The 67,746-nt window shown below is 42.7% G+C and overlaps 1 protein-coding gene and 1 pseudogene across 1 annotated transcript; both read left to right on the plus strand.

Moving 5' to 3' along the window:
- Window positions 1-7,817: 7,817 nt before the first annotated feature.
- On the plus strand, window positions 7,818-21,356 carry LOC118369178 (shootin-1-like; annotated as a pseudogene).
- Window positions 21,357-31,756: 10,400 nt separating this feature from the next.
- On the plus strand, window positions 31,757-58,679 carry LOC118368889 (protein TEX261). Its single transcript, XM_035753354.2, has 6 exons — window positions 31,757-31,950; window positions 39,412-39,491; window positions 39,837-39,990; window positions 40,194-40,261; window positions 40,689-40,791; window positions 57,460-58,679. Exons 1-6 carry the CDS (start codon window positions 31,881-31,883, stop codon window positions 57,573-57,575), a joined length of 591 nt encoding a protein of 196 aa, XP_035609247.1. The 5' UTR covers window positions 31,757-31,880; the 3' UTR covers window positions 57,576-58,679.
- The last annotated feature ends 9,067 nt before the right edge of the window (window positions 58,680-67,746 follow it).

Below are 67,746 nucleotides of genomic sequence, written 5' to 3' on the forward strand. Positions count from 1 at the left end.
TAACATTTAAATAAATAAACACATATTTACAAATAAAAACAATTGATAACTTACAGAAAACATCTTAAAAAGATCGAAATTATACTACTATTATTTCTCTCTATCTTGCAGCAATCATAAAAATGTAAGACCAGTTTATAAAATAACTGTAAAACTAAAGAATTTCATAGAACTTCTAGAAATTGACTATGGACAACCTCGAACATTTTCTCTAATGGCACTTTTGTCCGCCACAAATTTGTAGAAACATGAATCATTTAGAAATAAGTAGGAACATAAGGTATACATTTTTTACATCTAGGCCAGCCATTGTTGTTTTCTTTGAGAAAACATAAATATGGATAATAATGTGTGGAATGTCTTTACAAAGATGACAAAACATACAAAGAGGAGCAAAAAAAGGTTGCACCTGCCACTATTTCTAAATGTCCACCTTTTATGCTGATCCTGGGTCAGTTTTGCATTTCCCCCACTAATGGAGAAGCTGATCGTAGATGTGTACTTAGGAGGGCAATGTCACCCTACACCAGTGGGGCTTTTACTGTGCTTTTACTGTGATAATGTCCTCTGCTAATAACATCAGACAGCAAGGATATTATGTGACAATTTCACCTTTATCACCATACTGTAATTACTGTAACAAAGGTCAGGGTGCCAGACAGAGCTAGAAGTCTGGAGGGCCATGTATCCACAGCAACAGACAAGTCGAGAAGCCTGGAGTGCCATGTATCCACAGTGACAGACAGGTCGAGAAGCCTGGAGTGCCATGTATCCACAGCGACAGACAGAGATAGAAGTCTGGAGAGCCATGTATCCACAGCGACAGACAGAGATAGAAGTCTGGAGGGCCACGTATCCACAGCGACAGACAGAGATAGAAGTCTGGAGAGCCATGTATCCACAGCGACAGACAGAGATAGAAGTCTGGAGGGCCACGTATCCACAGAGACAGACAGGTCGAGAAGCCTGGAGGGCCATGTATCCACAGCGACAGACAGAGATAGAAGTCTGGAGGGCCATGTATCCACAGCGACAGACAGAGATAGAAGTCTGGAGAGCCATGTATCCACAGCGACAGACAGAGATAGAAGTCTGGAGGGCCACGTATCCACAGAGACAGACAGGTCGAGAAGCCTGGAGGGCCATGTATCCACAGCGACAGACAGAGATAGAAGTCTGGAGGGCCATGTATCCACAGCGACAGACAGGTCGAGAAGCCTGGAGTGCCATGTATCCACAGCGACAGACAGAGATAGAAGTCTGGAGGGCCATGTATCCACAGCGACAGACAGGTCGAGAATCCTGGAGTGCCATGTATCCACAGCAACAGACAGGTCGAGGAGCCTGGAGTGCCATGTATCCACAGCGACAGACAGGTCGAGAAGTCTGGAGTGCCATGTATCCACAGCGACAGACAGGTCGAGAAGCCTGGAGTGCCATGTATCCACAGCGACAGACAGGTCGAGAAGCCTGGAGTGCCATGTATCCACAGCGACAGACAGGTCGAGAAGCCTGGAGTGCCATGTATCCACAGCGACAGACAGGTCGAGAAGCCTGGAGTGCCATGTATCCACAGCGACAGACAGGTCGAGAAGCCTGGAGTGCCATGTATCCACAGCGACAGACAGGTCGAGAAGCCTGGAGTGCCATGTATCCACAGCAACAGACAGGTCGAGAAGCCTGGAGTGCCATGTATCCACAGCGACAGACCGGTCGAGGAGCCTGGAGTGCCATGTATCCACAGCGACAGACAGGTCGAGAAGCCTGGAGTGCCATGTATCCACAGCGACAGACAGGTCGAGAATCCTTGAGTGCCATGTATCCACAGCAACAGACAGGTCGAGGAGCCTGGAGTGCCATGTATCCACAGCAACAGACAGGTCGAGAAGCCTGGAGTGCCATGTATCCACAGCGACAGACAGGTCGAGGAGCCTGGAGTGCCATGTATCCACAGCAACAGACAGGTCGAGAAGCCTGGAGTGCCATGTATCCACAGCGACAGACAGGTCGAGGAGCCTGGAGTGCCATGTATCCACAGCGACAGACCGGTCGAGGAGCCTGGAGTGCCATGTATCCACAGCGACAGACAGGTCGAGAAGCCTGGAGTGCCATGTATCCACAGCGACAGACAGGTCGAGAATCCTTGAGTGCCATGTATCCACAGCAACAGACAGGTCGAGGAGCCTGGAGTGCCATGTATCCACAGCAACAGACAGGTCGAGAAGCCTGGAGTGCCATGTATCCACAGCGACAGACAGGTCGAGGAGCCTGGAGTGCCATGTATCCACAGCGACAGACAGGTCGAGGAGCATGGGGGGGCCATGTAACCAACGTCTCCCATGCTTGTTCAATGAACCATAAACAATTAATGAACATGCACCTGCGGAACGGTCGTTAAGACACTAACAGCTTACAGATGATAGGCAATTATGGTCACAGTTATGAAAACTTAGGACACTATAAAGAGGCCTTTTACTGACTCTGAAAAAACCCAAAAGAAAGATGCCCAGGGTCCCTGCTCATCTGCGTGAACGTGCCTTAGGCATGCTGCAAGGAGGCATGAGGACAGCAGATGTGGCCAGGGCAATAAATTGCAATGTCTGTACTATGAGACGCTTAAGACAGCGCTACAGGACGGGCAGCTGATCATCCTCGCAGTGGCAGACCACATGTAACAACAATTGCACAGGATCGGTACATCTGAACATCACACCTGTGGGACAGATACAGGATGGCAACAACAACTGTCAGAGTTACACCAGGAACACACAATACCTCCATCAGTGCTCAGACTGTCCGCAATAGGCTGAGAGAGGCTGTACTGAGGGCTTGTAGGCCTATGGGCAGAAATACACCGTCGCTGGACCACACAGGACTGGCAAAAAAGTGCTCTTCACTGATGAGTCGCGGTTGTGTCTCACCTAGAGTGATGGTTGGAGTCACGTTTACTCTGGGGAGGGATCGATTTGGAGGTGGAGGGTCCTTCATGGTCTGGGGCGGTGTGCCACAGCATCATCGGACTGAACTTGTTGTCATTGCAGGCAATCTCAACGCTGTGCATTACAGGAAAGACATCCTCCTCCCTCATGTGGTACCCTTCCTGCAGGCTCATCCTGACATGACCCTCCAGCATGACAATGCCACCAGCCATACTGCTCATTCTGTGCGTGATTTCCTGCGAGAGAGGAATGTCAGTGTTCTGCCATGGCCAGCGAGGAGCCCGGATCTCAACCCCATTGAGCACGCCTGGGACCTGTTGGATCAGAGGGTGAGGGCTAGGACCGTTCCGCCCAGAAATATCCGGGAACTTGCAGGTGCCTTGGTGGAAGAGTAGGGTAACATCTCACAGCAAGAACTGGCAAATCTGGTGCCGTCCATGAGGAGGAGATGCACAGCAGTACTTAATGCAGCTGGTGGCCACACCAGATACTGACTTACTTTTGATTTTGACCCCCCTCCCTCCTTTGTTCAGGGACACATTGTTCCATTTCTGTTAGTCACATATCTGTGGAACCTGTTCAGTTTATGTCTCAGTTGTTGAATCTTGTTACGTTCATACAAATATTTACACATGTTAAGGTTGCTGAATATAAGCAGAGTTGACAGTGAGAGGACGTTTCTTTTTTGCTGAGTTATATATATATATATATTTAATGGTATATTCATTTTAATTTTCTGTTTTATTTGTGTCATTGTCTTTGTGGGTCTGTTTGTAAGTAATGACGCTTACAATGACGTTCTGTTTCAATGTAGTCTACCCAAACAACTGCAGCCCATTCTCACACAAACCTCACCTTTCCCAGAGACAACATAAGTCCTGTAGGGTCCAACCACTTTTAAAGTGGCACTCCAATCTCGTTTTCACCTAATTTAACAATTGATTTACTTATCAAAAGGACATCTCTCAATAGGTGGTCCAGGTATGTCATGACATGGCACAAGTGGGGGGGGGCCTTCCTTTTTTTGTTCTCTTTTGCTCCTCTATGGGTGGTAGCCGATGACATCACGGATTCCCATCAGACCTATTCCTTAAATGCCCTACTCTTTAAAGTTTGCAGTTGTGTAAATATATATATATATATATATTTTTTTTTCACTAAAACATATTTTTTTTACCCTTTAGTGTGTGTGTATTTTACTGTATTTATACTTGCGATAACACTTTTCAACAGTAAAAGCTCAAAAATAGCTGAAGGATCTCTTTAAAGTAGTCCCCATAGGTCAGTCTGTCAGTGCTGGAAGAGTATGAAGGAGTAGGTTATTGTTGATTTAGGGTTGATTGTTGCAGATTCGAGATGCTTCTTTTTCTTCACGATGCTGCTAACCATTACATGTTGTTATATTATGAATGTTAACATCAGAGCTGGACCTGAGGTCTCTGCCCTTAACAGATCCTGGTCCCTGTGAAGCAGTCTACAGATAGAAACAACAGAATCCACTGTAGGGATTATTAATAAATCAAATCTAAGTTGATTTACATAGGAAGGAATAGTCTGAATAATTGGCGTACGTGTGTGCGTGTGTCAATAACAGGGTTCCCCATCCCAAATGTACACTGTGTCATGTTATCTCGAGAATGAGCTTTTAGTTTTTAATGGCAGATCTCTGTTGAGGCTGCAAACAGAGGTCATGGCCTGAGTTAGGGCCTGCGTCCTAAATGGCACCCTATTCCCTATTAAAGTGCACAGCTTTTGATCAAAACCTTATGGGCCATGGCCAAAAGTAGTGCACTACATAGGGAATAGGGTGCCATTTGGTTCACACATAAAATGTTCCCCTGGTGAAGTACGAAGATACCGGATATGTTTTCTCTTGACAGTGACACTTCGATTTTTCTGTAAATTTAGAAAGACAGTGCCCCCCTTAGAGATGTCAACTGGAGTGCACAATTTCTTACTGAGGGCGGGGATACTTCAGCAAAGTAAAACTACAGTACACTGTTGAGTGGAAGAACATGGCATCTTATTCCCTATGTTGTGCAACATACTTTCATATGGAATGGAGGTCATTGGGATGTAAGATATATTTTAAGGACAGGCAGAGATGCTTTGGGGGATAAGTATTGAGGACAATGTTACATCTCTTTAGGCTAGGGGGCAGTATTTTGATGTTTGGATGAAAAACATGCCCAAACTAAACTGCCTATTTCTCAGGCCCAGAAGCAAGAATATGCATATAATTGTCAGATTAGGATAGAAAACTCCAAAGCTTCCAGAACTGTCAAAATATTGTCTGTGAGTATAACAGAACTGATATGGCAGGCGAAAACCTGAGGACAATCCATCCAGCAAGTGCTGTTTTTCTGAAACTACTCTTTTCCATTGCAAGCCTATCCTCCGTTTAAAGGGATATCAACCAGATTCCTTTCCCTATGGCTTCCACAAGGTGTGAACAGTCTTCAGACATAGTTTCAGGCTTTTATTCTGAAGAATGAGCGAGAATGATCACATCGCGTCAGTGAATAGCCAGATGTCCTCAGATTTGTGCATGCGCGCGCGCCGGGAGCGAAACCTTTTCTTTCTCTCTTCTATTGAAAAGGCTACCGTCCGGTTGAAATATTATCGATTATTGTCACGCCTTGGTCTTAGTTTCTTGTGTTTTTTAAAATTATTTGTTTAGGCCAGGGTGTGACATGGGGTTATTGTATTGTCGTATTGGGGTTTTTGTAGGCATTGGGATTGTGGTTGATTAGGGGTGTGTCTAGTATAGGCTTGGCTGCCTGAGGCGGTTCTCAATCAGAGTCAGGTGATTCTTGTTGTCTCTGATGGGGAACCGTATTTAGGTAGCCTGGGTTTCACTTTGTATTTCGTGGGTGATTGTTCCTGTCTCTGTGTAGTTTCACCAGATAGGCTGTAATTAGGTTTTCACGTTCCGTTTGTTGTTTTGCTTTTGTATAAGTTATTTCATGTATCGCTCTTCATTTATTAAAGACATGAGTAACCACCACGCTGCATTTCGGTCCGACTCTCTTTCTACAAACGAAGAACGCCGTTACAATTATTTATTGTACAAACAACCAGAGGATTGATTATAAAAAACTTTGACATGTTTCTACGAAGTTTACGGATACTATTTGGAATTTTTGTCTGCCTGTCGTGACCGCACAAGCCTGTGGATTACTGAACAAAACGCACCAACCAAATGGAGGTTTTAGGATATAAAGAGAATCTTTATCGAACAAAACAAACATTTATTGTGTAACTGGGAGTCTCGTGAGTGCAAACATACGAAGATCATCAAAGGTAAGTTATTCATTTTATTGCTTTTCTGACTTTCGTGACCAATCTACTTTGCTGCTAGCTGTTTGTAATGTTTTGTCTAGCGGGAGAATTGTCCTCAGATAATCGCATGGTTTGCTTTCACCGTAAAGCCTTTTTTAAATCTGACACGCCGGCTGGATTAACAACACGTTAAGCTGTGTTTTGGTGTTTTGCACTTGTGATTTCATGAAAATTAAATATCTTTAGTAATTGAATTTGCAATTCACTGGATGTTGACGAAAATGATCCCACTTAAGGGATCTGAGCGGCAAGAGGTTTTTAAGATCAAATCAAATCAAATGTTATTTATCACATGCACCGAATACAAATGAAATGCTTGCTTAGGAGCCCTTCCCAACAATGCAGAGTTTACACAAGAATATATATAGGGAGTACCAGTACCAGATCAATGTGCAGGGGTATTTGAGCTAGATATGAATGCAGGGTAAAGTGACAAGGCATCAGGACAGATAATAACAAGAGTAGAAATAAAGACCAGAGTAAGCAGCTGCAAATTATGAGTATAAAAATGTGTGTGTACAGTATATGTGTGTTTGTGTGTGTAATGTGTATGTATGTGTGTTTGTGTTTTGTCGGTATGCGCGTGTGTGTGTTATGTGTGTGTGTGTGTGTGTGTGTGTGTGTGTGTGTAAACAGTATATATGAATGTGTGTGGATAGGGTTTGTATATATAGTCTAGTGAGTGTGTATATGGTTGGTAAATATAGTCTAGTGTTGTGTCTTTGGCATCATTAAAGTAAAGACTTATTATATAAAATCAATTATCTGTAATTATTATTACGTGATTAAACTAATCATGTAAATGTTAACCAGGAAGTCAGGCACCAAGGAAAATCTTCAGATTACAAAGTTATCATTTTCCTAATTTAACTTTTCAGATATCTTAATATCTGACCAATTAGTCTTCTAATTAATGAATCATTCTTTACCTTACGTTAGTCTAAATTCCAAACGTTGAAAGTTGTTGGTTATCTGCACGAACCCAGTCTTTGCTGTGAATCATCCATACATCAATTGTCTAAATCATTTATTTATTTACTAACTAACTAATCACAGAAATGCACAAACAACAATATATGGTTACAAGGAAATGATAAGGGAAGTGGGTGTGGACTGAGAAGGCCGGGAAAGATAAGAGACACTACACCGTTGATAATTATAATAATTGAAATGCTAATCCTTTGCACATGAACTCCCACTCATTCGGGAATAATTGCAATCAATATACTGTATAGTCTAGTGAGTGTGTATATATTTTGTATATATAGTCTGGTGAGTGTGTATATGGTTTGTATATTTAGTCTGGTAAGTGTACTTGGGGTCAGTGCAGATAGTTTGGGTACCAGTATTTGACTATTTAGCAGAATCCATGGAGTTGTCCTATTCTTACTAAAATACACACTATGAAAGTTTATTCACTTCTGGCATAAGTGTGTGAACAACTCCCCATCTTGTAACACTTAATGTCAAGACTTTCAGTTCCCTTTCCTACACACTGTGGCTTGTGTGTCAGTCAAAGGAAGGGAAAGATCACGAGTTACAACAGAACACAGAGACTGTAGAAGGGAGACTAGTCTCTCATTGTCTAGTAGTCAGAGAACCACAGTCTAGAACCAGAACCAGAGCCTAGCTGGGTTGTGATGTGGACCCAAGGGGAAGACACCAACACTGCAGGTGAGACTAACTTTGAATTACTCAATATATATAATATTTAAGGGTTTTGTGTATTTTTTATTGAGATAGTACAGTGAACAGGAGACAGGAAAGGTAGGAGAGACTGCGAGTCAGAAGGGCAGTGGGTCGGAGTTGAACCCATGTCGACTATGGTAGCCTAGGCTGTTTAAGGACCAAACAGGCCACAATGGCTCAATATTGTTGAGAAAGCCTCAAGGACTGAGATTCTTTACCTCAGTTTTTGTCTTTCCAGCGTAGGCAGTTTTAGTAGGTCGACATTGTCTGTACTTGGTGGTAAATTCATTTGGTAGTATGTTATTAGTGATGCAACCAGAAGTTTATATGAATCCTGAATAAATATACAGTTGAAGTCGGAAGTTTACATACACTTAGGGTGGAGTCATTAAAACTAGTTTTTCAACCACTCTACACATTTCTTGTTAAACAAACTGTAGTTTTGGCAAGTTGGTTAGGACATCTACTTTGTGCATGACAATGTATTTTTCCAACAATTGCTTACAGACAGATTATTTCACTTATAATTCACTGTATCACAATTCCAGTGGGTCAGAAGTTTACATACACTAAATTGACTGCCTTTAAACAGAAAATTCTGTCATGGCTTTAGAAGCTTTAGAAGCTTTAGAAGCTTTTAGAAGCTTTTGATAGGCTAATTGACGTCATTTGAGTCAATCGGAGGTGTACCTGTGGATGTATTTCAAGGCCTACCTTCAAACTCAGTGGCTCTTTGCTTGACATCATAGGAAAATCAAAAGAAATCAGCCAAGACCTCAGAAAAAAATTGGTGACCTCCACAATTCTGGTTTATCCATGGGAGCAATTTCCAAACACCCGAAGGTACCACGTTCATCTGTACAAACAATATTATGCAAATATAAACAACATGGGACCACGCAGCCGTCATACCACTCAGGAAGGAGAGGCGTACTGTCTCCTAGGGATTGAAGATGATGGAGGAAACGGGTAGAAAAGTATATTTATCCACAGTAAAACAAGTCCTATATCAACATAACCTGAAAAGCCGCTCAGCAAGGAAGAAGCCACTGCTCCAAAACCGCCATAAAAAATCCAGACTACGGTTTGCAACTGTACATGGGGACAAAGATCATACTTTTTGGAGAAATGTCCTTTGGTCTGATGAAACATAAATAGAACTGTTTGGTCATAATGACCATCGTTATGTTTGGAGGAATAAAGGGGGATGCTTGCAAGCTGAAGAACACCATCTCAACCGTGAAGCACGGGGTGTGGTAGCATCATGTTGTGTGGTGCTTTTCTGCAGGAGGGACTAGTGCACTTCACAAAATAGATGGCATCGTGAGGGAGGAAAATTATGTTGAAAAATTTAAGCAACATCTCATGACATCAGTCAGGAAGTTAAAACTAGGTTGCAAATGGGGTCTTCCAAATGGACAATGACCCCAAGCATACTTCCAAAGTTGTGGCAAAATGGCTTAAGAACAACAAGTCAAGGTATTGGAGTGGCCATCACAAAGCCCTGACCTCAATCCTATAGAAAATTTGTGGACAGAACTGAAAAAGCGTGTGGAGCAAGGAGGCCTACAAACCTGACTCAGTTACACCAGCTCTGTCAGGAGGAATTGGCCAGAATTCACCCAACGTATTGTGGGAAGCTTGTGGAAGGCTACCTGAAACGTTTGACCCAAGTAAAACAATTTAAAGGCAATGCTACCAAATACTAATTGAGTGTATGTCAACTTATGACCCACTGGGAATGTGATGAAAGAAATAAAAGCAAAATAAATCATTCTCTCTCCTATTATTCTGACAATTCCTATTCTTAAAATAAAGTGGTGATCCTAACTGACTTAAGACAGGGAATTTCTCCAAGGACTAAATGTCAGGAATTGTGTTTAAATGTATTTGGCTAAGGTGTATATAAACTTCCGACTTCAACTGTATGCATTTTTACTGTGTGTGGGCTCCTATCTGTATGTGTGTGTGTGCATATGTGTCTGTGTGTGTATACTGAGTTTGAGTGTTTATGGTCTCCTACTCTTCTACATGTCCCACTCAGCTGGCCCTAGAGATAGATGAGAGAGAGGGCATACTGAATGAATCGTTTTGATTCTGGTCATTTCAATTAGGTTCTGATCACGTTGAAATAACCACACCTGTCTCTCTGCAAAAAAATGCTACAACATCCCTCAATTGTGAAATGATTTACTATGATATGAAACATTGGACGTAACTTGTACCTTATTTCTTTTCCACATCCCTCCATAAAGCTGTCTTTGAGTAGAGAATGTAAAGAATCAAACCCTTGTTCATAATTCTGTGGTGTTGAGGGAATAGCACGGCTCAGATCCATATTGAAAGTGAGACTTTCCGAATAATTTCCTGTATTCTCACCTCAGAATAGATTACCACAGTATGAGTAATACTACCCATAAAACCTAGCGGACAAACAGAAAAATGGTCCCAATAATTTTCCCACCATTCATTTTTCCCATAGGGGATTTTTAGAAACACTTAAAATAAGGGCTGTAACATGGTGTGACATTTTGATAACCATGTAAATCTCTCTAGGATAAGGTGACTGTAATCAATATATTAATATGGATGACATAAAGATCTACAAATGCAATGATGATCTGGACGAGACTGCCAAATCGAGGAAAATTTAATAATATCTGGATTAAGTATCTAATATTAGCTTAATGTATTCATTAATACATTTGCAACATTTCTTTAAAAAATGACAATTCAAAGAACTGTCTTGTGCAAGTTTTCACTTGACACAAAAACTGTTTGCAAAGGTGTCAGCTGGAGATTACGTGCAGGAGCTTGCAGGGATTTGTAGTCTTGCATGATGTCTACTTTGATGCTAATTAGCATTTTAGAATCTGAGAGTAAATAGAGCTGAATATTTTGATAAAAGTCACCTTGTCCGAGAGAGATTTACATGGTTATCAAAATGTCACGTCAGGGTAAGCCTACATAAAACACAGCCCTTATTTTAAGTGTTTCTAAAATGAATGGTGGAAAAATAAGTGTAACCATTTCCCAGTTTGACCGCTAGGTTTTATGGGTATTATGACACCTCCACTGTGGGGCTCTATAGGATTAGGAAAACCTGACTCGTTAGGATTTGTTGCCGTGTTCACATCATGTCGGAAACTCAGAAATGTTCGACTTGCTTACTCGTTGTAGAAAGATAATACCCGAGTTTCCCACTTGGGAAGAATCAGACTCAACCAATAGGAAGCTCTATTCAAATCATTTATGTTCATTTTAACTCAGAGGTCCTGAGTTTCCGACATGACGTGAACGCTGCAGTAATGTCTTTCTTCCTCATTTATTAACCACTCATTTGTGATTAATAATTTTTGATAAATGAAAGTATTTTGTTATATTTTCACAGCCTCTGGTGGAGAAAGCAGTTGCTCCTCTGAAGATGAAGGAGACATTCAGGTATATTTTGGTAATATCTGGGAGACTCTATGGTTTCTCTGCTGGATAGAGACAAATCATCCCATGTTAAATCCATGGACATAGCTTAAGACTTGTATATTTAGTTCTTATATACCGGTAGCCTAAACAGATGATGAGAGAGTATGTCAGAGACTAGTCTGTGTGTATATGTGTATATTTGTTTGGTCTGTCCTGTAGTGTGAGATTCTGGAGAAGCAGAGGGATGAAGCCAATCAGAAGCTATCTGAGATGGAGGAAGGTGAGCTGCACCAATCAATATCCTTATAGTGTATGCAGAAAGTATTCAGACCCTTTAATTTTTCCACATTTTGTTACGCTACAGCCTTATTCTAAAATTGATTAAATTAATGTTTTTCGGACCTCCCGGGTGGCGCAGTGGTCTAGGGCACTGCTTCGCAGTGCTAGCTGTGCCACCAGAGACTCTGGGTTTGCGCCCAGGTTCTGTCGCAGCCGGCCGTGACCGGGAGGTCCATGGGGCGACGCACAATTGGCCTCGCGTCGTCCGGGTTAGGGAGTGTTTGGCCGGTAGGGATATCCTTGTCTCATCGCGCACTAGCGACTCCTGTGGTGGGCTGGGTGCAGTGCACGCTAACCAGGTCGCCAGGTGCACGGTGTTTCCTCTGACACATTGGTGCGGCTGGCTTCTGGGTTGGATGCGCGCTGTGTTAAGAAGCAGTGCGGTTTGGTTGGGTTGTGCTTCGGAGGACGCATGGCTTTCGACCTTCGTCTCTCCCGAGCCCGCTACGGCAGTTGTAGCGATGAGACAAGATAGTAACTAATTGGATACCATGAAATTGGGGAGGGAAAAAATGTTTTTCTTCATCAATCTACACACAATAACCCGTAACGACAAAGCAAAAACAGATTATTAGGAATTTTAGCAAATGTATTAGAAATTAAAAACAGATTATTATTTTTTACATAAGTAATTCAGGCCCTTTGCTATGAGACTCGAAATTGAGCTCAATTGCATCTGGTTCCATTGATCATCCTTGAGATGTTTCTACAACTTGATTGGAGTCCACCTGTGGTAAATTCAATTGATTGGACAATAATTGGAAGAGCACACACCTGTCTATATAAGTTCCCACAGTTGACAGTGCATGTCAGAGCACAAATCAAGCCACGAGGTCGAGGAATTGTCCATAGAGGTCCGAGACAGTATTGTGTCGAGGCACAAATCTGGGGAACTGTACGAAAAACTGTCTGCAACTTTGAATGTCCCCAAGCACAGTGGCCTACATCATTCTTAAGTGGAAGAAGTTTATAACCACTAAGACTCTTCTTAGAGCTGACTGCCTGGCTAAACTGAGCAAACAGGGGAGGAGGGCCTTGGTCAGGGAGGTTACCAAGATCCCAATGGTCAGAGCTCCAGAGTTCCTCTGTGGAGATGGGACAACCTTCCAGAAAGAATACCATCTCTGCAGCACTCCACCCATCAGGCCTTTATGGTAGAGTGGCCAGACGGAAGCCACTCCTCAGTAAAAGGCACACGACAGCCCGCTTGGAGTTTGCCAAAAGGCACCTAAAGCACTCTCAGACCATGAGAAACCAGATTCTCTGGTCTGATGAAAACAAGATTAAACTATTTGGCCTGAATGCCAAGCGTCACGTCTGTAGGAAACCTGTCACCATCCCTACGGTGATGTATCGTGGTGGCAGCATCATGCTAGTCAGGATCGAGGGAAAGATGAACGGAGCAAAGTACAAAGAAATCCTTGATGAACACCTGCTCTAGAGCACTCAGGAACTCAGACTGGGTTGAAGGTTCCCCTTCCAGCAGGACAACAACCCTAAGCACACAACCAAGACAACGCGGGAGTGGCTTCGGGACAAGTCTCTGAATGTCCTTGAGTGCCCAGCCAGCGCCCCTACTTGAACCCGATCGAACATCTCTGGAGAGACCTGAAGATAGCTGTGCAGCGACACTCCCCATACAACCTGACAGAGCTTGACAGGTTCTGTAGAGAAGAATGGGAGAAACTCTCCAAATACAGGTGTACCAAACATGTAGTGTCATACCCAAGAAGAATCGAGGCTGTAATCACTGCCAAAGGTGCTTCAACACAGTACTGAGTAAAGGCTCTGAATACTTATGTAAATGTGATATTTCAGTTTTTTATACATTTGCAAGAATGTCTAAACCTGTTTTTGCTTCGTCATTATGGGTTAGTGTGTAGATATTCTCTGTCTCACCCCACTATCTATTTCTCTTTCCCTGTCTTTCTCTTCCCTCTATCTCATCTCTCCTCAGTGTCCTCTCAGCTGTTGAAGGAGATGGAAGTTCTGGAGATGCAGTTCCAGATTGAACGCTCCTGCAGGGAGAGTGCAGAGGCCCTGGCTGTCAAGGTGGGGTGCTTTGTGGGTACTGTAGTTCAACTCCATTGAGTGTCTCGGTGACGTCATTGACTTAACAAGTCCGTGTTCCACTTGGGTGTGTAGGTTTTGTGCCAGCCCAGTAGTAACAAACACATCACCTAATCAAGAACTCAATGATTAGATGAGTCATTATTGGGCTGGAAAAAAAGCCTGCATACCATGTGGAACACTGAAACAATGCTCTAAACAGATCTCTTCTCCTTGAACACAAAGGTGACCAAAGACAACAAGGTTCTGAAGAGGAGGAGCCAGGCTCTGCTGCCATTCATCCCAGAGCTTCCTGAAAACCTGGAGGCTGACCTTGGGGTCGATCCCGACCCTGATGGGGACAGCAGCGAGGATGCTGTGCTGCAAGGACAGGCCCAGATAAGAGGTATAGAGACGTACACTATAACCACACGGAACTCATACGGTATCCTTTATGAACATGAGTGACAGATAGAATTCAATAGAATTGAGGTTTGAGAGGATTGTTTTTGTACTTTTACTCGACCGATCGGGAAAATGTTAAGATACCTGCTCATCTTCCTGTCTCTCTCCTTCCCTCTCTTTCATCTCTCCTTTTGTTCCTTCCCCCCCGTCCTGGCCTGGCCAGAACTGCAGGCCTCGGTGGACCAGCTGCTGGGGGAGAAGCTGCGGCTGTGTGAGCAGGTGGAGGCCCTGAGGGCAGAGCAGAACCAGCTCAAAGAACAGGTATCTAGCACTGACGGACAGACTCTAGACGTGTGTGAACTGCGTATGAGTATTTATGGTCTCCTACTCTTCTACATGTCCTACTCAGCTGGCCCTAGAGATTGATGAGAGAGAGGCCATACTGAAGAAAGTCTCCAAACAGAACAAGACCATGAATAAAATGAAGAGAGGCGAGACCCCACTCTGACACATCAGTGTTCCTCATGATATACACTCTATTCACCTCATACCAAAGTCCTGTTCAATGTTTTACGTGTGTGTGCGCATGTCCATAGTGTCCCAGCTTGTGACGGAGGAGTTCACAGAGATCAGTCAGAAACTGGAGCTGGAGCAGGGCCTCAGACAGCACGCAGAAGTCTTCGCCCACCAGGTAAGCAACGCTGCGTGTGTTTGTGTGCATGCGTTCATAGGTGTGTACATACAGTATGTGTGTGTTTATGTTTCTGAAAGTGTGTGTGCTGCTCAAAGTAGAGGAGAGCTTGACTGCGTCACGACATGTCTTTGTGAGAGGTATTGACAAGTTGTAAGCACTGAACTGTCTGTCCAAACAACTAGCACACAGATCATACTCCACAAGACTTCTTCACAGCCCCCAAGTCCAGAACACAGGCTAGGGGGCGCATAGTACTATATCGAGCCATGACTACATGGAACTCTCTTCCACATCAAGTAACTCAGTCAAGCAGTCAAATCCAGATAAAAAAACCCAGATACAACTACACCTTAAAGAACAACGCGGACTGTGAAGAGACGCACACGTACTCTACACACAGGTACATTGTAATATTGTTGTATGATGGTATTATACATGTTGTATTGTATATAGATATGTAGTGGCGTAATAATGTTACATTTTGTACGTTTTGTGTGTGTAATGTAGGTGCCTTAATGTGTTTGGACCCCAGGAAGAGTAACTGCTGCCTTGGTAACAGCTAATGGGGACCCCTAATAAATACAATACACAATTTCTAGGTGGCAGGGAAGGGTATTCACCCCTCTCTCTAGGTCTTAACACAAGGAGACAGCAGTGGCTTCGACCAGGGCCCTGGGGCAGTTCTAGTGAATGGAGGAGGAATGGACAGGAGGGGGAGGTGGTACTTCTTCACTTCCTCATTCAGACAGTGGCCATATTGTTGGACAGGAGAGGGTTGGGGAGAGAGGGGATCCCCATTCATTCTGCATTCATACCAAGAGGACAAATCGGGCAGTGAAATACAAAGAGGTGTGAGAAGGGAGGGATGGGCTTGCTGATGATCACTTTGTAAAGGAGAAATGCACACACTCAAACACAGCTCCCTTTTTCCCAGCTGGTCATGTTGTAACAAAGGTGGCGGTAGAAAATTAGCGTCTCAGAGGACAACAAAAGTAGCCTCCCCTCTCAGAGCCCCCTCTGCTTCATAATTAGCACCCATCACGGCGGCAGTTTGAGAATGGGGACTATAACACATCCCCGTCTTTAGCTTGACACTTTACATTGAATACGGTCAATTGTCGCCTTTGTGCGCACTGTTCGCTATTTACCAGATGGGCACATAATGGGACGCCTCGCATGGGTCCTTACCTGTGAAAAGGACCCCTACTGTTCTGACACAACCACACAACTCAGCCTCCTTTACTCTCAATGCTCTGCAAAGGCTCCTCTGTTTGATGCTGGTCCTGTGTGTGTGTGTGTACGTGTTGTGTGGACACCAGCAGCCCTTGGTTTGTCAAACATTAGCGTTTCCTAATTGATGCCCTAGCTGGGTGAAAATGCCTTGCGCTATGGGGACTTTAGAGTGCTTACATCAGGGTAATTTGGACCAAATGTAATGATGTGTAGCCTAACACACAGATGGCTGCTTTCACTACACCCTCGCTGTGTTTGAACTTATGGAAGCCAGAAGTGAAAGTGACTCACTGACTTTTCAATTCCTAAACTCTCTTCCTGACTGTGACCCTTTGGTTAAAGCTAGTTTCACTATATATGTGACCATTCCCAGCTATATATTACAGGTTTATAGAGATTCTCATGCATGAGCCTCCACACATTCAATGCATTTACGATAGTCACTGAAGTTATCAAATAGGTTTGCTCCATTTATCAGCAATGGATGAATAGCTTTTTTAAGGGGAGCTTAGCATAGCTGTTGTATAATATCAATTATAAACCAGTTGGTTTGAGCCATGAATACTGATTAGCTAAAATGGTGGTATCAGACCGTGTACCATGGGTATGAAAAAACATTTATTTTTACTCTTCTAATTATGTTCCGATATTATTGATCGATTGAGTGGTCGATGGCTTGATTTATTAATTTGTGGATTGATTGATTGACTGACAGGTGTTGGTGAAGCAGAAGCAAACCCAGAGACAGAGCATGGTGCTGCAGCAGAGTTCAGAGACAAGTATGCAGCTCCAACAGGCTCTGGAACAGGTGGCCCACATCAACAGTACCTTACAGGACATACAGCTCTACTACCGAAACCAGGTAGGGAGGGGGAGGTGTGTGTTTGTGAGAAACAGAGAGGAGAGTGAGTAAGAGAATCGACGGGTTAGTTGACAGCGTTCTGAAAATAATGAGTGTGCGCATCTATGGGGCCCAAGTCAGTGTGTTGTGATTCTGGGCGGTCAAATAATTAGCAACAATGGTAAGAAGTTGCCATGTGTGGAATCGTTTCAGCTCGTTGTATCTTGTTATTGATACAATTTTGTTTTGAGCTGTTTTGACTTTGTCACGTCTATGCTAATATGGCTAGAATTCGCTAGCTAGCTAACCAATAACTGTAACAATGTATTTGAGACAAGTGCTCATCATGCCAATGTATTTATGTTTTCAATAAATGTTTGTAGAGAGAATATACACCGATGGTATAAAACATTAAGAACACCTTCCTAATTTTGAGTTGCATTGAGTTTGCCTTCAGAACAGCCTCAATTCGTCAGGGCATGGACTCAAGTCATCAAAAGCATTTCATAGGGATGCTGGCCCATGTTGACTCTAATGCTTCCCACGGTTGTGTCAAGTTGGGTGGATGTCCTTTGGGTGGTGGATCAGTCTTGATACACACTGTTGAGTGTGAGAAATCCAGCAGTGTTGGAGTTCTTGATACAAACTGGTGCGCCTCGTACCTACTACCATACCCCATTCAAAAGGCACTTCAATCTTTTGTCTTGCCCACCTGAATGGCCCGCATCCACAATCCATGTCTGAAGGCTTAAAAATCCTTCAAACAGTCTCCTCCCCTGATTGACGTGGATTTAACAAGTGACATCAATAAGGGATCCTAGCTTTCACCTGGTCAGTCTTTGTCATGGAAAGAGCAGGTGTTCTTAATGTTTTGTACACTCAGCTAACCCCACTTGGTTTGCTCCACGGCTGCGCATGCACCGGTTTTGTTGCTAAACAACCCACCCGTCTAGAAGTTCGATTTAAATGTAGAAGTCTAATTTCGAGCGTATATTATGTCTCTCCTGTCGATCTATCCATATCTGTGTATATGACGATCACAGGTGAAGCAGACCCAGTGTGCTCTGGAGGAGAGCAGTGTTCTGTCTGAGCTGCAGATTGTCAGAGGCCAGCTGGAGAGCAGTGAGAAGGAGAGGAGGGCCATGGAGACCCATCTAAGGGAGGCGCAGATCACTGCCGCCCACCTCCAGGGAGAAGGTAGCTACCACTCTGTGATTTAATGGCTACGTTTACACAGACAGCCCAATTCTGATCTGATTGGTCACAAGACCAATTGGTGGAAGAATTCAGAGAATCAGACTGCCTGTGTAAACTCAGCCTTACATATATATTTTGTGCTAAAATCTTAAGTCTATATAATACGTAATCATAGTACCCTGATGTAAAATCAGTATAAATAATCAATTACTATTGTTTTTTTTGCCCCATTTTCACTCTTCAAACAAATGCTGTTTTTAAAATAATAAAATATGACACACTGTTGTTGTTGGTGGTACTTTGTCTTCCTTTTAGTGAAACATCTCCAGGATAGGCTGAAAGACCAGGTTTCCAAAGCTGACCAACCAGTGGAGGACAACTCAACCACTGCTGCTCCTCCTCCTCCTCCCCCCCCTCCTCCCCTCCTCCTCCCCTCCCTCCCCTCCTCCCCCTCCTCCCCCTCCCCTGCCCCCAACTCCCTCCAGCACTGTTGTTGAGTAGGTTCTATACTATTTTGCTCTCTTCAAATATAAATACATGACTACATAATCACTATATTAGCAGGTAGCGGTATCCATAATCACTATATTAGCAGGTAGCGGTATCCATAATCACTATATTAGCAGGTAGCGGTATCCATAATCATTATATTAGCAGGTAGAGGTATCCATAATCACTATATTAGCAGGTAGCGGTATCCATAATCACTATATTAGCAGGTAGCGGTATCCATAATCACTATATTAGCAGGTAGCGGTATCCATAATCACTATATTAGCAGGTAGCGGTATCCATAATCACTATATTAGCAGGTAGCGGTATCCATAATCACTATATTAGCAGGTAGCGGTATCCATAATCACTATATTAGCAGGTAGCGGTATCCATAATCACTATATTAGCAGGTAGCGGTATCCATAATCACTATATTAGCAGGTAGCGGTATCCATAATCACTATATTAGCAGGTAGCGGTATCCATAAGCACTATATTAGCAGGTAGCGCTATCCATAATCACTATATTAGCAGGTAGCGGTATCCATAATCACTATATTAGCAGGTAGCGGTATCCATAATCACTATATTAGCAGTTAGAGATAGAGGTATCCTATTCCAAACAATGTAAACTTATTGGCAACTTTACATTGAAAATGTGAGCTTTTTGACCTTTGTTAAATGAAAGTGATGATGGTACCCAGAGGTAAGGCAGAATCTGGTAAATGTTAGTGAAAACTCCTTCTGTTCAACTTCCTGTTCTTCCGGTCTAGTCAACTTGTCATCCTGCGCAACAAGAGGAAGGAGTCTGTCAACAACACTGATAAGAATAGTGAGTGTTCTTACCCTGGTATGAATACACATGACTTACTGATTTATTCTATTTATTTAACCTTTATTTATCCAGGGAATCCCAATCGAGACCAGGGTCTTTATGTCCAATGCTGCCGTGTCACTTCAATCAACAATCCAGCTTTAACAGATTTAAATTAGTCCACTTGCCTCCTCTCTCCACCAGAGCCAGATCCTTCTGTGGACATGAAGAACAGAGCGGTGGATGAGATGATGGAGAGGATAAAGAAAGGCATCGTCTTGAGACCCACACTGAGACCACAGGTAAGGCTAGCTGGTGCATGTATCAATTGATTTATCAATCAGTCAGTCATGCTATCTATCTACTTGTTAGAGACCATTACAGTGGTCCAACATCTGACTGCTTCTCTCCTATCTCAGCCTGGATCAGAAGATGACAGTGCCTGGAGGGTGAGAATTTTCACGCCTTTCCTATTATAATAGTGTTATAAAGATTATTTATTTATTATTAAAATGCTAATCTTGTATTAATTTATCAAATCACAGGACCATAGGAGTGAGAAGAGAAAGTCAGCCGTGCTGGATCTAAAAGGAATGCTGGTAAGATGGGATCAATACGAAATGTCTAAAATGACGCATTTGCTGTTTTACTAGTGAATCTATAGGTCGATGAGATTAATATTGTACTATGGAGGCTTTGAGAAGTCAAACCCTGCTTGGTTTACTGTACTTTCTATTATTTTCATTGACATGATTGGTTTACCCTCCTCACCTAACCTGATTGGTTGACCTATCCTATCCCAGGACACCATGAAACGCCCAGGCCACAGGAGGGCGGGGTCACGGAAGAGGATAAGCCGAAACGTAGGGGAGGCGGAGCTACATCTGGTGCTACTGAGGAGGAGGCGGGCCATGGGGGATGGACAGGACACCCCCGGACCCTCCCCAACCCCCTCCGGAGCCCCTCCCACCACCAAAATCCAAGGTGCAGCATCTCCATCCTTTGTATTGGGGAATAGGGGACAGTCAGTCAGTTTCTTTTTAAAAGTTTTGCAGGGGTCCTCTCTGGTTGTTTTGCTCACGTGGACTAAATTGATGGTATTACATTGAAAGATGGTCTGGTCTTTAATGGCGTGAACAAGAAGAGGAAGATTGAAAGAGATGATAACAAATGAGGGGCCAGGAGGACACATCATTAACCCACATAGTGATATCTTTCACAGTAATATTTTAGCATACTTTTAATGTACCATATGTCGTGCCCCTCAGGTCCCCAGCCGGATGGCCCAGCAGCAGGTGATCTTCTCTGCGCAGGAGAGCGTGGCAGCACCCCCGTGCTCAGGAGACTCCAGCAGAACAGAGCGAAGAGGAACTCTCGTATTAGATCATCAGAACTGATCATCTGCCAGGAGGGGATCTGAGCCTTGGGGAAAGGGATGATTAGTGTTAGGATACTGTTCCACAGTGTTTTCCAAACCTCTCCTGGAGTACCCCCAGCCAGTCAACTGATTTGATGTATTCCAAGCACAGCTGACGTAAATGTCATCTTACCTTTAATCAACAAACCCCTCATTAGTTAAATCAGCTGGCTAGTTTTGGAATACATCAAATGTGTGGACTAGCTAGGGGTACTGAAGGAGAGGTTTTGGGAACACTGTTGTAACACAATCATATTGATGCACTGTATATTTTAATATATAGATTTATATGTTTTAGTGCTGAGCGATTAGGGCTTTTTGAGGTCAGTTCGGTTTCTAAAAAAATAATCGCATCTTCAATTTGGGTTTAGCATTAAAATATGTTTACAAGAAATTAATTATGTTGGTTGAATGCTGTAACAAAACAGAATAAATCAAATGATGGTAGTGATGTCTCATTACTATCACTTATAAGGCTCTAATCTCATTTATTCACATTACTTTACTTTAAATTAAAAATGTGTTATGTTTATTACATACTCGTTTTCAGTATGCGTGGCTTTGCTTTTATGGGTTCAAAGAATCCATGGATTAACACAGTGGACTACATACACCGAGTGTACAACACATCAGGAATACCTTCCAATAAATGGGGTTACAGTTCAAGATTAACATATGGCATTAATTGGCATTGCTTCTGACTCATTCCAATTAATTTTGTAGCCTGACAAATGAGAATATGATGCAATACAATTAAATAATCATTTTTTTCTCCTCCATGGACAACACTAATTTCTGGAACTGTTCTTATCACTGTCACAAGAGGCTCTAAAACTATGGCAACTAGGCGAGGGGAAAGCGAGCAGCCCTCCCTTGTGCCTCGAGAAAGACTAAAAAAGGAGACATAATTCCATTCATAAGTACTGTTGCTTTAGGATTGGAATAAAGAACCCCTATTCACGTCCAAAAGCACATTTTCATAGACGAGAGTGGGATTTTCTCTTAAGAACCCTATCAAATGCCTTCTCAGAATCTATGGAGACAGCAGCGGTAGGAACCATATTTGAGCGGTTTAACCACATTAAGTTTTAGAGCCTCATATTAGTAGTTGAGGTCCTGTTCTTAATAAATCCTGCTTGGTCACTATGATATTAGGAAGTGTTCTCTCTAAGCGTATCTCAAGGGTCTTGAATCTTACAATCCACATTGAGGCTGTTAGCTCAGGTTCCCAGGCTCTGTCGTCTCTCTGTTATAGTACAGTCTAGATCCTCTACCTGGCTATCTGGTAATCTACGTAATTCTATACCAGACAAAAAAAGTATCCATATCTATGGGACTCGCTGAACAGGAGGATGTATATAAGTCTTCATAAAAATGTTGAAACACACATCTTTCGATGAAGTCACCATCTAATCAAATCAAAGTTTATTTGTCACGAGCGCCGAATACAACAGGTTGAAACCTTACAGTGAAATGCTTACTTACAGGCTCTCACCAATGGTGCCAAAAAAGGTATGTGTGTGTGTGTAGGTAAGTAAAGAAATAAAACAGTAGAAAGACATTTGAAAAAAGAGTAGCAAGTATATATACAGACACCTGTTAGTCAGGCTTATTGAGGTACACAATGCAGACAGCCCGGTCAGCCAATGTGCGGGAGCACTGGTTGGTGGGGCCAATTTAGGTAGTATGTACATGAATCTATAGTTAAAGAGATGAAGCATATAAGATAAACAGAGAGTAGCAGCAGCGTAAAAGAGGGGTGGGTGGGGGTGGGTGGGGCACACAATGCAAATAGTCTGGGAAACCATTGGTTAACTGTTCAGGAGTCTTATGGCTTGGGGGTACAAACTGTTGAGAGGGCTTTTTGTCCTAGACTTGGCACTCCGGTACCGCTTGCCATGCGGTAGAGAGAACAGTCTATGACTGGGGTGGCTGGGGTCTTTGAGGATCATCGTGGCAGATGTGTTGCTACCTACCCTCACTACCTGGGGGCAGCCTGTCAGGAAGTCCAGGATCCAGTTGCAGAGGGAGGTGTTAAGTCCCAGGATCCTTAGCTTGGTGATGAGCTTTGAGGGTACTATGGTGTTGAACGCTGAGCTGTAGTCAATGAACAGCAATCTCACATAGGTGTTCCTTTTGTCCAGGTGGGAAAGGGCAGTGTGGAGTGCAATAGAGATTGCATCATCTGTGGATCTGTTTGGGTGGTATGCAAATTGGAGTGGGTCTAGGGTTTCTGGGATAATGGTGTTGTTGTGAGCCATTACCAGCCTTTCAAAGCACTTCATGGCTACGGACGTGAGTGCTACGGGTCTGTAGTCATTTAGGCAGGTTGCCTTTGTGTTCTTTGGCACAGGTACTATGGTGGTCTGCTTGAAGCATGTTGGTATGACAGACTCAATCAGGGACATGTTGAAAATGTCAGTGAAGACACCTGCCAGTTGGTCAGCACATGCCCAGAGCACACGTCCTGGTAATCCGTCTGGCCCTGCAGCCGTGCGTATGTTGACTTGTTTAAAGGTCTTACCCACGTTGGCTACAGAGAGCGTGATCACACAGTCGTCCGGAACAGCTGATGCTCTCATGCCTTAGTGTTGCTTGCCTCAAGCGAGCATAGAATTGATTTAGCTCGTCTGGTAGGCTCGTGTCACTGGGCAGCTCGCGGCTGTGCTTCCCTTTGTAGTCTGTAATAGTTCGCAAGCCCTGCCACATCCGACGAGCGTCTGAGCCGGTGTATTATGATTCAATCTTAGCCCTGTATTGACACTTTGCCTGTTTGATGGTTCATCGCAGGGCATAGAGGGATTTCTTGTAAGCTTCCGGGTTAGAGTCCCGCATCTTGAAAGTGGCAGCTCTACCCTTTAGCTCAGTGCGTATGTTGCCTGTAATCCATGGCTTCTGGTTGGGGTATGTACGTACAGTCACTGTGGGGACGACGTCCTCAATGCACTTATTGATAAAGCCAGTGAATGATGTAGTGTATTCCTCAATGTCATTGGAAGAATCTCGGAACATATTCCAGTCTGTGATAACAAATCAGTCCTGTAGTTTAGCATCTGCTTCATCTGACCATTTTTTTATAAACCGAGTCACTGGTGCTTCCTGCTTTAATTTTGGCTTGTAAGCAGGAATCAGGAGGATAGAGTTGTGGTCGGATTTACCAAATGGAGGGTGAGGGAGAGCTTTGTACGTGTCTCTGTGTGTGGAGTACAGGTGATCTATAATTTTTTTCCCTCTGGTTGCACATTTAACATGTTGATAGAGATTTGGTAGAACTGATTTAAGTTTCCCTGCATTAAAGTTTCCGGCCACTAGGAGCCCCGCCTCTGGGTGAGTGGTTTCCTGTTTGCTTATTTCCTTATACAGCTGACTGAGTGTGGTCTTAGTGCCAGCATCTGTCTGTGGTGGTAAATAAACAGCCATGAAAAGTATCGCTGAGACCTCTCTAGGCAAGTAGTGTGGCCTGCAGTTTATCACAATATACTCAGTTTATCACAATATACTCATCATTTACTCAACTTCAGGCCAGCAAAATCTAGAGACTTCCTTAGATTTCGTGCACCAGCTGTTGTTTAGAAATATGCACAGACCGCCCCGTCTTGTCTTACCGGATTGTGCTGTTCTATTCTGCCGGTGCAGCGTGTATCCAGCTAGCTGAATATCCATGTCGTCATTCAGCCACAATTCCGTGAAACATAGGATATTACAGTTTTTTTTATGTCCTGTTGGCAGGATATTCGTGATCTTACCGCGTCTAGTTTATTGACCAATGACTGCACGTTGGCGAGGAATATTGACGGTAACGGCAGCTTTCCTAGTTGTCTTCTGCGGGTCCAGACGAGGCATCTGGCTCTTCGTCCTGTACGTCGCTTCCTCTTGCGAATAATTGGGATATCTGCCCTGTGGGTTGTTTGTAGAATATCGTGTGAGTCCTGCTTGCTCCTGTTGTTGTTGTTGTTGAATAAATCTTTGTCCAATCCGATGTGAGTGATCGCTGTCCTGATATCCAGAAGCTCTTTTCTGCCGTAGGATACGGTTGCAGAAACATTATGTACAAAATAATTTACAAATATCGCGAAAAACAACACATAATAGCACAATTGGTTAGAAGACCATAAGACGGCGGCCATCTCCTCCGGCTCCATCTTCCTGATCTTATCACCCTTCTTAATCGTTAATCGGGATTAAGTTGTGTGTTCTGCATTTTTTGTTGTCTTGAATGTAGCCTGCCTGCCTTCTCACCTCCCTTATAAAAACAGTTTCTAAGCCTAAACAGTGCAAATTCTGCCTTTTTGTTATACATTTCGTGCAACTGAAATTTCAGCTTGTAGGCAGTTTGAAATGTGCTGTCTGTGAAATGTCGTGCCAAATCCCTTTCCAAGACATATATCTCAGTTTCTAATCTTTTTACTGCTTCAGTCCCTTCTCTCTTCTTTTTAGACGTATGTGCTATTATTTCCCCTCTAATATACAGTGCATTCGGAAAGTATTCAGACCCTTTCAGTTTTTCCACATTTTACTACGTTATAGCCTTATTCTGGCTTAAATGTTTTTTTCCCCTTATCAATCGACACACAACAACTCATAATGACAAAGCAAAAACAGGTTATCATTTTTTTCAAATGTATAATTGAAAAAACCCTGAATTATCACATTTACATAAGTATTCAAACCTTTAAATCATTACTTTGTTGAAGCACCTTTGGCAGCGATTACAGCCTCGAGTCTTCTTGGGTATGACACTACAAGCTTGGCACACCTGTATTTGGGGAGTTTATCCAATTCTTCTCTGCAGATCCTCCAGCTCTATCAGGTTGGATAGGGAGCGTCGCTGCACAGCTATTTTCAGGTCTCTCCAGAGTAGTTTGATCAGGTTCAAGTCCGGGCTCTGGCTGGGCCACTCAAGGACATTCAGAGACGTGTCTTGGCTGTGTGCTAAGGGTTGTTGTCCTGTTGGAAGGTGAACCTTCGCCCCAGTCTTAGGTCCTAAGTGCTCTGGAGCAGGTTTTCATCAAGGATCTCTCTGTTCTTTGCTCCGTTCATTTTTCCCTTGATCCTGACTGGTCTCCCACACCTTGCCGCTGAAAAACATCCCCACAGCTTGACGCTGCCACCACCATGCTTCACCGTAGGGATGGTGCCAGGTTTCCTCCAGACGTGACGCTTGGCATTCAGGCCAAAGAGTTCAATCTTGGTTTCATCAGGCCAGAGAATCTTGTTTCTCATGGTCTGAGAGTCCTTTAGGTGCTTTTTTGGCAAACTCCAAGTCGGCTGTCATGTGCCTTTTACTAGTGGCTTCCATCTGGCCACTTTACCAAAAAGGCCTGTTTGGTGGAGTGCTGCAGTGATAGTTGTTGTTCTGGAAGGTTCTCCCATCTCCACGGAGGAACTCTGAAGCTCTGTCAGAGGTACCATCGGGCTCTTGGCCACCTCCCTGACCAATCCCCTTCTCCCCCGATTGCTTAGTTTGGCCGGGTGGCCAGCTCTAGGAAGAGTCTTGGTGGTTCCAAACTTCTTCCTTTTAGGAATGATGGATGCCACTGTGTTCTTGGGGACCTTTTTTTGGTAGCCTTCCCCAGATCTTTGCATCGACACAATCCTGTCTCGGCGCTCTACAGACAATTCCTTCGACCTCATGGCTTGGTTTTTGCTCTGACATGCACTGTCAACTGTGGGACCTTGTGTGTGTGCCTTTCCAAATAATGTCCAATCAATTGAATTTACCAGAGGTGGACTCCAATCAAGTTGTAGAAATATCTCAAGGATAATCTATGGAAACAGGATGCACATGAGCTCAATTTTGAGTCTCATAGCAAAGGGTCTGAATACTTATGTAAATGTAATATTTCTGTTTTTATTTTTTCTAAATTGGCAAACATTTCTAAAACCTGTTTTCACATTGTCATTATGGAGTATTGTGTGTAGATTGATGAGGAAAATTGGTTATTTAATCCATTTTAAAATAAGGCTGTAACATAACAAAATGTGGGGAAAAGTCAAGGGGTCTGAATACTTTCCGAATACACTGTATGCTTTAGAGGTTCCCCATACTGTGGAAATCCTTTCAGTTGAGCCTATGTTAATTTCAAAAATAGTATCTAAGATCATCTGCAAGTGATTGGCTAAAAATCTCATCTTGAATAGCATGGTGTTGAATCTGAATCTACCCTTCCTCACAGTTAATATCAATATGTAACTACTATAGCATGATCTGTGGGGGTGATGGGTCTAATCTTGCAATCAATCACATTATTAACAATGAAATTAGATCAAATATAAATCTATTCTCGAGTGTGTCTTATGACAGTGGGAGAAAAACGTATATTCTCTTCTTCACTTTGAAGAATCTCAAACATAAAATATATTTTGATTTGTTTAACACTTTTTTGGTTACTACATGATTCCATATTTCATAGTTTTGATGTCTTCACTAATATTCTACAATGTAGAAAATAGTAAAAAATAATGAGAAACCCTGGAATGGGTAGGTGTGTCCAAACTTTTGACTGGTACTGTTCATGCAGGTATTAGGTGCTCTATAAAGTGCTGCCACCTTTTTCGGCGGTCCCATGTCAATCCAGTGAAAAATTATTCAAGCTCTGTCAAGATTGTTGTTGATCATTGCTAGACAGCCATTTCCAAGTCTTGCCATAGATGTACAAGCTGATTTACGTCCAAACTGTAACTAGGCCACTCAGAAACATTCAATGTCATCTTGGTAAGCAACTCAGTGTATATTTGGCTTTGTGTTTTAAGGTGCATTTGACTCCCAGTGTCTGTTGGAAAGCAGACTAAACCATGTTTTCCTCTAGGATTTTGCCTGTGCTTAGCTTTATTCCATTTATTTTTATCCCTAATAACCCCCTAGTCCTTACCAATGACAGACATACTCATAACATGATGCAGCCACCACCCTGATTGCAAACAGAATGCATATTTTTTTATTCTGTACAGGCTTCCTTCCTCTCTGGCAACTGAGTTAGAAAGGACACCTGTATCTTAGTAGTGACTGGCTGCATTGATATACCATATGAGGGGAATTGATAACTTCACTATGCCTAAAGGGATTTTCAGTGTCTGCTACCAATAGATGCCCTTCTTTGCGAGGCATTCGAAGACCTCCCTGGTCTTTGTGGTTGAATCTGTGCTTGAAATGCACTTCTCATCTGAGACACCTTACAGATATGTGTATGTGTGGGGTACAGAGATGAGATAGTCATTCAAAAATCATGTTAACCACTATTATTGCACTTATGTGACTTTTTAAGGAAATGTATACTCCTGTTCTTATAGTATTTAGGCTTCCCTTAACGAAGGTGCTGAATACTTGACTCAAGACTTTTCATTTTTCATTATTTTCCCCAAAACAATTCTGGAAAAAAAAGATACTTTAACATTATGGGGTATTATGTGTAGATCAGTGAAACAAAATTGCAATTTAATAAATTTTAAGTCACCCTATAAGACAACAATATGTGGAAAAAGTCAAAGGGTGTTAATACTTTCTGGAGGCACTGTACCAGTGAATGAAAACTACACATACCATCACCTAATTATTTGTACTGTTTCTTTTACAGTTTTTTCCAACTGCTTACACACAAAATCTTTTCATGTCACACGATTTTTGAAACCTCTCACTCAAAGTGCAAAACTACACATCAAATATCCAAAACCATAAGCTATTTCTCAGCCTTTGACTCAGTTGTCAATTGCATAAAACACTTTTTCAAAACACTACACACAATTCTCTACCTAAAACACAAAAATCTAACAGGAAGTGACTTGCTTTCCTTTTCCAAACACAACCAATCAAAATGCTACACTTATTCACCAGGTCACACACACACTCCTCACATGTGCAAACACTAATAGCTTAACTGATCACTAACCAATCACTGCTTTACTGTAGTATAGGCCTATAAATAGGTCAAAGGTCAGATTACCTGTTTTGAACAATGGATGCCAACAATGGACAGAAAGCAAGAGGAGTAGGAGGGAGAGGAAGAAGAGGAGGACGAGGGCAAAGAAGAGAAGGACGAGGGCAAAGAAGAGAAGGACGAGGGCAAAGAAGAGAAGGACGAGGGCAAAGAAGAGAAGGACGAGGGCAAAGAAGAGAAGGACGAGGGCAAAGAAGAGAAGGAAGGAGAGCCATCTCTGATGAGATTAGGGCAACAATTGTTGATCAATTGATCAACCACGGTTTGACCATGAGAGGCTGGACTGAGAGTCCAGCCCAACTTGAGTTGAGTTACAGTGGCGTCCATAATTTGAACCTTCAGAAATGAGAACAGGTATGCAACTATCTAATTACTATTTTAGCATTACAGTAATGTGCTGTAAAATACGTATGACTGCGTAGTATTGCATAAACATTTGTAACTCTAAGCCATCCATTTACTGCACTGCATTGAATGAATGTATAAATGAATGAGGTTGGTTATCATGCTGTACTACCTTTTTTTTGTACATTGTTTACAGTTCCTATGCTGAACACATACGGTGTTTGAATTCTGTACAGAGTGGAAAGACATGGAGGACGAGGACGCTTGTTTACAGATGTACAAGAGACTGCAATTATAAATATGGTTTTGGCCAACAATGCAATTAGGATTTGAGAGATAAGAGAGCATATCTTGAATAATAACACCATATTTAAAAACATCAATGCTGTAAGCCTGTCGACCACACAACGCATCCTCCAACGGCACCGAGTGACGATGAAACAACTTTACAAGGTGCCATTTGAGAGAAACTCTGACAGTCAAGAATATGCGACATGACTTTGTAGAGGTATGTATGTAACGCTACTTCCAGTATGTCAGACATACCAAATTTACTCATCTGTATATCCTTTTGTCTGTTACAGAGAGTATTGGAGCTGGATGCCCATGTAATTCGCCATGAATTTATTTATGTGGATGAGGTTGGCTTCAACCTCACCAAAACCAGGCGCCGTGGAAGAAGTGTAATAAGACAGAGGGCAATTACCAATGTCCCTGTACAGCGTGGGGGTAATATAACTGTGTGCTGCCATCACTCAAAACGGGGTCCTCCATCACAATGCCACACTGGGTCCGTACAACACCGGCCATATGCTGACTTTTCTGGATGCAATTTACACAATGCTTGTCCCTGATCCAGATCAGGAGCCTGCGAGATTTGTGTTTTTATGGGACAATGTTAGTTTTCACAGGGCTGTTCTGGTCCAAAACTGGTTTGCCACCCATCCACAATTTGTAGTTTTGTACCTACCCCCATATTCACATTTTCTAAATCCCATAGAGGAATTCTTCTCAGCCTGGCGCTGGATAGTGTATGATCGCCAACCCTATTCCCATATGCTGCTTCTCCAGGCAATGGAGGATGCATGTGGGGACATAGAGGTTGCCTCTGTCCAAGGTTTGATACGCCATGCTAGGAGATACTTCCCTCGATGTTTGGCAAGAGAAAACGTGTCTTGTAATGTGGACGAAGTATTGTGGCCAGGCCAGAGAAGAGATGAAGCGAAGCTTAGCACTGGTGACTGTATGCTACTGTATACAACAGTAATGTTTGGACTAATAAATATTTTCTGTTTCTACATTGCATTGGTGTTTACAGTGTACTTGTTACCCCTCAGCAGATTATTCACTGTAGAACATTGTATTGAAATGTAGATATACGCCTATGAAAGACCAAAGAGCTTTAGATTTAGAACAACAGTGTAAACATGGTATATCCAAAAATGTACTCTTATGAAAGCAGTGTTTGCCATTTGATGCAAATGCTTCATTCTGACATGTGTTTATGGAATTTTGAACGCAGTGTTACATTTTGAAGGAGATGTGAGGCATTTTGCATTTTGTGTGTGCAGTTTTGGGAATTGTGTGTAGAGTTTTGAAAAAAGGAGACTGTTTTGAAAACGTGTAAGCATTTGGGAAAAAAACGGTGAAAGTGTGGAAATACCACCTCTTATTCTGGACTTCCTTATAGCTGGACATCAAGCCCCTTAGCTCACACAACAGAGGAACTTTCTATACTTGGGTTGCTGAGGTGTTGTCGAGCTAAGAGCGCACAGGTGATTTTAATGATACTCCAGCTTTTGAAAATGTCTGAAATGGTGGCTGGATGCATGGCACCTTTTGAGTTCACACCTCCACACCCCCCTGCTCTTTGTTAAAAGCACTGAATGGGATAACTGTCACACTTCAACTCTGACACCATTTTAGTGTCTGCTGTGTGCAGTTCACTCATTATTTATTTAATTTAGCTACTTTACTAGGTCTGCTTTTCACTTTCAGCATAAATGTTTTAAGGGTGTTGGTTTAAAAACATGCTGCTACCCCCTTTGTGTAGGTGTGTGTGTGTGTGTGTGTGAGGAAATTAACATAAATAAAAGCCTATTCTACTACATTTTACATTTACATTTAAGTCATTTAGCAGACGCTCTTATCCAGAGCGACTTACAAATTGGTGCATTCACCTTATGACATCCAATGGAACAGCCACTTTACAATAGTGCATCTAAATCTTTTAAGGGGGGGTGAGAAGGATTACTTTATCCTAGGTATTCCTTAAAGAGGTGGGGTTTCAGGTGTCTCCGGAAGGTGGTGATTGACTCCGCTGTCCTGGCGTCGTGAGAGAGTTTGTTCCACCATTGGGGGGCCAGAGCAGCAAACAGTTTTGACTGGGCTGAGCGGGAACTGTACTTCCTCATATTTCTATGATCTCACTACTATTTCATAAATTATAGCATGCATGGAAAACCAACAGGTAATTGCAGCACATTCACTTCTGATAATGTATTTGATTAATTTATCTCTCAGTCCCTCTCTGTGGGAAGCATAGCGGCACAAAAAGTTGCTGCAATTCCACCTCCGAACAGAATTGGCGCTGTACCCTCAGCGGCACACTGGATCCTTGAGGGGAGGAACTGACCATCCATCAGTTAGCTAAATTATTTCCAAGCGTAGCACTCACTGTCACTTTTGTTTTTTCATATGTATGTGTTTTATTTTACATGAAACGAGATGTGGTTTATTTATTTACTAAGTTGGCTGTCGTTGGTGATACAAATATCTTTCGTCACACTAGCAATTGGTGAGTTTACTTGTAACGTTACATTGTTGAAGTCGTTAGCTTCGCCACATTGCCTTTATTTTCCCACTCGCCTTGTATTGATACCTGTCACTTTGACCTCGGGTCGGAGTGACAAACAATCGACAATGTAGCGGAAGAAAATGTATTCAACTGACTTGCTAGGATAACATTAACCTTGTAGCAACAATGCACAGTGTGGCAAATGCCCATAGTTAGTTTGCTATCGAGCTAAATGCCAACTCAATCAGGTAACTAGCTAACGTTAGCTATGGTTCATGTTCAAGAGAGTTTAAGCGAATCGACTAATACTTTTCACGTGAAACGTTAGTAACCAATCATTTGACATTAAACAAGCCAACAAGTCGTTGCCTATGTAACGTTAACCACTCATCTCGTCTTGCCTCAACCGTTTCATCCACCCTGCAACTTGTGACAAAGCTAACTAGCTATTGTTAGCTTGCTACCGAAATAGCTAACACCTGTACATTGTCATTGGGCCAGTAATGGAATAGTCTACAATTCGAAACTCCGCCGACTTGGGGCACTGGGCCATGTAAAACAAACTAGTGCTAGTGGCCCATGTTGTTGTTATGCAAGTGCCTAATTGTATTAGCTAACTATCTTTTACCACTGTTTACAAAAGTACTGTACCGTTACTGTATAGCCAATGAACTTTACAGAAAATCAATAGCTGGAGAGGACTATCCAGCACGCAACTGTTGCCCTGTCCTGTCCACGTTGGCACTTTCAGAAACTCATGATGTCATCTCACCTGGCAACGTTTAACCTCTGCCAGCTCGAGCATGCATACCTGTGGAGGATGGATTGCAACATTCCATTGCGTCTTGGGCCGAGTCTTTGATGCTGCCTATATCTCCAAACAAGTTATAAACTACTGTACAATAAGCTATGGGAGATGCTTTCCCCCTGCGCTACATAAATGTGCGTCTCTAAGCTTAGATGATAATACTAGTTTCAAAGTGATAGTCAGTGAACCTTGTTTTGTTACATAGGCATAAAAAATATCTCCTAAAATCCAATCTTGTTTTACAGTTAATACTTATGACAGTGTATATTTAGCAATTCATCAGCATATTTACTAATAACTAGTAAATTAACATAGTCCATGTGGATGTAATGCTCTTTTTTGGTGGTCTCTGGTACATTCTAATAATGCCTTCGTTCCATCTGAAATCCACAGCAAAATTGAATACTTTGAGTATTTACCTCCCAGATTGTAACACAATACCAGAACACATTTGTCCAATCTAAATTACTGAAAATGTATGAATTCAGAAAGGGAACATTCAACTTTTATTTAAAATAACAAACATTTAACATGTCTTCTCTTGAGATAAAATAATTTTACTGCAAGATATGAATAGACACAATTGTTTGTTCTTCAAATGATGTATTTTATTAACTGAAATGAAATAAATAGCCCAAATGATCTTGAAAGAATACACTACCAGTCAAAAGAACAACACTTTCAAATAACACATGGAATCATGTAGTAACCACACTTTTGACACACTCTTGGCATTATCTCAACCAGCTTCATGAGGTAGTTACCTGGAATGCATTTCAGTTAACAGGTGTGCCATAAAAGTTAATTTGTGGAATTTCTTTCCTTCGTAATGCGTTTGAGACAATCAATTGTGTTGTGACACGGTAGGGTTGGAATACAAGTCCAAATATTATACCAATTATACCAAGTCCATATTATGGAAAGAACAGCTCAAATAAGCAAAGAGAGATGAAAATCAAATCTCGTTTGTCACATGTGCTGAATACAACGGATGTAGACCTTAGTGAAATGCTTACTTACTACAAGCCCTTAACCAACAATGCAGTTTGAAGAATGCAGTTTGAAGAAAAATACGTGTTAAGTAAAAAATAGGAAATAAAAGTCAATGCAAATAGTCTGGGTAACCGTTGATTAGCTGTTCAGGAGTTTTATGGCTTGGTGTGGAAGCTGTTGAGAAGCCTCTTGGAACCAGACTTAGCGCTCCGGTACCACTTGCTGTGCGGTTGCAGAGAGAACAGTCTAGGGTGGCTGGAGTCTGACAATTTTTGGGACCTTCCTCTGACACCGCCTGGTATTGAGGTCCTGGTTGGCAGTAAGCTTGGCCCCAGTGATGTACTGCCCTCTGTAGTGCCTTGCGGTCAGAGACCGAGCAGTTTCCATACCAGCCAGCCAGTGATGCAACCAGTGCTCTCGATGGTGCAGCTGTAGAACCTTCTGAGGACACATGCCAAATCTTTTCGGTCTCCTGAGGGGGAATAGGTTTTGTCGTGCCCTTTTCAAGACTGTCTTGGTGTGCTTTGACCATGATACTTTGTTGGTGATGTGGACACCAAGGAACTTGAAGCTCTCAACCTGCTCCACTACAGCCCTGTCGATCAGAATGGGTGCGTGCTCGGTCATCCTTTTCCTGTCGTCCACAATCATCTCCTTTCTCTTGATCACGTTGAGGGAGAGATTGTTGTCCTGTTACCACATGGCCAGGTCTCGGTCTATAGGGAGGAGGTCATTTTTCTTTTTTAAATTTAAATTTTACCCCTTTTTCTCCCCAATTTAGTGGTATCCAATTGTTTTAGTAGTTACTGTCTTGTCTCATCGCTACAACTCCCGTATGGGCTCGGGAGAGACGAAGGTTGAAAGTCATGCGTCCTCCGATACACAACCCAACCCAACCAAGCCGCACTGCTTCTTAACACAGCGCGCATCCAATGTGTCGGAGGAAACACTGTGCACCGCCACAGGTGTCGCTGGTGCGCGATGAGACAAGGACATCTCTACCGGCCAACCCCTCCCTAACCCGGACGACGCTAGGCCAATTGTGCGTCGCCCCACGGACCTCCCGGTTGTGGCCGGTTATGACAGAGCCTGGGCGCGAACCCAGAGTCTCTGATGGCACAGCTGGCGCTGCAGTACAGCGCCCTTAACAACTGCGCCACCCGGGAGGCGGGAGGAGGTCATTCTCATCGTTGTCTGTGATCAGGCGTTCCACTGTTGTGTCATCAGCAAACTTAATGATGATGTTGGAGTCGTGCCTGCCCATGCAATCATGAGTGAACAGGGAGTACAGGAGGGGACTGTTGAGGATCAGTGTTGAGGATCAGCATGGCGGATGTGTTATTACCTACCCGTACCACCTGGGGGCGGCCTGTCTGAAAGTCCAGGATCCAGTTGCAGAGGGAGGTGTTTAGTCCCAGGGTCCTTAGCATAGTGATGAGCTTTGAGGGCACAATGGTGTTGAATGCTGAGCTGTAGTCAATGAATAGCATTCTCACATAGGTGTGCCTTTTTTCCAGGTGGGAAAGGGCAGTGTGGAGTGCAATAGAGATTGCATCATCTGTGGATCTGTTGGAGCGGTATGCAAATTGGAGTGAGTCTAGGGTTTCTAGGATAATGGTGTTGTGGGCCATGACCAGCCTTTCAAATCACTTCATGGCTACAGACGTGAGTGTTACGGGTCGGTAGTCATTTCGGCAGGTTATCTTAGTGTTCTTGGGCACATTGACTATGGTAGTCGGCTTGAAACATGTTGGTATTACAGACTCAGACAGGGATAGGTTGAAAATGTCAGTGAAGGCACTTGCCAGTTGGTCAGCGCATGCTCGGAGTACATGTCCTGGTAATCCATCTGGCCCGCTGGCCTTGTGAATGTTGACCTGTTTAAAGATCTTACTCACATCGTCTGCATAGAGCGTGATCACACAGTCATCCCAAACAGCTGGTGCTCTCATGCATGTTTCAGTGTTACTTGGATTGAAGCGAGCCTAGAAGTAAATGAGCTTGTCTGGTAGGTTCGGGTCACTGGGCAGCTCTCGGTTGTGCTTTCCGTTGTAGTCTGTAATAGTTTGCAAGCCCTGCCTCATCCAACGAGAGTCTGAGCCGGTGTAGTATGATTCCACCTTAGTCCTGTATTGATGCTTTGCCTGTTTGATGGTTCGTCAGAGGGCGTAGCGGGATTTCTTATAAGCTTCCAGGTTATAGTGTCCCGCGCCTTGAAAGTGTTAGCTCTACTCTTTTAGCTCAATGCGGACGTTGCCTGTAATCCTTGACTTTTGGTTGTGGTATGTACGTACAGTCACTGTGGGGACGATGTCTTTGGTGCACTTATTGATGAAGCCAATGGCTGATGTGGTGTCCTCCTCAATGCCAGAAGAACCCTGGAACATATTGCAGTTTGTGCTAGCAAAACAGTCCAGTAGCTTAGCATCTTCTTCATCTGACCACTTTTTTTATTGACAGTCACTGGTGCTTCCTGCTTTAGTTTTTGCTTGTAAGCAGGAGTCAGGAGGATAGAATTATGGTCAGATTTTCCAAATTGAAGGAGAGCTTTGTATGCTTGCGTGTGTGGAGTAAAGGTGGTCTGGAGTTTTTTCCCCTCTTGTTGCACATTTACATGCTGGTAGAAATTAGGTAAAACAGATTTAAGTTTCCCTGCATTTAAGTCCCCTGCCACTAGGAGCGCCGCCTCTGGATGAGCGTTTTCCTGTTTGTTTATGGCTGTATATAGCTCATTGAGTGTTGCCTTAGTGCCAGCATTGGATTGTGGTGGTAAATAGGTGGCTACGAAGAATATATATGAAATCTCTCGAGACTTCCTTGAGACTTGCTTTGATATCGTGCACCAGTTGTTGTTTACAAATTTTCATAGTCCGGCACCCCTTGTCTTACCAGAGGCTACTGTTCTATCCTGTCGATACAGTGTATAGCCAGCCAGCTGTATTTTATTCATGTGGTTGTTCAGCCATGACTCGGTGAAACATAAGATATTAGTTTAAGGCTTCAAGCTTCCTTTTAAGAGGCATTTTCTCAGATTGAAGAATGAAGCAGGTTATAACATGGGCTTTGCTACACAGAAAGCAGCATTTGACCACTCCATTGTCAACACTTTGATTAAATCAGTAGACCTCGATCCATATCTTTGAAAATACCATATCAGTATCATTAGCTTTTAAAACAATTCAGTCTGTTTTCTTTTATCAAGTTTTGGACCAGAGTGAGGCTGTCTCTCCACTAGCCTACCTATTGTTCCTGCAGTGAAGACGATTCACCATCTTCATTGAATGTTTTCGTAAGTTATCTGCAGATAATTGCCGAAAAGCCTACAAATATGCAAATTAGGGAAGCAAATGAAAGGCTTTCTTACCTGTGCGATTCGGTAGGCTGCTGACGAGTCACTCACTTTTAACGTCACTGTCTGGCAAGTCCTGATAGACTTCATATCGAAAATACAAATGAGATCTTTAGTTTACTTGTCTCGATATGATACCATGGACGTATAACTACGTTGTATGATTTATGAATGGCAAGGATATGACATTGACTTTATTCAGTCAGTTTGACACCATTTATAAACTAGTCAAGCTTGCTGCTCTTCTGTAAATAAGAATCTGTTCTTAACTGACTTTCCTAGTTAAAGGTTAAATAAATAAATACAATTACTGTTCATCAATCAAATGAAGACTTAGCTCTCTCAAACCCATCTCTATTTTTCTTTTCTTTTAACTTCACCTTTATTTAACTGGGCAATGACTGCCAAACATGGATGACGCTGGGCCAAATTGTGCGCTGCCCTAATGGGACTCCCAATCACGGCCGGATGTGATACAGCCTGGATTTGAACCAGGGACTCTAGCGACGCCTCTTGCACTGAGATGCAGTGCCTTAGACCACTGCACCACTCGGGAGCCCTATGTAGGGTTTTCAGCCATTACATTTGGCTCTGTGTAAACTACAATTGACACTGTTTTTAACATCAATTATCATCGCTCTCTAAACGGTTTTGGAAACATATACTGATATGACCTTTGTCTTTCATATCAGTGAAAAATAATCTTTGAAATAAAATATACAATTATTGTAGCAGTTTTGCACCGATCCTGTGTGCCTCCAGCTGACCAACTGCGCTTCCTCCTCAGCTCACACACAGGTGTTCGGAGCACGCTAGATATCTAATTGGAGCAGGTGATGGCCTATGTCTACTGTCTGTCTTCTGTAAACGAGCACTGTAACATGGAGATATGGCCATGTGGGAACACTAACCCTATAAAGGTGTATCAATGTACCTTTTTGGCTTTTGAAAATTATTGCTTGCAGATATGAATACGTTCCTTATTTTTCCAAAACATTACCGCAAGTGATGCGTGTACATTTTTTGTGCAATCGTCGGGGCTCTTAACAAATCTTCCCCTGTCAGAAGATACTATCGTCAGAATGCACCAAAGGAGTTAAGGTCTATGAATGGGGCTATGCTCCAGCACTTCCAATGTGCCAGAAAACAATAGGCTAAGTGGATTTTGACTCGTCGTATACACACTATATGGGACGTGCAAATTGACTCGCATGGATTATGGAGGAGCATCATGCTTTCCTCCCTCTGTGTGAAGGAATTTGACTGCAACCACATCTTACACAACACATACACCCAGGTACCGGGAGGTGGGACAGACGGCAGACTGTCAAACCAGCACTGTTTCCCGGTCATTGCTCACTTTGACTGACAGGCACCTGTTCAATCAATAGATCGCTTGAAGATGCATATCGTTCATTCTAGCTGGAGGGCTCGACAGACTTTTTTTCTGACCTGAGAATTGAAAAGTAACTTAGTTAATTTAAGTGGAAAAAGTACCCGACTGAAAATGAGTGTGTAACCAGCTGTACAGCCGACAGCCGGCGCTAGTGGAAAACTCTGGTCTGTGTGTAGAATGGCGGACGAGTGGGGGAGTGCCTTGCGTGATGAGATGCAGTGTTCTCCTGTGTGCTTGCCTGGGGTGTATCTGTCACCAGCTTCTCTTTGACCTAAATATTTTGACTTGTTATAGTGTCGTTGCCTCAAGTAGCCTCTTCTGGAAGCATGTTAGTAAATGTCTGCTTCTTTCTAGGCTACCTTCAGTTTTTCAGGGGTTATTTTGTGTTGTGTGTGTTATTCCTCAATTGATCTCATCTCTCGTATGTTACAGTACAGTGCAGTCTATAGACGGGTTAGCTGACAACGTCACCAAAACGATGCACACTATTCAAATGGGGCAGAAGTCCGTGAGTTGCGATTCTAAACGGTCAGATAGCTAGCAACCACGACAAGAAGCTGCCATGTGGGGAATTGTAGGAGTCTAATTTCATCGAGTTTTATCTTGTTCTTGACACCATGTCTTGTTTTGAGATGTTTCTACTGATGGCAAAAATTTGCTAGCTAGCTAACCAATAACTGTAACAACATATTTCAGAGACAACAAGTGCTCATTGTGCAAATGTATTTATGTTTTCAATAAACATTGGAGACTTAATGTAGTTTATGTTACCAGTCAAACCAACCCTGTCTGTTTTACCTCATAGTGGCACAAGTGGCGGTTTTGTTGCTTAACAACCAACCTGTCTATGGACAAGCTGGTAATGCATTTGGTTTGTTCTTGTTATTTATTAGTATGTCTCTCCTCCCCCCCCAGCTGCTGGCCTGTATTATTTGGCAGAACTAATAGAAGAATACACAGTTGCCACTAGTCGAATAATAAAGTACATGATACTGGTGAGTAGTGTCTCTTGACTGATATCAATTTGAACACAATTTAAATTATTTCCTCTAGTAGCTCTTGTATTTAGAATGTCATGGAAATGGAGCTCTCTCACCACCCAATCTCTCTCTCTCCCTCCATTCCCTCATTTAATAGGGACTAGGAGTTTTTCCTGGTCACCACTTTACCTGACCAGGAGAAACTCCAAATCCTAGTTATAGCCTATAAGGTCCTGAGTTTTTCAAGATCATGTGATCAGGGAAAACCCCTGGCCCTTATGTCCTGTAAGCTTGACTCCCAGTCCAGATGTTTTGAAGTACTAGCAGCTAACCATTGCTCTGTGCATGCATCCTCTCTAGTTCTCCACAGGCGTGCTGTCGGGGCTGTACCTGTTTGAAGGCTTCCCATGGCTGATGATGGGCTGTGGTCTCTTCACCAACCTGGTGTACTTTGGCCTCCTGCAGACCTTCCCTTACATACTGCTGAGCTCACCTAACTTCATCCTCTCCTGTGGTGAGCATCAGAGACCGGCAGCTTCAGAGGCAGAAACCAGTGTTTAGTGGGGATAGCTTCTCTATGTATAGACGTCTATGTACAATATGCTGGGACAGTAGTGTTTACCTGATCACGCAATCTGATACATGTTCAGGAGTTTTAACATCTGTCTCTCGCTCTCGCTCTCTCTCTGCCTGTCTCTCTCTCTCTCTCTCTCACAGTATTGGTGGTGCTGAACCACTACATGGCCTTCCAGTACTTTGCAGCAGAGTATTACCCCTTCTCAGAGGTAAGCTTAGGTCACACACTCTAAGGTAAGCCTAAAATCTGTGTTGATCACTCCTGAGCTCCAATGAGCAAAGTATTGCAGGGTACATATTAATTTATTCACTTAGCACATGACACAATGGAAGGGAGATAGCAACCATCTTTCCCTTGGTGAGGTATAAGCTATGAAATAGAAAGTTCTGATTAGTTGATCGGCCAGTCAATCAAGAAACCAAGTTATTATACTAAAAGTCAATATAACACTACCTAGGACCTGAAGTTAGGAGCTGACCAGGAAAAACTCTCAGCCCTAGTTGTTAGCTCTAAGGCCCAGAGTTTTACCTGGTTAGGAAGAAATCATGGTCTTGCCTTGTACCCATGTGTCTCCTCCCTCCTCACCCTCCATGTCTCCTCTCTCCTCACCTCGACCTCTTCTTCTATCCCTGAAGGTCCTTGCGTACTTCACCATCTGTCTGTGGATTATCCCCTTCTCGTTCTTCGTGTCACTCTCTGCTGGGGAGAACGTGCTTCCATCCACCATGCAGCAAGGAGGTGAGCTCTATTATACTGTTCACCTTATGGTTGGACCAACCAGGTTGTCGTAATCAATCAAATGTATTTATAAAGCCCTTTTTACATCAGTTGATGTCACAAAGTGCTATACAGAAACCAGCTCAAAACCCCAAACAGCAAGCAACGCACCTGTAGAAGCACGGTGGCTAGGAAAAACTACCTAGAAAGGCAGGAACCTAGGAAGAAACGTAGAGTAACCCGGCTCTGAGGGGTGACCAGTCCTCTTCTGGCTGTGCCGGGTGGAGATTATAACAGAACTCGACCAAAATTTTCAAACGTTCACAGATGACCAGCAGGGTCAGATGATAATAATCACAGTGGTTGTAAAGGGTGCAACAGGAGTAACCCCGATCATTCAGAGTTAGAAACAGCTGGTGGGGTGGAGAGGGAGTCGAAAACAGCAGGTCCCAGACAAGGTAGCATGTCCGGTGAACAGGTCAGGGTTTCATAGCCGCAGGCAGAACAGTTGAAACTGGAGCAGCAGCACGACCAGGTGGACTGGGGACAGCACGGAGTCATCAGGCCAGGTAGTCCCAAGGCATGGTCCTAGGGCTTAGGTCCTCCGAGAGAGAGAGAATTAGTGGGAGCCTACTTAAATTCTCACAGGACACCGGATAAGACAGGAGAAGTACTCCAGATATAAGTACTCCAGACTGACCCTATCCCCCCGACACAAACTATTGCCGTATAATTACTGGAGGCTGAGACAGGAGGGATCGGCAGACACTGTGGCCCCGTCTGACTACCTCCGGACAGGGCCAACCAAACAGGATATAACCTCATGCACTTTGCCAAAGCACAGCCCCCACACCACTAGAGAGAGACATTTTCAACCACAAACTTACTACCCAGAGACAAAGCCGAGTATAACCCACAAAGATTTCCCCCACAGCATAAACCAGAGGGTGGCACCAACCCTGACAGGAAGATCACGTCAGAGACTCAAGTGACGCACCCCTCCTAGGGACTGCATGGAAGACCACCAGTAAGCCAGTGACTCAGCCCCCGTAATAGGGTTAGAGGCAGAGAATCCCAGTGGAGAGAGGGGAACTGGCCAGGCAGAGACAGCTAGGGTGGTTTGTCGCTCTAGTGCTTTTCATTTCACCTTCACACCCCTGGGCCAGACTACATTCATAGGACCTACTGAAGAGATGAGTCTTCAATAAAGACTTAAAGGTCGAGACCGAGTCTGCGTCTCTGACATGGATAGGCAGACCATTCCATAAAAATTGAGCTCTATAGGAGAAAGCCCTGCCTTCAGCTGTTTTCTTAGAAATTCCAGGGACAATAAGGAGGCCTGCATCTTGTGACCATAGCATATGTGTAGGTATGTACGTCAGGACCAAATCAGAAAGATAGCTAGGCGCAAGCCTTGTCATACTTTGTAGGTTAGCAGTAAAACCTTCAAATCATCCTTAGCCTTAACAGGAAGCCAGTGTAGTGAGGAGTAATATGATAACATTTTTTGGTTTTAGTCAAGATTCTAGAAGCTGTGTTTAGCACTAACTGAAGTTTATTTAGTGCTTTATCCGGGTAGCTGGAAGGTAGAGCATTGCAGTAGTCTAATCTAGAAGTGACAAAAGCATGGGTGAATGTTTCTGCATTTTTGGACAGAAAGTTTTAAGATTTTTGCAATGTTACATAGATTTTAAAAAGCTGTCCTTGAAACAGTCTTGATATGTTCGTCAAAAGAGAGATCATGGTCCAGAGTAATGCCGAGGTCCTACAGTTTTATTTGAGATGACTGTACAACCATCAAGATTAATTGTCAGATCTAACAGAAGATCCCTTTGTTTCTTGGGACCAAGAACTAGCATCTCTGTTTTGTCCGAGTTTAAAATAACAAAATGTGCCGCCATCTACTTCCTTATGTCTGAAACACAGGCTTCCAGGGAGGGCAATTTTGGGGCTTCACCATGTTTCATTGAAATGTACAACTGTGTATCGTCCGGATAGCAGTGAAAGTTAACATTATTTTCCCGAATGACATTACCAAGAGGTAAAATATATAGTGGAAACAATAGAGGTCCTTAAATGGAACCTTGAGGAAGACCGAAATTTAGTTGATTTGTCAGAGGATAAACCATCCAGAGACACTGACATCTTTCTGACAGATAAGATCTAAACCAGGCCAGAACTTGTCCGTGTAGACCAATTTGGGTTTCCAATCTCTCCAAGAGAATGTGTTGATCGATTGTGTCAAAAGCAGCACTAAGGTCTAGGAGCACGAGGACAGATGCAGAGCCTTGGTCATTAAAATGATGCAGAGCCTTGATGCCTTTAAAAGGTAATTTACCACTTTTGAGTGCAGTCTCAATGGTATAATGTGGTCTAATACCAGACTGAAACTTTTCATATACATTGTTTGTCTTCAGGAAGGCAGTGAGTTGCTACGCAACAACTTTTTCTTAAATCTTTAAGAGGAATGGGAGATTTGATATAGGCCAATTTAGTTTTTTTTTGCATTTTCTGGGTCAAGGTTTGGCTTTTTCAAGAGAGGCTTCATTACTTCCACTTTTAGTGAGTTTGGTACACATCTGCTGGATAGGGAGCCATTTATGTTCAACATAGGAGGGCCAAGCACAGGAAGCAGCTCTTTCAGTAGTTTAGTTGGAATAGGGTCCAGTATGCAGCTTGAAGGTTTAGAGGCCATGAGTATTTTCATTAATGTGTCAAGAGATATAGGATTAAAATAACTTGAGTCTCTCCCTTCATCCTTGGTCCTGGCAGTGTTGTACAGACTCAGGACAACTGAGCTTTGGAGGAATACACAGATTTAAATAGAAGTCTGTAATTTGCAGTCTAATGATTATGATCTTTTCGTCAAAGAAGTTCATGAAATTATCACTGCTGAAGTGAAAGCCATCCTCTCGGGGAATGCTGCTTTTTACTTAGCTTTGCGACAGTATCAAAAATACGTTTTGGATTGTTCTTATTCTCAATTAAGTTGGAAAAATAGGATGATCGAGCAGCAGTGAGTGCTCTTCGAGATTGTACGTTACTGTCTTTCCAAGCTAATCGGAAGACTTCCAGTTTGGTGTAGTGCCATTTCCGTTCAATTTTTCTCGAAGCTTGCTTCAGGGCTCGTGTATTTTCTGTATACCAAGGGAGCTTGTTTTTTATGACAAATGTTTTTAGTTTTTAGGGGTGCGACTGCATCTAGGGTATTACGCAAGGTTATATTAAGTTCCTCAGTTAGGTGGTTAACCAATTGTTGTACTCTGACGTCCTTTTGTAGGTGGAGGGAGTCTGGAAGGGCATCTAGGAATCTTTTGGTTGTCCGAGAATTTATAGCACGGCTTTTGATGATCCTTGGTTGGGGTCTGAGCAGATTATTTCTTGCGATTGCGAACATAATAAAATGGTGGTCCGATACTCCAGGACTATGAGAAAAAACATTTAGATCCACAATATTTATTCCATGGGACAACACTAGGTCCAGAGTATGACACGGTAGTGAGTAGGTCCAGAGACATGTTGGACAAAACTCACTGAGTCGATGGCTCCGAAAGCCTTTTGGAGTGGGTCTGGACTTTTCCAGCAACAAAACGCACAGCAACACTTAAACAAGTCCACAAGTTGTGACAGGAAATTACGTCAGCACTCAATTGGGTTCACCTTATGGTTGGACCAACCAAGTCGTCTTAAGGATTGGTGTCCCGCTAGTGGGACAACTTCCGTTGAAACTGGAGGGCGCGCAATTCAAATAAATAATCATAAATATTATGGATTTTAAACATTTAAGTACATATAAAAGTGTTTTATATCGGCTGAAAGCTTAAATTCATGTTATTCTAACTGCACTTTCTGATTTACAGTAGCTATTACAGCGAAAACATGCCATGTGATTGTTTAAATACAGCGCCCCACATCAAAATATTTTTCCACTGGCACAGGTTTCATACATTCACATATAACGATTAAATATTCACTTACTTTTTGAAAATCTTCCTCTGATTTGTCTTCCAAAGGGTCCCAGCTATAACATGTAGTGTCATTTTGTTAGATAAAATCCTTCTTTATATCCCAAAAAGTCAGTTTAGTTGGCGCCATTGATTTGAGTAATCCACTCATTCAACTTGCAGAGAAAGGAATCCAAAACTCTACACCTAAATTTTGTTTCAACAAGTCAAAATCCGTTTCTATTTGCTCCTCAGATACCCTAAAATGTAATCAAACTAATATTTATTTCGGAAAGAAGTATGTTCAATAGGAAACCGATTTTTAGCAGGTGCGTAATGTCTTCATGTCGCGCGCTGGAACATGAATTTCCAAAACTGTGTCCTTCTACTAAAAATGTTACAAGCCTGAAACCTTGAACATAGACTGACACCCCGTGGAAGCCTTAGGAATTGCACCCAGGGAGCTAATTTTCAGTATGTCATTTCTAAGAGGATGGTCTCTCTCTCAAAAAAGAAAATTCTGGTTAGTTTTTCTTTGGATTTTCTCCTACCATACAGTTGAAGTCGTAAGTTTACATACACTTAGGTTGGAGTCATTAACTTGTTTTTCAACCACTCCACAAATTTCTTGTTAACAAACTATAGTTTTGGCAAGTCAGTTAGGACATCTACTTTGCATGAAGCAAGTAATTTTTCCAACAATTGTTTACAGACAGATTATTTAACTTATAATTCACTGTATCACAATTCCAGTTGGTCAGAAGTACACCAAGTTGACTGTGCCTTTAACCTCTTGGTCCTACCTGGCACGCAGGCGTCCCATCTAGAGCTCTGGAAATGCAAATGCACTACGCTAAATGCTAATAGTATTAGTTAAAACTCAAACGTTCATTAAAATACACATGCAGGGTACTGAATTAGAGCTACACTCGTTGTGAATCCAGGCAACAAGTCAGATTTTTAAAATGCTTTTCGGCGAAAGCATGAGAAGCTATTATCTGATAGCATGTAACACCCAAAAAGACCCGCAGGGGACGTAAACAAAATAATTAGCATAGTCGTCGCTACACAAACCGCACAAATAAAATATAAAACATTCATTACCTTTGACCATCTTCTTTGTTGGCACTCCTAGATGTCCCATAATCACTATTGGGTCTTTTTTTCGATTAAATCGGTCCATATATATGAAGACTGTGTGATAAACGGAAAAAAATAGCGTTTCATAACGTAACGTCATTTTTTAAAATTCAAAAAGTCGACGATAAACTTTCACAAAACACTTCAAAATACTTTTGTAATGCAACTTTAGGTATTAGTACACGTTAATAAGCGATAAAATTCATCAGGAGGCGATGTCAATTCTATAGGTGTCTGTTTCGAAAAAATGTCTTGAAGAGAGCTCGACCAAAACATCCGGTCGGAGACCGGAGGGAATCGATTCCCTTGATTCGGTTAGACCAAGAATCAATTGCGAATCAAATGACAAGACTCTAGACAACGTGTGGAAGCTGTAGGCACTGCAACCTCGGCCTCATTTAATTCGATTCACTTTGAACAATTCCTTGAAGTCGCGGATGGATATTTTTTTCCATTTTCAGTGATCAGATATTCCTGCACTTTTCGATGAAACACACGTTCTGTTATAGTCACAGCCGTGATTTAACCAGTTTTATAAACTTCTGAGTGTTTTCTATCCACACATACTAATCATATGCATATACTATATTCCTGGCCTGAGTAGCAGGGCGCTGAAATGTTGCGCGATTTTTAACAGAATGTTCGAAAAAGTAGAGGGTCGACTTAACAGGTTAAACAGCTTACACAATTTCAGAAAATTATGTCATGGCTTTAGAAGCTTCTGATAGGCTAATTGACATCATTTGAGTCAATTGGTGTACCTGTGGATGTATTTCAAGGCCTACCTTCAAACTCAGTGCCTCTTTGCGTGACATAATGGGAAAATCAGCCAAGACCTCAGAGAAAAACCGTAGACCTCAAGTCTGGTTCATCCTTGGGAGCAATTTCCAAACGCCTGAAGGTACCGCGTTCATCTGTACAAACAATAGTACGCAAGTATAAACACCATGGGACTACGTAGCCGTCATACCGCTCAGGAAGGAGATGCGTTCTGTCTCCTAGAGATGAATGTACTTTTGTCTGAAAAGTGCAGATCAATCCCAGAACAACAGCAAAGGACCTTGTGAAGATGCTGGAGGAAACAGGTACAAAGTATCTATATCCACAGTAAAACGAGTCCTATATCGACATAACCTGAATGGCTGCTCAGCAAGGAAGCCACATCTCCAAAACTGACATAAAAAAGCCAGACTACGGTTTGCATCTGCACATAGGGACAAAGATTGTACTTTTTGGCGAAATGTCCTCTGGTCTGATGAAACAAAAATAGAACTGTTTGGCCATAATGACCATCGTTATGTTTGGAGGAAAAGGGGGATGCTTGCAAGCCGAAGAACTTCATCCCAACCGTGAAGTACGGGGGTGGCAGCATCATGTTGTGGGGTGCTTTGCTGCAGGTGGAACTGGTGCACTTCACAAAATAGATGGCATCCCGAGGGAGGAAAATTATGTGGATATATTGAAGCAACATCTCAGGACATCAGTCAGGAAGTTAAAGCTTGGTCGCAAATGGAGTCTTCCAAATGGACAATGACCCCAAGCATACTTCCAAAGTTGTGGCAAAATGGCTTAAGGACAACAAAGTCAAGCTATTGGAGTGGCCATCACAAAGCCCTTACCTCAATTCCATAGAAAATCTGTGGGCAGAACTGAAAAGGCATGTGCAAGCAAGGATGCCTACAAACCTGGCTCAGTTACACCAGCTCTGTCAGGAGGAATGGGCCAGAGTTCACCCAACTTATTGTGGGAATCTTGTGGAAGGCTACCCGAAACGTTTGACCCAAGTTAAACAATTTAAAGGCAAATGCTACCAAATACTAATTGAGTATATTTAAACTTCTGACCCACTGGGAATGTGATGAAAGAAATAAAAGCTGAAATAAATCATTCTCTCTACTATTATTCTGACATTTCACATTCTTAAAATAAAGTGGTGATGCTAACTGACCTAAGACAGGGAATCTTTACTAGGATTTAATGTCTGGAATTGTGAAACGCTGAGTTTAAATGTGTTTGGCTAAGGTGTATATAAACCTCCGACTTCAACTGTATCTGTTGTGTTATATTCTCCTAGGTTATTTTAACATTTCTACACACTTCTTGTTTTCTTTCCAATGGTACTAATTATGTGCTTATCCTGGCTTCAGGGCCTGAGCTACAGGCAGTTTACTTTGGGCACGTCATTCAGACAGGAAATGGAGAAAAAAGGGGCCTAGTCCTAAGTAGTTTTAATACTGTTCACCTTATGGTTGGACCAACGAGGTTGTCTTACATTTTTGTTCTAGCCCAGTACCAATGTAGCCTGGTTGCCATCCTTGTTCAACTATTACATTCCGCTCCTGCCATTTGCCAAAGAGACTGGCCTTTCGGCAATCTTCAAAGATGAACATTCTTTAATTAATGATCTTGAGCAGGATTTGATCCTGATTCGATAACACTCACAGCTATCATCCATTCACAATGATTTTGCAAATTAGACTGATAGGAAAATATTAACTTTATTCATACATTTGATTGGAAACATTCTAACGTTGGGCATTCTGATGTTATATATTTCATTATAACTTTGGGATTAGGGAGAACACGAGGATTCCCGTTTCTTGCATTTTTACCACCAGCCAATGTGATCGCAAAGATTTTTTTTTTTTCTTGTTCAAAATAAATTACTAAGCTATATTGCTACTTCTGGGACACACATTGGGCTAGGCTACTGGTTCAACAGCTATGAGAGGAATACAGAGAGGATGGAAGAGGGAGAGGCCAGTAGAGATGCCAGCGGAGATGTGTGAATTGCACTAGAAGGGAACAGTGAAGACTGGAGTGTAAATTAGAAGTTAATTCCTAGGTGGATTAGGGCTAATTAATCCACCACTTGTATACTAGCATATACATTAGGCCTAGTCTACTAGGGTGAATTTAGGCCTCCACCTGTGCCATGCAAGCCAGAGCAAATTTTTTGGGGGTCTGACACATTTTGTGCCAATGAATTGAAGTTGGACATGGCCAAATAAGTCAAGTTTAATAAAATGTGCAATTAAATCTACACTAACTTTTTCCACTAGTGGCACTGGTGCTACAAACGTTTTAATATGGTTTCAATAGCTAATTTCTATTTTATTTAACCATTTTAACTAGGCAAGTCAGTTAAGAACAAATTCCTATTTACAATGACGGCCTACGCCGGCCAAACCCTAACCCGGGCGACGCTGGGCCAATTGTGTGCCGCCCTATGGGACTCCCAATCTCGGCCGGTTGGGATACAGCCTGGAATCAAACCAGGGTCTGTAGTGATGCTTCTAGCACTGAGATGCAGTGCCTTAGACCGTTGCATGATTTACATTTTAAATAATTGATTAAAACCTTGCCTATCCAATAATGGGCCTGCATTCCACATAAAACCAGGCTAATAATTACTAGCCATCTCTTAAATTAGCATGCCCTTGTGTTTTTAAATTGATTTGGACTTTTAAAATAAAGTGCAAAATTACCTTTCCATCTACCCGAAGACAATTATTTTCTATTTTATTAGGATTGCCATTAGCTGTTGCAAAAGCAGCAGCTACTCTTCCTGGGGTCCACATAAAACATGAAACAATACAGAACATCAATAGACAAGAACAGTAGCATGTGATTTTCATTAGCATCGCTAATTGCTACACAAACTGGTAGACATATAGGGCCTACTCGCACCGCACGCAGCAGGGCTCGACATTCAAATATATTTGCCAGTGGCACACCGAGTCAGTGCCAACTGAAAGCTACAGGCCGGAATAAATCAAATAAATACTGTCAGGGTCCATATCTCACAGGAAAGTGAATGATCCGTGCATAATTTCAGTAACAGGTGATTTTCTTTCATTTGCGAGCTGAGCAAGTAGGACTTTTTCAAGCACTTAGTTGCAATTTTCAAGGATCTACATTTTTATATTTAATTGTTGTAATAGCCTATAGGTAGAAATATATAATAACCTCAATGTATGCAACAAAATATGCATTACCATTAATAGGCCTACACAATGGAATTATACATTGACATTTATTTTTACATTCTAAAATATGTGGGCAAAATGTAGACCAACATTTCTAAAAACATGTTTTAACTTTTGTAATTATGGGGTATTGTGTGTAGATCTGTGAGGGGGGAATCAATGCAATCCATTTTGAATTCAGGCTGTAACACAAGAAAATGTGGAATAAGTCAAGCGGTATGAATACTTCCTGAAGGCACTGTATGTGTGCAGCGCGCGTGTGATAAATAATCGACATAACGAACAAACGGCTCCAGGAATCAATCGTTTTTAAAAAAATCAATTGTATAGCCTAGATTAAATATAGCATTATTACAATATTTTTCTTTCACTGGCGCAAGCGCGCCACTGACGGGGATGATCGACAGGCCCGGAGGGTTTCCAAAATCGGGCAGCCCTGTATGTGGAGCCCTGACACACACAGAAGGGAATTCCCGTGCCGTTGTTGCCTCTTTAGAAAGTTGCCTTATTCTTGGCCAATTGCACATTACTGTTTGAATAAATCATGATAATAAAACAAATTAAGCAAATTGTCTAACCCAAAAATAACTGGACCAGGTAAGAGAAATTCACTGGCGCCCTTTTGAACAATTTAAAAAAAATGTGTGTTGCACTACCAAGTCGAACAGTCACATTTGGTCGTAGGCCTTGGCACTATAAAGGGTTCAATACTATTTAATGAAACCCTGGCTGTTGATGTAGGCAACTGATAGCAAAGCAGGGAATCCCCAATTCCCCACGGATCTCCTTTTTGAAAATGGCAAGTTCATTTTCTCATCCATAAATGCATATCAAGTGCAAGTACGCTGGAGGGCCTTTTCATTAGGAGGGAAGTCTACTGTGGATAGCTAAAATAATGATTATGATCACGTTCTCTCAATTGTTATATTTGGCCTATGGGGACACCTATACATTTGGCAGCCACGCACGAGTGACCAGTGTAGCCTTTTATCGTCTACAGTCGTGGCCAAAGGTTTAGAATGACACACATTCATTTTCATAGTCTGCTGCCTCAGTTTGTATAATTTGCATGTACTCCAGAATGTTATGAAGAGTGATCAGATGAATTGCAATTAATTACAAGGTCCCTCTTTGCCATGCAAATGAACTGAATCCCCCAAAAACATTTCCACTGCATTTCAGCCCTGCCACAAAAGGACCAGCTGACATGTGTATATATATATATATATGTCATTTAGCAGACGCTTTTATCCAAAGCGACTTACAGTCATGTGTGCATACATTCTACGTATGGGTGGTCCCGGGAATCGAACCCACTACCCTGGCGTTACAAGCGCCATGCTCTACCAACTGAGCTACAGAAGGACCACATGTCAGTGATTCTCTTGTTAACACAGCTGTGAGTGTTGACGAGGACAAGGCTGGATATCACTCTGTCATGCTGATTGAGTTCGAATAACATACTGGAAGCTTCAAAAGTAGGGTGGTGCTTGGAATCATTGTTCTTCCTCTGTTAATCATGGTTACCTGCAAGGAAACGTGCTGTCATCATTGCTTTGCACAAAAAGGGCTTCACAGGCAAGGATATTGCTGCCAGTAAGATTGCACCTAAATCAACCATCGGATCATCAAGAACTTCAAGGATTGCGGTTCAATTGTTGTGAAGAAGGCTTCAGGGCGCCCAAGAAAGTCCAGCAAGCGCCAGGACTATCTCCTAAAGTTGATTCAGCTGCAGGATCGGGGCACCACCAGTACAGAGCTTGCTCAGGAATGGCAGCAGGCAGGTGTGAGTGCATCTGCACGCACAGTGAGGCAAAGACATTTGGAGGATGGCCTGGTGTCAAGAAGGGCAGCAAAGAAGCCACTTCTCTCCAGGAAAAACATCAGGGACAGACTGATATTCTGCAAAAGGTACAGGGATTGGACTGCTGAGGACTGGGGTAAAGTAATTTTCTCTGATGAATCTCCTTTCCGATTGTTTGGGGCACCTGGAAAAAAGCTTGTCCGGAGAAGATGGGATTGATGGGTCCATTTAGGGTGTGTGTGCGAGTTCGCTAATTCTTTCTAAGCCTATGTCCATTCAGAAGGTTTCCTAAAATAGCCTGTCTGGACTTCATCTCTTAAGAGAGGAGGGACTAATAATAGAACAGAAATGAGCATAATAAAATAAAAATGTCAGCAAGTCATGATGACCAGCATACAGTGTATTCAAACCATTTGACTTTTTCCACATTTTGTTACGTTACAGCCTTATTCTAAAATGGATTAAATGTTGTTCCCCCCCCCTCATCAATCTACACATAATGACACATAATGACAAAGCAAAAACAGGTATTTAGAAATGTTTGTTAAAAAAAATGGAAATATGACATTTACATAAGCATTCAGACCCTTTACTCAGTACTTTGTTGAAGCACCTTTGGCAGCGATTACAGCCTCGAGTCTTCTTGGCACAGCATGGCAGACATGTATTTGGGGTGTTTCTCCCATTCCTTTTGGCATATCCTCTCAAGCTCTGTCAGGTTGGATGGGGAGCGTTGCGGGACAGCTATTTTCAGACCACTCCAGAGATGTTCGATCAGTTTCAAATCAAAATCAAATCAAATGTTATTTGCCACATACACATGGTTAGCAGATGTTAATGCAAGTGTAGCAAAATGCTTCCGACAGTGCGGTAATATCTAACAAGTAATCTAACAAATTCATAACAACTACCTTATATGCACAAATGTAAAGGGATGGAATAAGAATATGTACATATAAATATATGGATGAGCGATGACCATGCGGCATAGGCAAGATGCAATAGATGGTATGAAATACAGTATATACATATGAGATGAGTAATGTAGGATATGTATACATTATTATTATTATTACATTATACATTATTAAAGTGGCATTATTTAAAGTGACTAGTGATACCTATCTGATTGACCTTTAGCCATGTATTCATACATTTTGTGAACGTGTGATAAGTGGTGCAGTTATGTGTGTCTGATGGCAGTGTATTCCAGACATGGGAAGCTCTCACAGAGAAAGCAGATTTACTAAAGGTGCTTTTCCTTAAGGGAACTATACAGTCACTTCTTGTGGCAGACCTTGTGGATCTGCTGCCATATGTTTGGGTTTTCTGATTAACAAAAATACAGAGTGGAGGGGGAGCCAGGCCATTTAGGATCTTGAATACAAGACATGCGTTGGTGTATTGCACAAGATTTTCCCAACTCAGGAGCTCATGCTTTCTGAGGATGTAACAGTGATGATGGCTATTGGGCTTCCTTTTTCACGTGCTTTTTAAAAGAGAGGTTGGAATCAAGTATGATGCCACGGTACTTAAAATCAGATACCACCTGTAGCTTCTACCCTGACACATCGACATCTGGCTCAGTTGCATCTGTTGCCCTCTTTGTGAAGAACATGCAACCAGTTTTTTTTCACATTGAGATGCAAACACGAGTCACTGAGCCACTTTGTAACCTTGACCATTACAGTAGTGAGTTCTTGTGCAGCTTGTTGTTTGCTCTTTGCATGCACATATATCACTGTATCATCTGCATACATTTGAACTTCAAACCCAGTACAGACAAGGCAGATCATTAATGTACAGGCTGAACAGGAGGGGCCCCAGTATTGACCCTTGGGGCACACCCACATCATAGCTAAGAGTGGGCGACAGCTCATTGCTCACTCTGACACACTGAGTTCTGCCTTCAAGGTATGATGGTCTTTGACAATTTTGTGATGAGAATCTCATGGTTAGCAGTATCAAAGCCTTCCTTAGGTCCAGAAACACAACCCCAACAACGCCCCCTTTGTCCATCTTGGACTTCACATTTTCCAGAAGAAAGCAGTTGGCCGTTTCTGTGGAGTGTTTCGCTCTGATGCCAAACTGCATGGGGTGTAATGTGAAGGGGCTGTTGTTGAGGTGGGCAATCAGTTGTTACACACTTTTCAACAACCTTTTCAACATCCTTTGACACCACAGGTAGTATACTAATGGGCCTGTAGTTACTCACGTCAGCAGGGTCGCCCGAGTTAAAGATGGCCGTTATAATGGCCGACTTCCATACCCTTGGAAACACCCGAGACCAATAGATGTGTTGGTGACCTTAGTAATGGGCCAATGAGTGACTCTTTGTAGTTTTTAAGAAAGGTAGAGTCCAGCCCAAGGTAGAGTTCTTTAGTGAGCTAATCACCTTGTTCACCTTTGACTCAGAAACCTCCCTTATGATGAAGACCGGTTGAGTGGCATTCACTAGCACTGAGCCCAAGAAACCAGTGGAGGGGTTCTGTGTCAGTACCCTGACAGAGTCAATAAAGTAGGAATTGAAGGCTATTGCTATTTCGACTGCATCCTGTGTTTGTTATTCACCATGATTTCTAGTATTTTTGCAGTGTTACTATGGTCTTTCCCTGTTAACTTTTTTAGATTCTCCCAGATCAATTTAGAATTTCCCTTTGCTTCACCAATTATGTTAATAAAAATGTTTGCCTTGGCCTGTCTGATTTCCTTCATCACCTTATTTCTCAACATGGTAAACCTACGTCTGTCATTTTAATTTGGATTTTAGGGCTATTTTTAGAGCATAATCTCGTTCTTTCATCAATTTCAAGATTTCTCCATTTAGCCAAGGAAGAGTGCTCTTTTGGCCAGGTTTCGATTTGATTTTCTTTAGGAAACCATTTATTGTAGTCTGGATTGTGGATAGAAAAACCTGACTATCAGCTTCCACGTCTGTATAGGACAAGAAGTCATTCCAGTTAATTCCCTTAATTGCGTTTTCAAAATAGTTTAATTCACTCTTAGGTATTCTTAGTTGATCCGGCTTTCTAACAGAGAGGTTAAACCTGCTCTTAGACAGCTTTCTGGCTATAAGTGTCAGATTATGGTCAGATAGCCCAGTAACCATATTGAATGATTTAGTCACTCTCTCTGGTTTATTACTGAACACCAAATCAATCTGTGTTTTAGAGCAACAAGTCCGTCTGGCCACTCTATCATTAAAGGCCTGATTGGTGTAGTGGTGCAGAGATGCTTGTCCTTTTGGTAGGTTCTCCCATCTCCACAGAAGAACTCTAGAGCTCTGTCAGAGTGACCATTTGGTTCTTGGTCACCTCCCTGACCAAGGCCCTTCTCCCCCGATTGCTCAGTTTGGCCAGGCGGTCAGCTCTAAGAAGAGTCTTGGTGGTTCCAAACTTCTTCCATTTAAGAATGATGGATGCCACTCTGTTCTTGGGGACCTTCAATGCTGCAGCAATTTTTTGGTAACCTTCCCCAGATCGGTGCCTCGACACAATCCAGTCTCGGAGCTCTACAGACAATTCCTTCAACCTCATGGCTTGGTTTTTTGCTCGGACATTCACTGTCAACTGTAAGACCTAATATAGACAGGTGTATTCCTTTCCAAATTTTACCACAGGTGGACTCTAATTTGATTTATTTTGTATTTATTTCCCCTTTATTTAACCAGGTAGGCAAGTTGAGAACAAGTTCACATTTACAATTGCGACCTAGCCAAGATAAAGCAAAGCAGTTAGACACATACAACAACACAGTTACACATGGAGTAAAACAAACATACAGTCAATAATACAGTATAAACAAGTCTATATATGATGTGAGCAAATGAGGTGAGATAAGGGAGGTAAAGGCAAAAAAAAAGGCCATGGTGGCAAAGTAAATACAATATAGCAAGTAAAACACTGGAATGGTAGATTTGCAATGGAAGAATGTGCAAAGTAGAAATAAAAATAATGGGGTGCAAAGGAGCTAAATAAATAAATAAAATAAATACAGTAGGGAAGGAGGTAGTTGTTTGGCCTAAATTATAGGTGGGCTATGTACAGGTGCAGTACTCTGTGAGCTGCTCTGACAGTTGGTGCTTAAAGCTAGTGAGGGAGATAAGTGTTTCCAGTTTCAGAGATTTTTGTAGTTCGTTCCAGTCATTGGCAGCAGAGAACTGGAAGGAGAGGCGGCCAAAGAAATAATTGGTTTTGGGGGTGACCAGAGAGATATACCTGCTGGCGCGTGTGCTACAGGTGGGAGATGCTATGGTGAGCAGCGAGCTGAGATAAGGGGGGACTTTACCTAGCAGGGTCTTGTAGATGACATGGAGCCAGTGGGTTTGGCGACGAGTATGAAGCGAGGGCCAGCCAACGAGAGCGTACAGGTCGCAATAGTGGGTAGTATATGGGGCTTTGGTGACAAAACGGATGGCACTGTGATAGACTGCATCCAATTTGTTGAGTAGGGTATTGGAGGCTATTTTGTAAATGACATCGCCGAAGTCGAGGATTGGTAGGATGGTCAGTTTTACAAGGGTATGTTTGGCAGCATGAGTGAAGGATGCTTTGTTGCGACATAGGAAGCCAATTCTAGATTTAACTTTGGATTGGAGATGTTTGATATGGGTCTGGAAGGAGAGTTTACAGTCTAACCAGACACCTAGGTATTTGTAGTTGTCCACGTATTCTAAGTCAGAGCCGTCCAGAGTAGTGATGTTGGACAGGCGGGCAGGTGCAGGCAGCGATCGGTTGAAGAGCATGCATTTAGTTTTACTTGTATTTAAGAGCAATTGGAGGCCACGGAAGGAGAGTTGTATGGCATTGAAGCTTGCCTGGAGGGTTGTTAACACAGTGTCCAAAGAAGGGCCGGAAGTATACAGAATGGTGTCTTCTGCGTAGAGGTGGATCAGAGACTCACCAGCAGCAAGAGCGACATCATTGATGTATACAGAGAAGAGAGTCGGTCCAAGAATTGAACCCTGTGGCACCCCCATAGAGACTGCCAGAGGTCCGGACAGCAGACCCTCCGATTTGACACACTGAACTCTATCAGAGAAGTAGTTGGTGAACCAGGCGAGGCAATCATTTGAGAAAGCAGGGCTGTCGAGTCTGCCGATGAGGATGTGGTGATTGACACCTGGATGCTCAATTTCGATTCTTATAGGAAAGAATACTAATGTTTGAATACTAATGTCAATGTGATATTTAAAAAAATTCTGCGGTATTGTGTGTAGATTGCTGAGGAAAAAATACTATAATCTGTTTTAGAGTAAGGCTGTAACAAAATGTTGAAAAAGTCAAAGGGGTCTGAATACTTTCCAAAGGCACTATATGTTGCGAGGAATGGCGACAGGTGCCAGTTTCAAGCCAATTCAAACCGTATTTGAATTGAACCTTGTAGGCTAATATTTTCTGTATCCTCCTTTTCTGAGTCCTCTCTAGCCACTTTGAACAACATGATCTTGCATTGACACTTCTCACAAGCACTTCATAACGGAAGTTTTTATTGTTGTTCTTAACTTTCTAACTCTATATTGCGCCAAATGTTGTTGTTTCCAAATACCAATCAGCAACTGCACCTTAAACCCAGTTGCATATTGAACATTAAGATTGCCGAAATGCCAGTCTCTTTGGCAAATGACGCGAGTGGAATGCTAGCTAAAAAGACTGGTTCCCGAACTAGCACCAACACACCTGATTCAACAAATCATCAAGCCCTGGATTAGTTGATTCAGGTGTGCCAGGATTGAAAGATATTGTCATTTTCACAAAGTGAATTGATGGTCAGTTATTTAATGACCATTTTTTATTTTTCTCACCCTCTCTAGATGACGTGGTCTCAAATTACTTCACCAAGGGCAAGAGGGGCAAGCGGTCCGGAATCCTGCTCATCTTCTCATTCCTCAAGGAGGCGGTGTTGCCTAGTCGACAGAAGATGTACTGATGCTCTACCTGGGGGTTTGGGTGGGTGGGTGGGTGGGTGGGTAGATTTGGGAAGGGACTAAAGGAGAGGTGGTGGAGGAGGAGGAGGGAAGAAAAGGAGGAGGAGGAAGGAGAGTGCATCGTAGCAGAGCAGATGAGAGCTCCCACTATTACTACGGACTAGCAGCAGTGCGTTTTACAGGACTGGTACATCTCTCTTACTCTCTCTGTGTCTGAAATGGCACCCTATTCCCTATATAGTACACTATATATATATATATTAGTACACTATATAGGGTATCCATGTCAGTCTGTGATGACAACTGCCAATGAACAACTGAAGACTTCTGGCTCCTGTTCTCCAGCTACAGTAAAAGCCTCTGTAGGATCTACTCCAACACTCTTCTGTTCTATTTTATAAAGGTTTGTTATGGAAACTACGTGCTGGTGTGAGTCGACTGGGCCGTATTCATTAGTGCAAAATGCAAACGAGCGTTTCTTATTGGACAAGTTCATGTTGTTCCCTCTCTGTTTATAGTCAGTTTTCTTCTGTTTGGTGCCTAATGAATAACAGCTAAGTGGAGAAGTCAGGTTGGAAGCGAGAATGAGAACAAGGTTGGCGTAAAACGAAGCCAGATTGGATCTCTTGAATGAGTCCAAATGGCACCCTATTTCCTACATAGTGCACTACTTTTGACCTGAGTCCCATGGGCCCTGGTCAAAAGTAGTACACTATATAGGGAATAGGGTACCCTTTGGGATGCAACCCTTGTCTTGTGTTGTGTGCTGGGCCGTTAACTCCCTGCAAGTATGGGGTCGCCTATAACCCGATGTTTGTACGTGGACCCATAGGAATTCATTTTTTTTGTTGTTTCTTCACTGTTCCCCATTCATTGACTTCATCGTTATAAAATGACTTATTCTCTTGAACTGTTTAAAAGAAGAAAAAAAGCTTAAATAATATAACTGATTTTTTGGGGGGGGATATCAATTGATAGAAAAAACTGAACAAACGAACATTCCCACAAATACTTGTGCAATGATTTCTGTATGCCTGTTATGGCTGAATCTGGGTGTGTTTAGAGGGAGGAACTGATAATGTGATTATTAAAGAGGCAGTACATGGTGTGAGACTCATCACTGATTGGTTGTATGGAAGATGCATGCTAAAAGACTGATTAGCTGTTAGGCAGGGGACAGTGCTTTCAGAAAATATTCACACCCCTTGACTTTTTACACATTTTGTCGTTTTGCAGCCTGAATTTAAAATGGGTTAAATAGAGATTTGGAATTAGCTTTTGAGATGTTTTACAAATGTAATAAAAATGAAAGCTGAAATAAGTATTCAACCCCTTTGTTATGGCAAACCTAAATAAGTTCCAGACTAAAAATGTGCTTAACAAATCACACAAGTTGCATGGACTCACTCTGTGTGCAATAATAGTATTTAACAATATTTTTGAATTAGTACCTCTACCTCTATCTCTACCCCACACATACGATTATCTCTAAGGTCTGTCAGTTGAGCAGTGACTTTTACACCCAGTCAGTACAACGATACATGCGTCCTTCCTAACTCAGATACCGGAGAAGAAACCTCTCAGGGATTTCACCATTAGGCCAATGGTGACTTTAAGACGGTTACAGAGTTTAATGGCTGTGATAGAGGTTACAGAGTTTAATGGCTGTGATAGAAAACTGAGGAAGGAACGACAACATTGTAGTTACTCCTCAATACTAACCCAATTGACAGAGTGGAAAGGAAGCCTGTACAGAATACAAATATTCCAAAATGTGCATCCTATTGGCAATAAGGCACTAGTGTATACTGCAAAAAATGTGGCAAATTGTTATGTTTGGGGCAAATACAACACAACACTGAGTACCACTCTTCATATTTTCAAGCATGATGGTGGCTGCATCATGTTACGGGTATGCTTGTCATCGGCAAGGACTAGGACGTTTTTGGGGATAAATACAGCTAAGCACAAGCACAATCCTAGAAGAAGACCTGGTTCAGTCTTTCACTGGGAGACTAATTCACCTGTCAGCAGGACAATGACCTAAAACACAAGGCCAAATATACACTGGAGTAGCTTACCAAAATAACTGAATGTTCCTGAGTGGCCTAGTTACAGTTTTGACTTAAATCTGCTTGAAAATCTATGGCCTGAAAATTGCTATCTAGTAATGATCAACAACCAACTTGACAACTTGAAGAATTTAAAAAAGAATATGGTATAATCCAGGTGTGCAAACCTCTTAGAGACTTACCCATAAAGACTCTATTATTTGTTGTATTCGTTGCCAAAGTTGATTATAACATGTATTGACTCAGGGGTGGGAATACTTTCATTTTCAATAAATTACCCGAAATATCTCAAAACATTTTCACTTTGTCATTATGGGGTATTTTGTGTAAATTGTTGAGATAATTGTTTGATTAAATCCATTTTGAATTCAGGCTGTAACAACAAAATATGAAACAAGTCAAGGGGTATGAATTCTTTCTGAAAGCACTGTACATGGTTTGTGATATGTGATTGGCTGGGTCCGAATGTTCAGCATTTTGCAGATGAATGGCATTGCCGGGTTGTGTTCAGAAGATATGCATTTGGAAAACGCGTTGAAACAGAAAACGAGAAAGGAGTGTTCTTATTGGACTACTGAACTGAACACTACCCCTGCTACCACAAGGCACTGAGCATTGTGTGCTTACTGTCTGTGTATGAGCTGTCTGCCTGTGTATGAGCTTTCTGTCTGAATGAGCTTTCTGCCTGTGTATGAGCTTACTGTCTGTGTATGAGCTTCTTTGGCTAGCAGCAGTTACAGAGGGGTGAAAGGTCAAGCAGAGGTCAGAATATGCCATCCCAGAGGTGTGAAGTGCTTCTCAGGAACTGTGTGTGTGTGTAAGAGGACAACCACAGCTCCCCCTCCACCCCCTACCTTCTCTTGTCTAGCTCTCACCTGGAGACCCAGTCTAGACCCTGAGGGAGTTTCATCAAGAGACTAGGCCTCCGTTTGTGACAGGTGACCCAGGTCACAGCGATCTCACCCCTCTGTCACCCCTTCCTTCACCCCGCCACCACCTCTGCACCGCTCCCTTACCCTCACACAGGAGACTGAGGAGCTCCAAAAAGTGACTGGAGACTGGTGAACTCAGAGCTGTAGTTCCACTCATGCATAGCCTGTGTGACATGGGGGAACGAGTTATCACACTTACAATGACACAATGACACAACAGAGCTTCATAGGGATAACAGTGTGTGGTGTAGAGAGATACTGGAACATTGTCTTTAGGGAGCCCGGAATGAACAGTCTCCTGTATTCAACAACATACATATTCATAAACAACCTATTGGTAACCTTTGTTAGCTCTGGAAGTCCTTGTACTGCCTGACATAATCTTTATGGCAATTCTATTGAACAAAGAATCTACAGCAGCGTTTCCCCAACTCGGTCCTCGGTCCTCTTTTTTTGCCCTAACACTACACAGCTGATTCAAATGATCAAAGCTTGATGATTCATTTATTATTTGAATCAGCTGTGTAGTGCTAGGGCAAAAAAAATGTACCCTTGGGGTCCCGGGGACCGAGTTTGGGAAACTCCGGTCTACGGTATTAATGCCACTAGTAATGTGTCTCAAATATCACACCCTTGAATAAAACTCGTGATATGTTAATTCCAAAAAATATGTCAACCCGATTTCCTGTGATGTTTTGTGACGTGTCTCTCCGTTATAGTAGTGTAAGACTAGCAGGAAGTGGATCTCTCAACCCATCCAGGTAAAGGATATCTTCAACGACAGATCTAGGATCAGATTACCCATCTTAGCTTTAACCATTAGAGGGATGAAAGATATCTGACTCCAGTTCAGTGATTAGGGGCAACTTCTACCTCTTTCTTCTCCTTCGTCAGTAGTGGCCAGGCTTCAGCTCCTCGTCCAGTTGCATGGCCACCTCTATCCTGAAGGACGTTCCAATGCAGGGAGGGGACTGACTGGGGGACCCGTCCCACTTGGTAGTGTACTGGGGATGTCCATCCCAACGGGCCCTGTAGAGGGTGACGGGTCACCTCAGGGCGGGCTCCGGAGGGAACCTAAGGCTGGATGCTCAGACGTACCCCCGGGCGGGGCCCCTGAACGTTGCCTGCGGCGGACCTTGGTCCCATGGCTTTGTGGCCCCTCGTCTACAGAGAGGCACTGGCCAGGAGCCTGGTTCCATGTGGCCGTAGGCTCAGAGGAGCGGGAGGCCCTTCTTATCTACCCAAGCCGTGACCTTCTCTTCCATCATCTCCTGTCTCGCAACCTGAGCACCACAGAAACCAAGAGACATGGAGGAGAGACAGGTGATAATCTTATGGAAAAAGTGATTCCTTTTTTAATATATTCAAGAGTGGACTTTTGAACATTGTTGACGATGTTAGATCTGTGCAACACATAATATCAGTAATATATCTGTAAAATAGCAACAGAGTATTAGTTCTAGTAACAGTAATAATAACTATGCATAGTGTTTCCCACATCTTCTCTATGCTCTCGGCCCTCCTGGGCATGTTGAGCAGATACCTCTGAAGGTTCTGCAGCACCCTGCGTCTCTCCAACTCTCTCTAATTCTCTTTCTGCCACATAGAGTCCTTGGGAAATCTGGTGGCAAACAGCCAATCACACTGCGTGTCACTTCACTACAAACCTGCAGCAGAGCAGATTTGGATTATGACATCAGCAACATCTACTAACGAGCGTCTCTCTGACGTAGCTGTACTACCTGGTAAGTACGCGACTACTACACCCCAACAAACACACGCACATCTCTCTCTGTTTCTGTCTCATACACACCTCTTTGTTTCTGTCTCATACACATCTCTCTGTTTCTGTCTCATACACAGCTCTCTGTTTCTGTCTCATACACACTTCTTTGTTTCTGTCTCATACACATCTCTCTGTTTCTGTCTCATACACACCTCTCTGTTTCTGTCTCATACACACCTCTGTTTCTGTCTCATACACACCTCTCTGTTTCTGTCTCATACACACCTCTCTGTTTCTGTCTCATACACACCTCTCTGTTTCTGTCTCATACACACCTCTGTTTCTGTCTCATACACAGCTCTCTGTTTCTGTCTCATACACACCTCTCTGTTTCTGTCTCATACACACCTCTCTGTTTCTGTCTCATACACAGCTCTCTGTTTCTGTCTCATACACACCTCTCTGTTTCTGTCTCATACACAGCTCTCTGTTTCTGTCTCATACACACCTCTCTGTTTCTGTCTCATACACACCTCTCTGTTTCTGTCTCATACACATCTCTCTGTTTCTGTCTCATACACACCTCTCTGTTTCTGTCTCATACACACCTCTCTGTTTCTGTCTCACACACCTCTCTGTTTCTGTCTCATACACAGCTCTCTGTTTCTGTCTCATACACAGCTCTCTGTTTCTGTCTCATACACACCTCTCTGTTTCTGTCTCATACACACCTCTCTGTTTCTGTCTCATACACACCTCTCTGTTTCTGTCTCATACACAGCTCTCTGTTTCTGTCTCATACACATCTCTCTGTTTCTGTCTCATACACAGCTCTCTGTTTCTGTCTCATACACAGCTATCTGTTTCTGTCTCACACACACCTCTCTGTTTCTGTCTCATACACACCTCTCTGTTTCTGTCTCATACACACCTCTCTGTTTCTGTCTCATACACACCTCTCTGTTTCTGTCTCATACACACCTCTCTGTTTCTGTCTCATACACACCTCTCTGTTTCTGTCTCATACACACCTCTCTGTTTCTGTCTCATACACACCTCTCTGTTTCTGTCTCATACACACCTCTCTGTTTCTGTCTCATACACACCTCTCTGTTTCTGTCTCATACACACCTCTCTGTTTCTGTCTCATACACAGCTCTCTGTTTCTGTCTCATACACACCTCTCTGTTTCTGTCTCATACACAGCTCTCTGTTTCTGTCTCATACACAGCTCTCTGTTTCTGTCTCACACACACCTCTCTGTTTCTGTCTCATACACACCTCTCTGTTTCTGTCTCATACACACCTCTCTGTTTCTGTCTCATACACACCTCTCTGTTTCTGTCTCATACACACCTCTCTGTTTCTGTCTCATACACACCTCTCTGGTTCTGTCTCATACACACCTCTCTGTTTCTGTCTCATACACAGCTCTCTGTTTCTGTCTCATACACAGCTCTCTGTTTCTGTCTCACACACACCTCTCTGTTTCTGTCTCATACACACCTCTCTGTTTCTGTCTCATACACAGCTCTCTGTTTCTGTCTCACACACCTCTCTGTTTCTGTCTCATACACACCTCTCTGTTTCTGTCTCATACACAGCTCTCTGTTTCTGTCTCACACACCTCTCTGTTTCTGTCTCATACACAGCTCTCTGTTTCTGTCTCATACACAGCTCTCTGTTTCTGTCTCATACACAGCTCTCTGTTTCTGTCTCACACACACCTCTCAGTTTCTGTCTCACACACACCTCTCTGTTTCTGTCTCATACACACCTCTCTGTTTCTGTCTCATACACACCTCTCTGTTTCTGTCTCATACACACCTCTCTGTTTCTGTCTCATACACACCTCTCTGGTTCTGTCTCATACACACCTCTCTGTTTCTGTCTCATACACACCTCTCTGTTTCTGTCTCATACACACCTCTCTGTTTCTGTCTCATACACACCTCTCTGTTTCTGTCTCATACACACCTCTCTGGTTCTGTCTCATACACACCTCTCTGTTTCTGTCTCATACACACCTCTCTGTTTCTGTCTCATACACACCTCTCTGTTTCTGTCTCATACACACCTCTCTGTTTCTGTCTCATACACACCTCTCTGTTTCTGTCTCATACACACCTCTCTGTTTCTGTCTCATACACACCTCTCTGTTTCTGTCTCATACACACCTCTCTGTTTCTGTCTCATACACACCTCTCTGTTTCTGTCTCATACACACCTCTCTGTTTCTCTGTTTCTGTCTCATACACAGCTCTCTGTTTCTGTCTCATACACAGCTCTCTGTTTCTGTCTCACACACACCTCTCTGTTTCTGTCTCATACACACCTCTCTGTTTCTGTCTCACACACCTCTCTGTTTCTGTCTCATACACACCTCTCTGTTTCTGTCTCATACACAGCTCTCTGTTTCTGTCTCATACACACCTCTCTGTTTCTGTCTCATACACAGCTCTCTGTTTCTGTCTCATACACACCTCTCTGTTTCTGTCTCATACACACCTCTCTGTTTCTGTCTCACACACCTCTCTGTTTCTGTCTCATACACAGCTCTCTGTTTCTGTCTCATACACAGCTCTCTGTTTCCGTCTCACACACAGCTCTCTGTTTCTGTCTCACACACACCTCTCTGTTTCTGTCTCATACACACCTCTCTGTTTCTGTCTCATACACACCTCTCTGTTTCTGTCTCATACACACCTCTCTGTTTCTGTCTCACACACACCTCTCTGTTTCTGTCTCATACACAGCTCTCTGTTTCTGTCTCATACACACCTCTCTGTTTCTGTCTCATACACACCTCTCTGTTTCTGTCTCATACACACCTCTCTGTTTCTGTCTCATACACACCTCTCTGTTTCTGTCTCATACACAGCTCTCTGTTTCTGTCTCATACACACCTCTCTGTTTCTGTCTCATACACACCTCTCTGTTTCTGTCTCATACACACCTCTCTGTTTCTGTCTCATACACACCTCTCTGTTTCTGTCTCATGATGACCATGTGGATGGGTCTGCAGCCCAGGGTGACGCTGGCGTCCCCACACCGGCTTATCTTTTCCTACACAGTACATCCGCAGATACCATGTTAGAATACATGAACATCAACAAATAGCTCGATCTTCAAGAGACAGAGTTATTGAATTGACATCGAGTTAAGCCGCAGATAGTGCTTTATGCTCACCTGTTTTCCGGGCGTCGGAGCAGTGACCGCTTCAGGCTGAGGTGGAGGCCCTCACGGTCCCCCGAGGTGGCTGCCTGGAACACACCGCTGTCCAGCGGAGCCTTCCCTACCCACCGCACCAGCACCGCCCCACCACCACCTACCCCGGGCTTATTGGAGGTGAATATTATCCAGTCGGTCAATAGCAACAGTTACAGTCCAGGAACATGTTGAGAATGGTAATAATAAGAAAGCATGTCATCTGTTATTGTTTTTAGAAATATGGTTTGATAGTCTGAAATAAACTAGTTTGCTCTTAGCCTGAATGTCTGCTTGCGTCTAGGCACCTCCTTGCTCTTGGGCGGTGCGCCACCGATTCAGGTTCCGAAGCAGGTTTTGAGCTGTGCCGAATGTGTGCCGTCTCAGTGTGCTCTAACTTCTGATCAAGTGCAGGCAAAGTGCAGGCACACATCACGGCGTTACAGCCAGGTGAATTCATAGCCACAAAGTAGTCTTGCAAATTAGGATACAACTTTACCACACAGTCACCATCTAGCTCATCTGATGCGTTTGTTGGTGTGCTCTGTGGTTGCTATGGTAATTCTCCACATTGTTCCTCTTTCCATGCAACAACCCAACAACCAAAATCAGAACATAAAGGCAGAGAGATGTGATATCAACGTGTTGAGTGCTCCTATATAGAATACATTTGATTTGAACACTTACTTGAGTTTTCCAGGATTGAGAAACTTGTACTTGGGAAAGGGTTTCAGAGTGCAAAAGGAATGACTTTCATGGTCAACTCCTTTCTTATCTTTGGCGCGCAATGTAAAGACAAGCTCGATAAAGCCTATAATCACAGTCCATTGTGGAAGGTAAATAGACGATGTCCATTTTACCGCAGTAGAATTACAAGCATGGTGTGTGTATAGAGGCGTGGTTAAGAACTCCCTGGAGGGGTCAGCACTAATTTATGCTCTTTTCCCTTCTGTTATTGTTTCTCACGCACATACAGCAGCCTACAGAAGACAGCTTGGTTTCATAAAATGTCTTGAATCGAACAGAAAGTTCAAAGCAAAGACCCTTCTAGAATTCTTCAAGTCATTATCAGTAACACATGCTGAAATTATAAAGCATCTTTCCTATCAAAGTGATGGTAATTTCCACACCAATTTTCCCATCAATGTGGCAATCATTCTACAGCATATTTTTTCTTTCTCGTTACAATAGCCTATGACATGATACACAAATCTGGCACTTTGCCCCACATGGCATTTGTCTAATTACTTGCCTAATTAACAACATTGATTTACATCCTGGTCAATCTAATCTAAAGCCGTTGTTGGGCAGGACGGAGTGTGACTGCTGTCATGACACTGGGGAATGGATACTTCCATAGAACCAATGGCTTCCTATAGCTCAGGTCAAAGCCCTGGGCAGAAGCATTGACTGCCCCGGCCGGATCCCGTGTGTGTGTGTGTGTGTTGTCATGGACAGTGCACCAGCCTGAGTGTTCAGAGCAAAGTGTGAAATGGTTGGATTGGAGGCCTGCTTCACTGAAACCAGCTGAGTGCGTGACCAGAGAGAGCAGTGCCTGTGTGTGTGGTGATATCCTCCACGTCCCTGTGGGTCTATGTGATCAATGCTCTCATCAGTGGGTTATCATAGTCTGACCATTGATTATTGAATGAGTGTACCCTGCCTGAACCCATGAGAGATGGGTGCAGGGCCAGATTAAGAAATCATAGGCCCCGGGGCTTTGATTTTTTTTTATAGCCCCAGCAGCAGCAGGCTGTCTACACTCGTTGAAAGGGTTTAGGCAAAAAAAAATATTCTAAGATATATACGACTTAAATAATATATTCAGTATATATTTTCTTTAATATATATTTTTTTAAATCCCAGGGCCATTCAGAAGAAAGACTCCCCTCCCTCCTCATGCTTGGACAGGAGAGGCCATACTAAATGGAATTCAGATACCCGTTTGAGGAATTCTCACAATCTATTCCTATAGTAGAATCCACATTCTATTCCTATAGTAGAATCCACATTCTATTCCTATAGTAGAATCCACATTCTATTCCTATAGTAGAATCCACATTCTATTCCTATAGTAGAATCCACATTCTATTCCTGTGGTCCTTCTGTAGCTCAGTAGAATCCACGATTCTAGAATTGCACACATGACTGTAGAAGCGTCTGCTAAATGGCATATATTATTATATATTATATTAGAATTCTATTCCTATAGTAGAATCCACATTCTATTCCTATA

This window comes from Oncorhynchus keta, chromosome 35 (assembly GCF_023373465.1).
Source record: "Oncorhynchus keta strain PuntledgeMale-10-30-2019 chromosome 35, Oket_V2, whole genome shotgun sequence".
Lineage (NCBI taxonomy): Eukaryota > Metazoa > Chordata > Actinopteri > Salmoniformes > Salmonidae > Oncorhynchus > Oncorhynchus keta.

Excerpts from the sequence above, each read along its gene's own strand:
- LOC118368889 (XM_035753354.2), top strand. The coding sequence starts at position 31,881 with ATGTGGTTTATTTATTTACTAAGTTGGCTGTCGTTGGTGATACAAATA. Across the intron at positions 31,951-39,411 it reads TTTCGTCACACTAGCAATTG|CTGCTGGCCTGTATTATTTG; the intron begins GTGAGTTTACTT and ends CTCCCCCCCCAG. Across the intron at positions 40,792-57,459 it reads ATCCACCATGCAGCAAGGAG|ATGACGTGGTCTCAAATTAC; the intron begins GTGAGCTCTATT and ends CACCCTCTCTAG.